This window comes from Nelusetta ayraudi, unplaced genomic scaffold (genome assembly GCF_046127955.1).
Source record: "Nelusetta ayraudi isolate G7.1 ecotype Tasmania unplaced genomic scaffold, CSIRO-AGI_Nayr_v1 ptg000079l, whole genome shotgun sequence".
NCBI lineage: Eukaryota > Metazoa > Chordata > Actinopteri > Tetraodontiformes > Monacanthidae > Nelusetta > Nelusetta ayraudi.
This window is the reverse complement of record NW_027466129.1, coordinates 793,194-847,500: the sequence shown is the minus strand read 5'-3', so window position 1 is coordinate 847,500 and position 54,307 is coordinate 793,194. Positions and strand designations below refer to the sequence as shown.

Below are 54,307 nucleotides of genomic sequence, written 5' to 3'. Positions count from 1 at the left end.
TTCAGGAACCAACCAGCCTTTAAGGTTCGGCAGATAAATACAACAACGGAACAAGATATGATGAAAACATGAAAACTGTGGCATTTTCTAAATATAGTAATAAACGTGAATCCACTGCGTGTTCTCTTAACTTGAGTAACAGGCTTTTTTTTTTTTTCCTTTCAAAATATTCCAAAGGCTGCCAGTCTTTTAATTCCGGGTGCTTGGTTTCCAAGTTTTAAAGTCTTCATCGCCTCATTAGAGAGCATATTATGCAGAGTGGGTTTGGTGCATGATAACCAAGCCCACTCTTGGTTATCACAGGTATTGATGATAAAATCTGTATATTCAGTCGTACTCCTGATATTATCTGTTAAGTTTTTCTTGGAAGTCGTGAACCCATTTCGCTACCTAGCTAGCTCACGGTTTTAACTTCAGTAGCTGATCGTGACTGAGACGCCTTGACATTTGTCAAGAGTTCAGAAAGTAATCCAGGTTATTCATCTTTTCTGCGCAGCCCTGTATCGGTCCACGGCCCGTGGGTTGGGGACCGCAGCTCTAGATTGGACCTTAAGAGCCCGACCAGCCCCCCCCAAGTCTGCATGTGATGAGTCAATAACAGCAGCTGGTCGTTAATGCATGCTGACGCTGCATTATTTCCCCCCCATCACCACCAGAGGGCACCACCGCTCACCGCTGCTGCTACAACAACGAGCCCTGCACGCTTTGCAAACTGTCGGGTGGGGGCAATTCTTTTGGGTGTGTGAGCGCCCCCCTGTGTGTGTGTGTGTGTGTGTGTGTGTGTGTGTGTGTGTGTAGCTGCACTAACCTGCTGCCGCTCCTCTTCTCTCTTCGCTAACCGAAGGGGAGAATTATGTGATGTCGACGTTCCGGAGGCTGGAGGTGGGTGCTGGAGGAACGGCCTGGGGGGAACGCCACGCCACGCCACGCCGCTCCGCTCTCTGACTAACGTTCCCGATCCCCTTGTCTGCAGGTAAATGGTATCCCTGAGGAGAGGAAGGTGGCCGAAGCACTCGACCTCTGACCGTCGCTGGATTGAACATGCATAGATGTAGGATGATGATTTTTGCGATGGGTTTGTGCCAACCAGGGAGTGTCATCACGCACCCACAACGCCTCTGAACGAGAGTGATTCCCATCAATCAAGTAGAAGTTTGAAAATATTTGTATATTAATAAAATGGGCGTCCTGCCGTCTGCTCGCTTTGCACAGAGGAGGTGGAGGGAGTTCATTTCTGTGTACTTCATAAACTTAATAAAAACCTTACACAGTGCATTTCTTCCGTTCCTGTCCACTTCCTGGCTGAAAGAAGCAAAGAAAAAAAAAACCAAGGCCGAGCAGCACATTTTATCAAGGTCGTGTTAACAATGTACAACGGAATAAAGGCATTTTTTTCTCGCCATAAATAAAATGGATACAGTTCACATTTTCTCTTAAGACATCACAAAGTTTTGCTGTTTTTTTTTCTCTCGTCTTTTTTTTTTTTTTTTTTTAAAACATGTAACATTTCTGAAAAGGGGATCCTGCAAACGGGACTATAAATTATATGTATATTTTTTTCAATAGTAATACAACCAATACCATTTCTTAAGGCCTGAAATAATAAACTGGTAGCTGTGGAGTAGGTGGTAGAAAAATAAATAAAATAAAAGCTGCAGCAACTGAGGGAAGGAAAAAGATGTCAGCTGCTCCTCAACACTTGGCTTTTACGGGTAAAAATGTTAAAAGTGCAGAAAAGGTTCTGCCCTGTGACCGCTGTCCAGTGGAAGCAGGTGGGGTTTTCCTGTTTATGCACTTTTCCCCCCCCCTCATCTCTGTGTCTCTTCAGGCCAGTCGGTCATTCAGTGCAGAACCCTGTAGTGGTCTCGAAATGTCAAATGTGTCTGGCAGACCAAACAAATAAATAAAAATGTCAAAGTAAAAAAAAAAAAATGGAGAAGAGAGGGACAGAAGACGCATGATACAGAGCTGTGAAAAAGTCACATTTGTCCCAATTAAAGGCCCAGTGTGGGACGTTTAGTGTTCAGTTGGTGTGAAATGAAATAGAGAACACACCTCTGCGATTCAAGTGATGCCATTGATGAGGGAGTTAATAAAAGAGAAGCAGCAGCAGCAGCAGCTGGAAGGAAGATGTGATATTCAGTTGGACTTCAGTCATAAGTGGCGTCAACCTCAACACCACTCGCAATGTGATGACTGGCCATTAGATGGCACTAAACTGACACACTGGGCCCTCTCCAGTCCCCCGTCACGAACAATATTTTGAAATTTTGGGACACGAGCACCATTTGAGGCGGCAAAATGATTCAAACCTTCCTGCTGCTCAATAAACGAAACTGTGATCCAAAGTTCAAAAACACAGTGAGCAATGCTGCGGTTAGAATGTAAATAAATTTGCAAAAAAGAAAGAAGAATGAAAAGAAAGAATTAGAAGAATGAAAGAGAATCAACCAAAAGCCAAGACTTGGAATAAATGAGGGAGGAGTTATTTTTCTTCTATCTTCTGTTATGATTTGTGGGGTGGGGGGGATTCAGAGGAGGTACTTTGGTTGCTACTTTGTCACAGCGCTGTATGTACACAGTATGTTTCGAGGTATTGCAGAAAAAGCTAATTTGGCTGCCAGAGAGGTAAAAAAAACCAAAAAAAAAACAACCTATTCAGTTGTTCATCAGTGATTAAAAAAACAAAACAAAACCACCAGAAATGTGCGGCAGGTTTGGAACCGTCAAGTTGAAATGAATGCAATGTCATGTGTTTGTTCTTCGAGACTAAAAAGGAAAAAAAAAAAAAAAAAAAAAAGGCTCCACCTGTGAGGCATCATGAGCTGCGAGGCGGCAGCGGGAGTGGCAACAAACTCGACGTTAATACTTCCTTTACAGAACGACAGTCGTACACTCAAGTACAAAAAGAACACAAAACCAAAAAAGCCAAAAGTATAAAATATAAGCTTAATTTAAATCATTAAATACTGTACAAGTCATGTAGAACTTCAGAGCTGCTGCTGGAGCTGCAGCTGCAGCAGCAGCAGCAGGCGGCTGCCTCATTGAAAATTATTATTGTCATTGTTATTATTAATAGTGTTTTTTTTGTATTTTTTTTTGTATTTTTTTGAGTCACTAAAACATTAGCCAGAATAGTTCGGGTAGTGGTGGCCAAAAAAAATAAAAATAAAAAATAAATCCCCCAAAAATTCAACAACAACTGCACCAAAAAATGTTTTTTCTTTTTCCTTTCTTCACTTGGATGTGGTCGTCATCACTTCCTGTTGACCTCCTGCTGAGGCAGACATTGGTCTACGGGCTGCACGCCATCCATCACATGACCGCAAGCCCCGCCTGTTCCTAACGGCGTGGACGGACTGGTTGCCTTGCAGCAGCAGCAGGTGGCGCTGGGGCCACGCTGGGCCACGCTGGAAATGATCAAGGCCCAACATTTTAGAAATCGTCGCCGTGTGAACTTTTTGTGGTTTCTGGTAATTAGCACTTTGCCCTGGGAGAGAGGGAGGAGGGGGAGCGTGAGAGTGGCCGGAGGGGGCGGGGCTATGTGTTTGTTATTGTTGTTTTTTGTCACAGGAGTCTGAACAACAAAAAAGAAAAAAACGTTCCCTCGCACTGTGGCATCATCACCACCAGGGGGCAGTGCAGCGGTTCTCCCAGAGCAGAGACTCTGGCAGTGCTGGTCGCTCCTCCGTGCGGAGCGTCCTGGGCGTGTCAGCCGTCGGTGCCGGGTGTGGGCGCGGCCTGGCCGGCCCGGCTCAGCAGCAGCACCAGCAGCGCCAGCGCGGCGGCGGCCAGCAGGCGCTTGAGCAGCGCGGCGCCGTCCTTGGGGATGACCACCTGCGCCAGGTCGTTGGTGACCAGCGAGATCTCGTGGGCCACGCACACAAAGATGAAGGTGCTGAGCAGCAGGTTGAGCGAGGGGCTCCCGGGGATCAGCACCAGGATGCCCTTGGTGTCGGCCGCCATCCAGATGTGGTACTGGCAGATGAACAGCTGGGGGAGACAGAGAGCAGCGGCTGCTGCTTATTGAATTTGCTCCAAATGCGTCTGTGGCGCTCGAGTCAGTGGGCGTGTTCCCACCAGGGGGCGCCGCATGCACGTTTCAGAAGCGCCCCAGAAGTGTGAAGCCGAAGCTGCAGCTGCTTTAGAACAAATAGCCGGCTGTTTGATTTTTCACGCTTTCACGCTTCAGGTAGAATCGTTGAGGCAGGAAGTCAATGATTGGAAAAGACGATGGATCTGGTTGATTTTCATCATAATATACAATTTACTGCATTCAGTTTTTTTGTACGCGCTGCTGTGACATACGGTGGAACGTTAATGTTGCGTCTGGGTTTCAACACTGTTCGATTTGGCCGTCAAACAAGAAAGCAGATTTCACTTTAAACCTGAAACTACAGTGAACAAAAGGCAAGTTTACTTTAAATACTTGCATTTTGTATGAGACCAGCAGTTTGCTTTATTCTTCTTCTTCTATGTCTATTTTTACGTCCATTTTTCTGGGACAACCTGCAGCGAAATGCCACAATTTCGAATTTTATAAAAAAAAAGTAATTATTCGCCCAAATGTGTGAAGCAGTCTTTAAAAGGTTCTGCAGCGCAACCATGTGGTCACATTGCAACCTTCGGTTTATTCACTCCGGACCAGAATGTTTTAAATTTCTAACAGCGAAATCGCTTCTTTGCATTTTTTTAACAAAACACGTTGTTTAGCGGCCGGGTGGAGTCTCACCTCCAGAGAGATCTTCCCGAACCAGGCGAAGAAGGAGCTGTAGACGGAGCGGGCGTAGCCGGGAATGTTTCTGATGAGGATGAAGGCTAAAATCTGCAAACGCACGCACAGACGAAGACAAAGAAAAGAGAAGCGTCTGAGCTGAGGCCCAAAACACCGATCAAGCTGAAAAGCCTCAGGCGCCGGGCGCGGCGGCTCTGCTACCTGGAACACCGAGATGTACGGATGCATCTCGTTGCACTCGGTCTTGTTCTTGCACCTGCTGGCCCAGATGGAGTAAACCTGGAAGGACAGGAGGGGACCAAGGGTCAGAGGTCAGGGGCATCAGCCGCTGGGTCTGGGGTTGACTGAGGCGTCACCACATGCTCAGCCAATCACCCAATCAGTGCAACACACACACACACACACACACACACACACACACACACACACACACACACACACACACACACACACACACACACACACACACACACACACACACACACACACACACACACACACACACCTCCGTTCACAAACGAGGCCTGTGGTTATAAAGGCAGCTGCAGCGTGTTTGGTCTGCACTCGCTGGAAATAATAACCCTAAATAAGTAATAATTACACAATACCCTCGTCTGCACACAAACACACAACCACACACTCAAAGCAACAGGTGGCACTTAAAAGAGACTAACGACGATACACGCAAAATACGAACAAAATCCATCGTGTGGACGTTGACGTGCGAGGTCTTCCCTGAGAGCTGGGGGAAGGCGGAGAGTCTTTACACGTGAGGGCTGAACGATAAATGGCGCTTGCGATGACATCGCGACAGGCGAAAAAACAAGATTTTCTAACCGCAAAGACCTGCGATTTGGTTGACGCGAGTTCCGGTCACGTGACTTGCGAGCGGCACGAAGCAAAAGCAAAGCGGGCAGTGAGAGGAGTCGATGCTGCGACGAGCTGGAGGGACGGAGCGACGACACGCGAGGAAAAGAAGCTCTTCCTGGTTGCCACCAACTGGTGGCAAAACAGTGACAGGAGAGAGAAAAAATATAATAAATAAAAAAAGAAGAAAAGCAGAATGACTACCGAAGCACCAAGGACCACAACAGTCGGAGTTGTGTTCACTGGCAGCGAACCGCTGCCTCGTAACGTCGCACCTTATAGCGATTTTAACGCTGCTAGCGTGTTAGCGTCGGTAGAACGAAGCTGCCGCCGTTTGGTGCTTTGTGTGGACCCAAACAAAATCATTCTCAGCCCGGTTAAGATGTCTAGCAAAAAACACGAGCAGATAAATAACGGCTCTTTCATTTGCTTCATTTCGCTTTTATCTTAACTTTAGCCTCGCCTACAAAAATAATTTGTGTATAATAAATCTGATACGTTTAATATAATACATATAATTTTTTGTTTGTTTGTTTGTGGAAAAATATATGAGAGAAAGATAAAAAATAATCGCAAATTAAATCGCAATATTGAGGGAAAAAAAAAAAAATCGCAATTAAATTATTTTCCATAATGGTTCAGCCCTACTTTACGTTGTGCTCAAGTTCCCCCCTAGGCTGTGGCTTTACACAACTGCCACCACTGGCTGGAAACAAGGTGGTCCAGTCCATCAGTTTGGTATCAAAATGCGTGAACAAAAAGGTGCATAAAGATGTGGAGGTTCTCACTATGACGAAGACCACGGAGCAGAAGAGCAGCAGGTTGGAGATCCTGGCCGAGAACAGAGGCTCCCCCTTGCCCTCCGACAGGCCCTGCCGCTTCTGCAGGACCAGGTAGATGAAGGCAAAGAGCATGCCGTGGAACACCACCTGCAGGGGGAGGCAGAGAGTTCTTACAGAGCCGGGGGGGGGGGGGGGGAGCGGAGCCGGAGAGTACACTCACAAATCGGTCCAGCTTCCACCTGAACCACCACTCTTGGACACTGCCGTGCAGTTCAAAGAACCTGGAGATGGGCCACGCGGAGAAGATGCTCTCGAAGAACTCCTGGGGAGAGCAAGACGGTGAAGGAGTGATGAGCAGAAGAGGGAACACACCAGAAGGAACCGACGGGAGACAAGAAAACGCAAAGAAACCCAAAAAAAACTCTTATGTAGAAGGGTGAAGTTGAGGCATCTGAGCTAGCTTTTGCAATCTTTAAGACCTCCAAGATCTTTTGCTGTCTTGAAGACCTCCAAGATCTCTTGGCATCTTGAAGACCTTCAGGATAGCAAAAACCAGCGAAGGTGCCTCAACTTCACCCTTCCACACAAAGAAGATGACAGAGAACCTTCACAGACAGATTAAGTGATTTTTAAGTGATTTAAACAAATGATGATGATGTTGATGATGATCAGACACATCTGGACAGAAGCTCATGGGGCTGCAGAAGTGGCTTGAGGTGGGCGGAGTCTCCCACCTGTGACAGGGCCAAGACGCAGATGAAGAGCAGAAGGCTGAGGAGCTTCAGCGGGACGCCCAGATGCCACATGCAGCTGCCTGCTCAGAAAGGACAGAAGAGTCAAACGTTGCAACAAAGGAATTATCTTTTTGCAGAAAAGTGTGAGAGGTTACAAAAAAACAACCTACTGTTGGCCTGCTTCTGCAGGATCTGCGGCCAGGTGGCCAGCGTGGCGTAGATGACCACAAACCAGAAGGTGACCAGCGGCACAAAGTAGTAAAACTGGTAGGGCCGGTCCATGACCACGCACAGCACCAGCACCAGAAAGTTGAGGCGGAAGAGGACCTGAGGAGGAAGAAGAGGAGGAGGAGGAACTCAGTGTTGGTGAGAGTCACAGTGGGCGGAGCCTAGAGAGGGTTGGAGCAGAAACACGCTCACCTGGCAGACACGGTACAGGCCAAAGTCGCCCTTGAGCCAGAAGAAGGAGAAGTGTCCGTAACCAGTCTGGAAGAGGTAGGCGGCCACCAGCACCCGCACGTGCATGTAGATCGGAATAAACTGGCCACCAGGGGGCGACAAACTCAGTCAGATTTGGAAAAACAGAGAAAAACAAAAAAACAACCAAATAAAACAGACAAGGCAGGCAGGCAATGTGTGCTCATGTATTATGGCAGTGTGGCAAATGTTTCCCCAGTGGCCACCTGAGGAACTGCAGGCAGAAATCCCACTGAGGCCCAAAAAAAAGCATTTCACCACTGCCATAGACTGCAACATGTGTGTGGGTGGGGCTCTGGACTCACCGCGCTGGCACCTGAGATGTGATAGATGAGGATGACCAACTGCATCCATCCTTTCCACTCGTCCGTCTGCTCCCGATTCAGGACTTTGGTCTGTTCAAAACACCACGACGAACACGGAGGCACTTTTCAGTCGCGATGGTGAAATCATCAAACATGTGCATCCTTTATTCAACAAAAGGTCCCCTATCATAACGCGACAACAGTGGTCAGCCTCTCTGAGCTGCCCAGCTCTAATTTTTTCAAAGGAAAAAAAAGGCCCTCTGCGACATCACAAAGGGCACCCACAGCTCCTCTCAGGTCAGTGACCAGAAGCCCTGCCCCCCCAGATTTAAAAGAAATATATATATATATATATATTTAAAATATATATATATTTATAGAGAAAATCTCGGACATTTATTTATTTATTTATTTTTTAATTTAAATATTTTTATATTTATACAGGAAATCTTGGGACATTTATTTTGCAGGACACACAATTCAATTCAATAATTTATTTACTGACATGACAGGAAGTGGGCTAGCGTGGAACTTCTGTGGAATACATTTGGGTTGCAACTTCCTGATAAGGAAGAAAAAATATTGTGAGTCCTGAGACTCCACCAGTTGAGGACCACTGGTTTAGACAACTAACCAGTCAGTAGTGGAGGCAGGAATGCGTTGAAATTATTATAATCAATAACCCACTTCATCGTCATTCATTCCTCAAATAAAAAAAAGTTTAATAACAAAAAATAAATCCACGCTGGTACCTCCTTGCTGTTCTCGCTGAAGAAGAGCCCCAGCACCAGGACGTAGACCAGCGGGATGAAGAAGGTGGCGTGTGTGTAGAACTTGTGCTCCTTCATGAAGACGTCGGCGCGGTCGCACAGGTAGAAGTAGGCCATGATGACGCCCATCCTGACCACGGCCTGCAGGGGGACCCTGAGTCCCGGGGGGCCGGCCGCCGTGGCCGGCTTCCTCTCCTCCAGGCTCTCCACGTCCGGGGGCACGGGCCGGCGGTGGCGCCCGTCGCCCAGCACCTGCAGCAGCAGCAGCAGCAGGGCCGAGCCCAGGAAAAAGCAGGCCGAGAGCTTCTGCAGGAGGTTGGGGGGCGGCAGCGTCTGGCAGCAGGAGCCCTCGATGGGCCGCAGCAGCTTGTTGCACACGGCATTGAGGAGGATGGTGGCGGCCTGGTGGGAGGACACGTGGAGGGCTGAAACCCACCGACCGAAGCAACAACAACAAGAAAAGCACAGACGATGGAAGTTCTGGACGAGAGTTGGGCATCGTTTGAATTTGAACGATTCCGGTTTCCCATTCTGGATTCCTCATTTTTGATTTCGGTTCCTAAAGACTCTCCATTACGATTCTTTTAAAAGGTGGGGTCAAAAGAAATTTGTGTTTTGAATGAGATCGTAGCTAACCGGAGGTCTTTCTGGATTAAATGGTCCGAACTCTCCATGAATTTTTGATCTATACATTTTAACGAACCTCAACAACTTTCTCACAGTATAGAAATATCAAATCCACCAATTTGAACATAAATGTTGTGAATTTCCTTTTCACAGGGGCACTCTATTTATTTTTTTTTTGAAAACCTTTCACATGCACCCTGAGTGGTCTGTTGCTGCAGGTGCATGCTAGCTGAGCTCCCACTGTTACCTGGCTGACTTGGTGCAGAACATAAACCAAGCGCTGGATAATCCAGTCCAGATTAGCAGCAGTAATCTCAACACCATGACCCGCCAGGAGGCGTTTTATCGCATGGGTGGTGCACCCTCCTCCTTTGCCAGACAGAATTGGTTAGTCGAGCACTGACGGCACTCCTGTCATTTATTTTAGTAAAGCAAAAGGAAGCCGCCGAACCTTTCTTGGAAGGGAGCGAGCGAAATTGAAAAACTTGAAACGATTCCCGGGGAGAGTTGGAATGTCGGGGCCCTGGGTTCCAATCGATGCTCAACCCCCTACTCTGGACTCCAGACAAGTCCCGCCTACCACGTTGTTGGCGCTGTCGGGCAGGTGCAGGCCGTCCTCCGACAGGCTCATGGTCTCGGCGGCGGCCAGGCGGGGCGAGGCCAGCAGCCGGACACCCGAGGAGGAGGAGGAGCCACCGCCGCTGCCACGCCTCCTACTGCCACTGCCGAAAACATCGGCTGCTGCCTGGTTGTAGAGGTCCAGCTGCTGGTTGGTGATGGACTGCCGCAAGATTCTCAGGGCCTCCTCCCTCACTGGGGCTGTGGAGGACACACACACACACACACACACACACACACACACACACACACACACACACACACACACACACACACACACACACACACACACACACACACACACACACACACACACACACACGCACACACGCACACGCGCGCCTTTGTCACAGACTCTCCGACTTCCGCAGAGACTGAGTGATCGCACGTGGATTAAATATAAACGGTTCTTAAACTTTTTTGCAGCACAAAGGTTGTGCAGCGGCGACAGACTGACTCTGATAAGGGAAGTGGCAACTGTAAACCCCGCTGGAAACGCACAACAGTGTGTGTGTGTGTGTGTTTATATGTAACATATACGCAGTTTTTGCACCTTCTCACTACGTCTCCGGGGGGGCGGGAGGGGGTCAGGCGACGCAGAAAAACATGCTTGTAAACGCCGTCAGTAAAACATTATGCACGCTGATTAGCTTGGCGACTTTCTTTTTCTCCTTCCGGTCAGGCGGCCTCACCTTGCAGCAGCCAGTAGACCTCGCTGTGGTCAGCCAGCCTCTGCAGCGGCGCCGCCATGGACGTCAGGTTGACTCGGTACTGCTGCAGGGCCTCGCTGCTGCCCCCGTGCTGCTTGATGGACCACTGCAGTGGGGGGGGCAGGAGAGCAGGTTCAGGACAGGAGAGTTCACAAGCAACAGTAGCAGCAGCGTGACACGAGCGAGCGCGCAGCTCACCGATGCAGCTCCCAGGATGACAACCTCCGGCCTCAGCGATGATTCCTGGGAAGAAAGAAAGAAAGAAAGAAAGAAAGAAAAACAAAACACACAAAAACAAAAACAAGCTGCATTAAAAACTGGAATCAAGGTGTTTAAACTGAACTGTGCTAAATGCTAAAGCTAACAGCGGTACTTACTTGTGTCCATGACACCAGTCGTTCTTTCATAGAATTATTTGTCACGGGGCACCACACAAAGTCCTTGGAAACACAAGAGGGCACCAATGTTTAAATTTGCATTTTGGAGTGTGTGTGTGTGTGTTTGTTTTGTTTCACCCCCCCCCTCCCTCCCCAGGGTCAGTGTGGGACGCTGGTGTCTCCAGAGGGCTCTTACCACACGAACGGCGCCACTCTCATCTTGAAAGGAAATGTCTTCATGCTGAGGGGGAGAGGGGGGTGGGGGGGTTATTATTGAGGTAAATTAGAGTGGAAAAATAGCAGCAGCAGCTGCATGTTTATGAATGATTTGCGTGTGTGTGTGTGTGCATGTGTGTCATGCACCAAAGATGGCTAGCACACATCAACTAACAGCACGCTACATACGTTTCATTGCATACGTGTAACGTGTGTGTGTGTGTGTGTATAGGAAACCCCAAATGCATAATTCCCCTGAAGCTTGATTTCCTTTGTGGTGGTTTCACTTCAGTAAAAGGAACAAAACAAACGTCAGAACAAACCAGAAAATGTCTTTCTTGGCTTTTCTAAATCTCATGTCTTAGCGAGAAAAACCACTTCATCCAAAACTGGAATCTGATAAAAACCAGAGCTTCCAAATGCAAAAGATGACCACACAGACACACTCTTCAGTTTCACTGACCACTCAGGGCAGGAGGGGCTCCACACACACACACACACACACACACACACACACACACACACACACACACACACACACACACACACACACACACACACACACACACACACACACACACACACACACACACACACACACCTTGATTCCATCATCATTCCGCTCGGGCTCCACCACTCTGACAAAGGCGTAGAACAGCTGCCTCATGCGTGAGTCACCGACGAAGGCCACTCTCTTGGTAGCAAGGCATTGTTTGGCTTCACTGCACAACAGGGGGGGAAAAATGGCAATGAGTGAAGAAGGACGGAAGGTTGCGGCGTGAGACACACTTGGGCTCCGAGCGGCTCTATGTGACAGAGGAGCCGGAGCAGCAGCAGATGGACGGAGTGTTTTGGTGACCCACCTCACAGGAGAATAAAATATATCATGGGATGTACAGAAAATGTGTGCTGTAATGTCTACTAAAAATGAACCAAAGCAAAGTTACAACAAGCCCCACAGTATTTAGTATTTAGCTATTGTATTACTTACTTACTGACTTACTATTAATATAGTTTCACCAAGGCGGGCGGGCCAGATTAAAAAGCTTAAAAGGCTGTATCTGGCCCCCGGGCCGTAGTTTTCCCATGCCTGGGCTCAACGGACACCTTCACACGATTGGCAGGCACGGCAAATTCAGTTTTCCCCAAGCGGTAACTGGGTGAATCCACTGGGCCAGGACAGCGAACCCGTGGACCAATCAGGCTTTTGTCGGGTGGATTTGCATATTCTTGGCTCCAGCTGCTCATTGGTGGTCAGCTGACACTTGTATGTTGACCACCAAAACTCCCCACCCCTCCCGCGGCCACTGTACGTCTGCTTGTGCAACACACACACACACACACACACACACACACACACACACACACACACACACACACACACACACACACACACACACACACACACACACACAGCTACTCACGTGCTTTTGTACTTGTGCATCATGCAGCCATAAGGCTGCCATACGTTCTCCCCCAGGTATCGTCCTCTGGACAGCAGCCATTCACATGAGTCACCACCTGCAGAGAAAGAGATGGGGGGAGGGGGGAGAGAGAGAGAGAGAGAGAGAGAAAAAAAAATGAACAAAAAACAACTGAAAAAATAGAAAGATATTGATTGAATGAAACCAGCACATTTTTTTCCTCTGTGCCGCCCCCTCGCCCCATCCCTTTCACTCAAATGATTCCTGTATGGTACAATACAATACAATGCACGGCTTTGTTGTGCAGCAAAAAAAAAATAAAAAAAAATGCAGCCCCTGGCAATTTAAACTCAGCCATTCATTTCAGAGGGCAAATGAATAGAAGAAGACGAAGAATCGACCCACAGAGGCAGAAGCGATGTTGGAGGGGTCGGCGGCGCAGCAGAAAACACCTTCTCTCTCTCTCTCACACACACACACACACACACACACACACACACACACACACACACACACACACACACACACACACACACACACACAGCTGAATGTCCACCATGTAATTCATGTGGGGGCAAAACACTCATCCTGAATAGTGCATAATAATAACAACAACGTCCACGCCTCCACACCTGGGAAGCAACGCCAAACGAATGGAGTGCAGGCGGCTTCTTTTGATTCCCCGCCAATGAGCAAACCTAAAACGCACAATTTTACAGAGCAGACTGTACAATAGCAAACATGCTCTGAAGAGTTTCAATAGCATCTACATCACCGAAAATGTAGCTGCATCTAACCCCAATGAACCCTCGTGTGACGACTAATATTACTATTATTTTGTACCCGGGGGGCATTTTTTTCTTCTTCTTAAATCGCCGCCTTCTTTAATCCCCAAATGGAATCTTTGGTCGTACATTTATTAGCCACATCCACCCCCGCACGGCTTCACGAGCTGCAGCCAAGCGTGTCCTGACAGGAGCGTGTAAACACACACAGCTCTTCAGTGCAGCACTAGGCTAGGCTAGGCTATCTCGCCGAGCTAAACCCCGTCGCAGTTCAGCTTCAGTCCCGTCATGAGTTAAACAAGACGTGTCAGGTCGGGGGGGAAAGGAAACCCGTGCACGTGAGTCAGCCCGTCCAGGTCAACCTTCAACGGCAGACGGGCAGGCAGGGAGGCACAGCGCGACACGCATCTGCAAACAAGCTAGCTTAGCTGGCCGGGAGGAGGAGGCGGCGGCGGGGGGAGGAGGAGGCTAGCAGCTCGCTAGCCCACGTTAGCATTAGCGGTAGCCGCGTCTCGCTGCATCAGCTCAGTCATGGGCAAACACGAGCCGACGACTTACCGTCGTAGTAGCGCCACACCGTGTGGTAGACGAGGAGCAGGGCGACCGCGGCCAGCGAGATCAGCTTGGCATTTCGGACGGTGAAATGCTGGTTTATTTCGCGTTTGCCCAGGCTATAGGCCAGCACCGCCATCTTGGCTCCTCCATGACAACCGGCACCTGTGTTGTGTGACGGCGGCGGCACCATCTGGCCGTCCTCGGCTCCGCCGGAGACGCCGCCTCCTCCCCTTGCATCACAGCCGGAGTGACGGCATCCTGGCGGGACGCTGACGGGAGAGCGAGGACATGCACCAACACCCTCCCCCCCACCACCATTATCCTATTCTATCTCGCTTCCCCCCCCCTCAGATGGCGGGGGGTTTACAGTGGCTTAATGACACGCAGGTCGGAGGAGGACGTAAGATTACAGCGTCTGGTCTCACACTTGAAAGAAGTGTCAAAGGGGCGCATTTGCAGCAGCATACCGTGGGAGGGAAACTATAGTCACTGCAAGTGTTGACGATAAAGGGATGGAATGGATTTTGGATGATCGATAGTTTGAAGAGAAATAAAGTTCAAAGGCCAACGGGCCTCAATACTTAACTAATGTTGTCGCATGTATATATTTTTTTTTAATTAGATGGAACAATTATTAGTCTAGAAAGCGTCAGACTAACATGTATATGTTATGCATTTAATTCCTTAGTGTGTGTGTGTGTGTGTGTGTGTGTGTGTGTGTGTGTGTGTGTGATTGTGTGATATGAATATATATATATATATATATATATTTTTATATATATATATATATATATATATATATATATATATATATATATATATATATATATATATATATATCACACACACACACACACACACTATATAAAATGATTGCAACAGCAAGAGTCGGCGGCGACAACAACAACAACAACAACAACGAAAAAGGAGAGATGCTTCATATAGCTTAATAAACAGAGAGTCACGTGTGTGACTGTCATTGAGAAGTTGCCTACCTGTATGAGGGGTTGGATTGCTCTTCGGGTTCCCCGCGCGGGATCAGGCGCTCTCTCGAGGTTTGAATCAGGAACTGATGCTTAGCAGTTTTGGATGTTTTGAAGTTCGAATGCTCGCCGACAGATGGAGCCAAACGCCACCGCATACATATCGACAGGGGTCACTTCCGTGGACAGGCCCGCATTTTATTGCCGAAAACTAATTTTGGCCACGAGAGGCTTATCATCAGTAAAACTTAACATTCATTCATTCATTCATTCATTTTCCATACCTGCTTAGTCCCGAGCTCGGGGTCACAGGGGTCTGCTGGAGCCTATCCCAGCTGTCATAGGGCGAAGGCAGGGGACACCCTGGACAAGTCGCCAGTTCATCGCAGGGCCACATAGAAACAATTGACCTCACATGTGTGTTTTTGGAGTGTGGGAGGAAGCCGGAGAACCCCCACGCAGACACAGGGAGAACATGCAAACTCCACACAGAAAGGTCCCTGGTCCAGAATCGAACCCATGACCTTCTTGCTGTGAGGCGGCAGCGCTGCTAACCACTGCGCCACCGTGTCGCCCTTTTTTTATAGTCACTTTTTAGATTGGCTGTAATGGTAATTAATACGTTCCATCATATAATAACTGCTAGAATGGGCCTAAAGTTTGTGACGTGACAAACAAACAATTATTTTGCAACCAGTACTAATACTGATTGTAATAATGTGATATAGTATAGTTTTATGCTGGGTCCTCCATTGCTGTGCAAGATCTCATCCCATCACGTCCGGTTTTAATGTGCTGCTTTCGCCTCTGTTTTGGCTGAGAGGTGTTTGACAGGGAGTTAAGACATGAGGCCAGGTCCCGGTGGCATATTAAGACGTCAAGCTCGCGGAGTCCTGAAAATCCGAAACCAAACTAAAAACAAACTAAATCCCGCACTTGTTTAGATGTAAAAATCCTCGGCATTGCGAAACAGCTTTCAGTCTGCTGTGTCACACACAGCGTGGCGAAGGAGTTTGCAGTATTAGGGAAAGTAGTATACTGCATCAAAATACAGTTGGGGAAGTACTGTATCAGTCGTGAAGCAAAAGCACTTGATACAGTGCATCTTGGATATTTTTTGTTGAGTACAATTTTAGCATATCTTGCTTAGATTATTATTATTATTATTGTTATTGTTATTATTATTATTATGATTATATTATTATTTTTTTATTATTATTATTACTCAAAATATAATAACTTTTTAAAGCCTGATATGTGCATCAAACAAGCTGATGTGAACTTTAACACTTTATGCATTGCAAGTGGCCACAGAATTTCGAGGAGTTCAAATTAAATCCCAGTTTTTCAGTTTTTCCACATATCCCAGTAGTCCCCTCAACACACTGGTGCTCAGCCTGTGACAAAATGATGAAAGGGCGACTATGTCTGGAATATTATATTCTCCTGCTCTCCTCCTGACTTTAGTGCATCACTGCGATTCAAGCCCTCGATCCAAATCACAGAAATTTATTTGGATGCAAAAGCTGTATAATGCAAAAGGGGGGAAGCAACATCAGAGGATGCATATTTACAAAAAAACAACGCATGTTAGTAATCACACATTGGCATTGACAGTGTCAACAGAAATTTACTGTACATTAGAGATGGATGTACAACAAAAGAGGCAAGGAAAAAAAAATGGATGCGGCTGCGCTTCCAGCAGGAAGATGTTGAAGTGGTTGATGTGTTGAAAAACCAAAATGCAGTGACATGAAAGCACTTCAATCACTGAGTGTTGTGTTTTTGGAACATTGGACATGCTTTATTTCAGAACTTTTCACAATTTATTTAAACATCTCACATATACAAAATAGGTACAATAGACTTTGTGGTGTCATTTGTTTGAGAGAGAGAGCGAGAGAGAGATTTTTCTTTTTTTTTTAAATCGATGGGGTTGAGATTTTGGGCCGTCAGTATGAACAAATCTGTGGGGATTTTTTTTTGGTCGAGTTAAGAAAATTTTAAAAGAAAAGAAAGGAAAACAAAACCTAGACGAAAAAAAACAAACTGAGAAGAAACCAAACAGACATCAGGGTTTGGGACCATTTCCACATGCTTAAAGTGGGGGAGCATCAGGGGACCAACGCGAGACTCCTCAAAGGCCAATACAAAGTAATACAGTAAGAAAGTGGTTTTGCTCCACAGCTGCATCTTAGCACCATTAGATCTCCGCTTCAAGTAAGTGAGCACCTTCCGATACGGGACAAAGCTTGAAGCATCGAAAGTCTGAACATCTCTGTTGTGGACCTCGGCTTTTGCTAATAGTATTTTCTCTCGCTACAGGCATGAGGTAGTTTAAACCTTTTTTTTCATGGAAATTGTGGTTTTAAACCTCCTCGTTGGAAGATATACAAAGACCACAAGGTGATGCGTACTTTCAGCGTTTTTATTACACTTCTTTTAATTTTTTACAAAAGGATGACATGATTGTCCCACAACAAGGTGTTTTCCCGCCTTTTCCCTTTGGGCTGCTGTATTAATTTGCATTGCACAAACGCTCCGATCAGTCCGTTCAGTCCGCTCAGATAGTTGCCCATCTTAAGCAAGTGGATGCGCAGAGAGAAATCAGCATTTTGGTATAAAAACACAACACAGAAAGAAGGGCAGAGACTTTTTTGGATTTTTTTTTTTCGTTCTTTCTCTCTTTCAGGATTTCTTTGTTTTGTTTGGAGTGGGTGGGAGGGAAGTTAATTTATCATGAGTCTATTTGAAACAGACTGGGCCAATGTCCAAACCAAACTCCTGTTCAGCTCCACCAATGTCCATAGGTGCAATGTCGAGGATGGGCAGACGGGATGGTTTGTCTGTTCTGTACTCAATCACTGTCTTGCTCCACTCGCCAGTGTGTCTCTGCAGGTGTGAGGGAAAAGGGTTTCAGAATCTTGTTTTGTCAGAGAACAAAAGTGCAACAATAACTTTGACTCAGAGGTCCCATATTATGCAACAATTTGTCTAATCGGCGAACTCCCACTGAAATAAACTAAATCCATCCTTTACTTTTTCCGCACGCTAGCCTCTGAGGTTGTATTTGCTGAAAACACACGGTGCGGAAAAAAACAGCCCTTTGTGATGTCACAGGGGGTACATCTAGCAAGGTAGTGGCAATGCCCACAGCCAGGTGTTGGCTCCACCCACAGAGACGGCTTTTTCACAGAATATATATATATATATATATATTCATGGTTTGTATAGAGTTCTTTGACTCGTGGGTCTATAATATGGGACCTCTTAAGACAAAACAATCAAAGAAGAAGGAGAAGCGACTCACAGTGCAGCCATCCTCCAGCACGGTGAAGGTGAAGCGGCTGTTGCCCTCGGCCCTCAGCTCCACGTCGTTGGAGCCCTGGAGCACCACTGCCTTCTTCAGGTTGCCGCTCTGCTCGTCCATGTAGGCGACGCTGTTCTTGCAGTGGTAGGTGATGTTCTGGCTGGCCTTGTTGGACAGCAGGCGCATGAAGGCCAGCTGGGTGGCCATGCTCTGGGAGCTGATGGTCTCATCATTGTAGGCGAACTGTGTGACACAACAGCAAAAGGGAGGCGGTCAGCGTCGGCGAAGAGCGGCAGTCCAGTATGGACTGGGAGGGGGAGGCGGAGGAGCGCCCTCCAGTGGTCAGGACACTCACCTCGGTGCCACCGTTGATGGTCTCTCCGAACCAGACGTGCTTCATGCTCTCGGTGCTCCTGAACCAGTTCTTCTTGGCGATGCTCTCGGGCTGGGCGTAGACGCAAGTCTCACGGGTGTTGAAGTCGCAGAAGACCTTGATGGCGTCGTTGTTGCAGCCCTGGTTGGGGTCGATCCAGTAGAATCCTGCAAAGGCAAAGAGAAGTGGTTTGTAAGAGCAGAAGGGCGAGGACGCGGTCTGACAATGGACGGGTCAGGTGCTGCGGAGCTCACCGCTGGTCCACTCGGGGTGGGTGAGCTTGATGTCGCGGCAGGTGCGGGCGGGGTTCTTCCTGGATCCCTCGGGGGAGAGCAGGTTCTCGATCTGGGTGTTGAGGGACTTGATGGTCGCGTCCACCTCATAGTCCTTGGCTCTCAGGGCAGGCTGGTCGGCTCTGTACTCATCGTATCCAGAGACGTCGTAGCCGCCACCAGCAGGGCCGGGAGGTCCGGGCAGACCAGGAGATCCGGGGGGACCCTGATAGGTGAGATTACACATTGTCACACCTTATGGCTCTAGTGGAAGGAGTCTCGACAAAATTCTCTTTCATTGGTGGATGTGCTTACACCAGGTCCGACGTATCCAGGGGATCCACGAGCACCAGGGGCACCGATGGTTCCATGACCACCAGCTCTACCGTCCTTGCCAGGGGGTCCGTGAGGTCCGGCGGGTCCCTGAAGAAGAGATATTCACAAATTAAACAGGAACTACAAGCTTCAAGCCAGGCACCAGCTCCACACCGTCACTGCCAAGACATGTGTGTCTCTGCTGGCTGGTGTAAAAGTGCTTTAGCTGCTGACACAGCAACCACGGGTGTGTTTCTGCAGCAACACTCTGACTCACTCTGGGTCCAGAGGGTCCGTTGGGTCCAGCAGGTCCACTGTCACCAGAAGGTCCCTGAGGGGAGAGGAGAAGCGTCAGTAAAGAGCCTGTGACTAGGGGGCGCTCATGCTCCAGCATTGAATGTTGAAGTGATAGAAGTGTGATCTGGTGTGAGTATAATGGTTATACGTTGTACCATCTCAGTGGGATCATCACAGGCTTGTCTTTATTTTTACAGCTTCACTGGTTAAATCCGAGATTGCAGGTGTTACAATTCTGTTGTTTGGAGCCACCTAGCGCTATGGACTTGCATACTGATTAACTGGTGTTTTGGTTTGCAGTAGCAGGGCTGTGGTTTTGTGGGTTTAAAAAAGGCCACGCAGTCACTGGAAAAACTGCGTCAACAATCTTTTACCCATGAGTTCCAGAAACCCAAAGATTTGGAGAGTCAGCCACGCCTACACTACTGCCGCCATCACAAGTCCTGTTGTGTTCAACTGTCCTCGTATCGTGCAAACCACATGTTAATGTGCGACCATGATGGTCCGGGGCCACTTACAGAAGGTCCGGGCATTCCCTGGAGACCAGCATGTCCACGCAGACCCTTCATGCCTCTCTCTCCCTTGTCTCCGGCACCTCCCTTCTCACCACGGACTCCAGCGGGTCCCTAAAAACACACGGATCGGATAATTATATCAGAACTGTGAGAAAGTAGAGCACTGGGGCACTAATACTCTACATCTGTACGGCTGCATTGTCACTTACAGCGGAACCTCTGGCTCCAGCGGCTCCAGTAGGTCCAGAGGGACCTCCAGCACCCTGTGGAGGTGAAAAAAGTAAGCAGGAGCGAAATGAGCTGATGATCTGAACCAACAATGCTGATCGGCCAAGGAGGTGATATTTCCAAAAACTTACAGACTCTCCACGGCTTCCAGGTCTTCCAACAGATCCGGAGGGTCCAGCGGGTCCTGGGGCACCAGCAAGTCCACCGGCTCCAGCAGGTCCGGGGTCACCACGGTCTCCCTGGGGAGGAGTCGCAAACATGGGTCAGAGTGACGGACGTGTGTGTGCATGTGTGTGTTGGTGGGTGGCAGAAACGTATGGAAAGGCCAAGCTACAAAGACGTTACCTTGATTCCAGCAGCACCGGGGCGTCCAGGGGGTCCATCGTTACCAGTGTTGCCCTAAAGACGGAGGAACATTGGCTCTCACAAAGTCCACTGAGAAGAACCAAGAGATCCAACTTCTGCAGGTGGTGGCTGGCTGAGTACTCACCTCACGGCCAGCCTCTCCCTGAGGTCCAGTCATACCAGGCAGACCAATGTTTCCGGGAGGACCACGGGGTCCAGAAGAACCAGCAGGTCCAAGTCTACCAGGCTCGCCCTGTCATTGGACACAGAGTTGGTCTCAGCTTTTTGCCCTAGGACTCTTCTTTATCAAGGGTTCTGACTGGTGCGTCCATACGTACCAAACCTCCAGGGCCACCAGGGGAACCACGATCTCCTCTAGCACCAGGCAGACCAACGAATCCGGTAAGTCCAAGAGGACCAGTGGTTCCAGGAGCACCAGGAGGACCCTACAGACACCAGCCAACATGTCAGTGACAGTGCACAGTCGCTGGAACATCATCTGTCTTCAAAAGTTCTGGAGTATCCGAGAAGGAACAAATAAAGATCTCCAACTTACACCAGGACCAGACTCTCCAGAAGGTCCCTTGTCTCCAGCTGCACCATGGGGTCCGACAATACCCTGCTCTCCAGGTGGGCCAGCGGGGCCAGAGTCTCCACGGGCTCCACGGGGACCATCTTTACCAGCGACTCCAGCGGAGCCAGGGGGTCCAGCGATGCCCTGAGATGTTTCAAGGGACAGTGAGCATGCAGCTCTTCTCACCCTCAACTAAAATGATCAAGAGCCCCATACTCACAGCGGGGCCGGGAGTTCCCATCCTGCCACCAGCACCAGGGAAACCAGTCAGACCCTGTGACACACAGCCAATGGTGGTTATTAGTGAGTCGAACCAGTTGAAGGTAAAGCATCTTTTCCATGAGAGTGACGTGAAGATGTGGTACTCACAGCAGATCCAGTGTCTCCACGGGCACCAGCGGGTCCAGAAGCACCAGCAGGACCCTGGAATCATGAAAACATGATTTGACGTCATCGTTTCAGCGTTTTGAAACTTTTGCATCATGTTTGTCATCAGGTTTGTGTTACGGTGGAAAAACCGGCCTGAGTCTCCTTCAGTGGTTAGACCTCTGTCAGGCTCTGAGGCTTCAAGTCTACCTCCTACTGTGGGTGTTTGAAAGGTATTTGCATTGCAGCAAACCTGTTGCTTTTAACTTTAACTCTTGACCTTGAGGAACACATCAATTTGGAAAAATCCTTGCTTGCAAATCAGGAGATTACCGTCATTTACATTTAGGACGATGTTTCCATATGTTATGTTACTACTTTACCCACACTGCAGCCTGACGGCAGAGCAGAGCTGCCTGTGTGTGTGTGTGTGTGTGTGTGTGTGTGTGTGTGTGTGTGTGTGGTGTGTAAAGTGACTAACAGCAGGTCCAGACTGTCCAGAAGGTCCAGCAGGTCCGGCAGATCCGGTCTCTCCCTTTCCTCCAGCGGGTCCACGTTCGCCTCTAGCTCCAGTCTGACCGGAGGGGCCCTGCATGGTGGGAGAACACGCATCAGCATGCATTCATATACTCTTGTGTTGCTTGGACATATATTTCAGGAGATTGCCACTGGATTGGATGTGGGCTTACAGGTGGTCCAGCGAATCCAGCGGGTCCAGCAGGTCCAACCTCTCCGCGCTCACCCTGTGGACGAGAAAAAATTTGCTTAGCAACCAAGAAGTTCCCCTTCTCAGGTAGGTGAATTGAGTTAAACCAGTGGTCTAACAGAGTTGACTATAGGTACTCACTGAGGCACCACGAGGTCCAGCGGGTCCAGAAGGTCCGAAAGAACCAGCCTCACCCTAGTGTAAAAAAATGGGAATTGTTTTGTTAAGTAAACATTGCCATATCCCCACACCCAGACAAAATATCATCAAAATATTTCACAGTTTATAGTTATTCTATATGCTTTGCTTTCTTTTTGAAACACAGTGATACTGTGAGCATGCAGAGCAACTGCTGCAATATTAATAATGCGCCTCTGGGTGGCAGTATTCTGGTTCTGACCTGCAATAAACTACTGCTTCATTCTTTTTTTCCAACGAGATCACAAATGATTGAATGTTAGCGCGATGGTTTGACCTGACATCAATTCTGGCTAAGTTTCTATCAAAGGCCAGTGAGACCAGTCTGTCAGACAGTTCCAGTGTCCTGTTATTACTGGGACATTTAGAAAATGTTTAGGATGTGACCAACATCCAGCTGTTGACCATTTACCTTGTCACCGTTAGCTCCAATGGGTCCAGGGGGTCCATTGGGTCCAGGCAGACCCTGAAAGGTTGAGGAAGATGAGAGAAAGCTAAGACCGAGGATTCTCACCAATGGGGAGGTGAGATTCATGAGGATGAGAGCGGTGAACTTACACGGGATCCGTCTCTGCCAGAGCTGCCGTCAGGTCCTTTGTGTCCGGCTTCTCCCTGGAGGAAGAACCACCAACGATGAAAAAAATCTTCCCCCCTTGAGACATTGCTTTTTTCGCTTGCAAAACACTGGATACAGGCGTTGACGTACCTTCTCTCCCTTGACTCCACCAGGTCCGGCAGCACCACGCTCACCAGGCATGCCACCAGCTCCCTGGTGTCCAACGGAACCAGCGGCTCCAACAACACCAGGCTCTCCCTGGAGACACACGTACAGTTGGTTGTAGTTCCACCACCTTTTGCCCTGCACTGCACGTGTCAATCCTTCTACGGCATCAACGTTACCTTGCCACCATCAGCACCGGGGGCTCCGGTAGCTCCACGGGTTCCCATGGGTCCCTGAGGTCCGGTGGCTCCAGCAGAACCAGGCACACCACGCTCTCCCTGAGGGGCCACAACAAAAGAGTCAGTTGTGCTTGAACCTTTTCCTACCAACAAGACTGAGTGAGAGTTTCAAACTTTGGTTTATGTACTGATCTTTGAAGTCTTTATGGGCATTTCAATCAAAAAAACAAAAACAAAGAAAAAAAACCCAACAGCAACTGGCTTTTAATTGAACTTGCTGATTCCTATGAAGCCACTTGAGGATGGAGATATAAGATATAAGGACCTTCTACACTATGGACAACTTGGTTTTGTTACTATATTGTAATAAGAAAGTAAAGAGGGTGACCTACCTTGGCACCAGCTGGTCCTCCAGGTCCCTGATCTCCTGGGACACCCTACAGATACACAGAGCCAACAGGTGAGACTTGTACTTCATCATCTTCTACCTTTTTTTCCTCCTGTGTTGTAAAAGCACAAGGCGTCCTGGAACTTGTGGAAGTGGGTGCTACTTACTCTGTCTCCGGGCTTTCCACCCTCACCAGCAGCTCCAGCGGGACCTGGCAGACCCTGCAAACATTAACATACAGCGTTTCAACGAGAGCACACAGGAAGACGGTGCTGTTTGAGAAAAGGAAGAAGAAATGTTTGACGGAGGGAATAGTTAATGGATCCAAACCTGGAAGCCAGGAGCTCCAGCAGATCCCTGATCTCCCTTGCCACCAGGACCACCCTGTTGAGGATGAAGTAGATAGTGAGGCACTCTGAAAAAAATGCCAGATTGGCTATAAAAGGCAAAAAGAGCACAAGAGGAGCACTTACAGCAGGTCCAGTGGGACCAGCAGCTCCGTTGTTACCATCAGGTCCAGGGGCACCCTGAAGGAGAAGGAAAAGAGGGAAGGAGACGGCATGTCAGGAAAATCTTCTCTCATCTGATCTGCTAGCTGCTACAGACGATGAGGCGTCAGGCCACTCACTCTCAGACCACTGGGACCAGTGGCTCCCTTGTCTCCGGGCTTGCCAGCGTCACCCTACGGGGGTCAAAGGTGGATTAGGACCAGGTGAGAGGACGTCGACTGATGACTTGCAGGATGCTCAGTTTCTGCACACTCTGGACTTACAGTAGGTCCCTTGGGTCCAGGGAAGCCAATGTTTCCGGCCTGGCCTCTGGGTCCAGTTGGGCCGGGAGGTCCAGTGCGACCATCTTGTCCAGTTGGACCCTGGGCGAGGAAAGCAGGAAGTGGAAGAGGAAGTCACATTATCAGGCATAGTTGTCAAGGAAGTTCAGGACTATCTGAGCCCAATGCTGAGCTACTTACAGAGGGTCCCTCCTTTCCTGGTGGTCCAGAGTTACCGGGGCTTCCTGGGACACCCTGTGAAGAACCAACAACAGCAATTATTATAGATGTATTACTTTGAATAAGGTTCAACTCCGAGAATCAGAATCTTTGGTCCCACAGCCTGAAAAGAAAGCCCTTCCGTGCAGGTCCAACATAGCCCAGGACCAGAAGTGTGTGAGAACTCAAACATAGATTACATCTTGGTGCTTGGAGAACTGGACCATACACTCACCCTGAGACCAGCGGGTCCGGGCTCGCCAGCGCGACCAGCATCTCCAGGGGGTCCACGAGGTCCAGCAGATCCAGTAGAGCCACGAGCCCCGGGCATACCCTGAAAGGTGAAGAGCAATGAGAAGGGGATCCTCACCTCGACCCATAGTGTTGACATGTCTGGTGCACCAAACACTCACCAGAGGTCCGGCTCTTCCCTCAGATCCAGGCATACCACGGCTACCAGGGGTGCCCTGCAGCAGACACCGAGAGGTTAGAGCCCGGCTAACTTGCCTCTGTGGCACAAAGCGGAGAGGAGGCAGGTGGGGCTGGTACTTACTCTGGCTCCACGGGCACCAGATGGTCCAGTGGCACCGAGCTCACCCGTGGGTCCTCTCTTGCCCTCCTCACCCTGAGGTCCGGGGGCTCCCTGAGGTCCGGAGTTACCCTGAGGCCAGCAACAGAGAGGTGAGTCCCAGTCGGTGAGAGCGCAGGCTCCAACCTATCCAAGTTGTGAAGCGTTCTACAGATGGTATGAACTTACTGGCTCTCCCTTGGGGCCACCATCTCCCTTCACACCCTGAACTCCGGGATCTCCCTGCAGACCAGGACCAAAGGACACGTTCACATTGAAGAAACAGCAATTTGTTAAGTTAATGTGGTTGTGCAGAAGGAATCTTGTGGTGCACTTACAGCGAGACCTCTCTGTCCAGCGGCTCCCTGGGGTCCCTGGGGTCCGGGTCCTCCTCTTGGTCCGGGGAAGCCAGGAGCTCCAGCAACACCAGCAGCACCCTGAACAACAGACACGAGGAAACTGTGTCACCTTTTGTTTTGGTGTTTTAGCATTAGTTGACTTTTTTGAGTATGTCATTTTTGCTTTCCACATAAATATAAATAATAAACATCCTTAAGAATGAAAGAAATTTCTTTTTAAGTGTTGAAGGTTGAGGTGGACACTCACGGTAGCTCCCTTAGCTCCAGACAGGCCGTTAGCACCAGGGTTACCCTGGAGGGGTGACACAGAAACAGAATTTTATTGCTGAAATATGTGCACATAACACAAAATTGAGTGGACTGCGGAAGACGTGCAAATCATCCAATCAGACTTCTGACTGTTCCAGAAGAAACATGGCCAGTCGGGGACAAGACCAAAGACTCTGGCTGAGTGATGCTACACGTTCTGCAGGTGTTTTTCAGGTTCTGGTCCAGGGACAAAGCTACTCACTGCAGGGCCAACGGGGCCGACTGGTCCGTTGACACCGGGCTCTCCTCTAGATCCCTGGGGTCCACTTGGGCCACTGGCTCCAGCGGGTCCAACCTCTCCCTGTGTGCGGCCGAGAGAGAGGAGAGCGAGAGAGGGAGAAAGGATCCGTGATCACCTGTAGCACTGGAGCAGCATTAGGAAGATGCACAGCGGTGACGGCTGATGGCTCTGATTGTTTTTTTTAAATGTTTGGTCAACAAGTGCAGAGCTTCAATAAAATAAGGTTCCACCATGTGCAGGTGAGAACACCTGAGCCCCCTTTGGGGCACAATAATGTTTATTCAATTGAGTTCAATTCTATTCAACATGTTCCTGCTTCCGAGGCGCAACTCCTGTTTTTAAAAAAATTCAACACATCTTTAAATGCTGCGGCAACAGGAAGCGGCGTTGCACTCACCTTGGGGCCGGGGCCACCGGGGAATCCTGGGGGTCCAGCAGAACCGACGGGACCCTGTGGGGGGCAACAGGAGTTTCAGCCTAAAGGGGTTTTGGCTCCAGAGTTTAACAATTGGGAATGAAGGGGGACAGATACTGACAGCGGGGCCGGCGGGTCCAACGTTGCCATCAGCACCACGAGCACCAGCGGGTCCAGCAGGGCCGGGGCGACCTCTCTCTCCAGCGCTACCGCGAGCTCCCTGCAGGTGCACAGGTGAAGAGCGAGAAAGAAGCAGATTGCAGTCAGTCGGTGGGACTGTGAGGGTTCCTGACGAACGGCTCTTAGGCTGTCTGAGGTTTAATGCGGCAGCTGAGTGGGACACTTACAGCCAGGCCAGGACTTCCAGAAGCACCATGGGCACCGGACTCTCCCTGCAGGGACACACAGGGTTTACGCATCCACAAGAGCAGGCAGGCAAAATCTGTTGGGAAGCTGTAGAATGGATTCTCACCTTGAGTCCAGAAGCACCAGGCTCTCCCTTACGTCCATCCAGACCAGTGTAACCCTAAAGAAAAAACCATCGCACAGACAAAAAGTCACAAATAAAGAAGCTTGTTTGCTAAAAGTGACGAAGAAGAGACCAGAAGAAGAAGCAGCTGGACTGGACAAAACGACAGCAGCAGGAGCCATGAAGGAAGAGTCTCTGTCCATAAAATCTCCAAACTGGGACTAAAGATCTTCTGATCTTGGTGAGATCAGAAGATCTACAAACATTTTAGGAGTTTCGCTGTCACTGTCCACTCTTCTCTTATCAACAGGGTCAGGTGAGGAGGAGGAGTAGGAAGAGGAAGATGGTTCCACACTCACTCTGTGTCCCTTCATTCCAGGAAGTCCAGGAGTTCCGGGGAATCCACGAGCACCCTGCAATGCAAAAGCAAAAAGCAAACACACCACAATGAATATGTGGGTCAGGAATTGTTGGTATTTACAGATCAGATGTGTTTTTGTGAGCTGGGGTCCCTCACCTGAGGGCCAGCGGTGCCTCTGTCTCCAGGCTTGCCAGGTCTGCCGTTGTTACCCTGTCAGTGGGTGAGATGAAGGTCAGCGCGGAGCAAGATAAGCAGGTCAAAACTGGATTAATAATAAAAAAGGAGAACTCACGTCCTCTCCGGATTTGCCAAGAGGTCCAGGGGGTCCACGAGGACCAACAGGGCCCTTCAGGAAAGAGAAACAGAGCAACAACATTTTAAACTCCTCAGGCCTCCACGCGACGATAACCAGCTGCTGCTTTCGGGAGGTGGTCTTACAGTCTGTCCAGGCTCTCCGGGCTCACCAGCGTGTCCAGTGTGTCCCTGAGGTCCCTGGAGAACGAGAGGAAACATTGTTCAGGGTTTGGACTGGACGGATCAATGCTCAAAGGTTCAGGTTGTGCATCAGACAGTGTGTGAACTTACAGGAGGTCCGGGGGGTCCAGGGGGACCTCTGGAACCCATCATGCCCTGCGGAGAAGCATAAAGTGGTCAGCAGGAGGAAGTGTGAGACTGGTGGAGGAAGTGGAAGAGACACCAGCAGAACATCCTCACCATGGGTCCGGGGCCGGGATCGGGAGCCTTCACACCATCATACTGAGCAGCAAAGTTCTGTTTGGAAACACACAGGCAGACAGGAAGTAAGCCCAATCTCACGGCATCACATGACATGTGACATCATCACCTTGTTCTTTCTCTTAAGGTGAAAAATTGGTATTTTTTTTTTATTTACTTTTTTAAAAAAAAAAAAGCTTGTGCAGTCTAGTGTGGCTGGAGGTTAAACAGCTCCATGTTTGTGTGTTCTAACAGTTGATGTTATTCCAGTTGGTCGGGCAGAAATACACAACACAACACAACTTGACAACTACAACGGGCACTGACGACATGAAGCAAATGCCCCCCCGAGAAGCACCTGACAAGTTTTACAGGGCCTTCATTCTCACTAACGCCAAACATCTTCAGGTGATGTTTGTGTGTTTCTTCTCAATATGTAAATATACACCGTATACAAGAAGGGTGAACTTACTCCTCCAAGTCCAGGGGGTCCGGGAGGGCCTGCGGGGCCTGGCATGCCGGGTTGGCCATTTATACCATCTGGGCCACGGGGACCCTGAAGAGGACGAGGTGGAGAAACATGAGGGTCAATGTTTCGCCAATGATGTTTCTTCAACATTAGACGATTAAATAGACACATTCATTTGCCGAAGAAGTAGCTCAACTGCTGTTTGTAAAAGCTGGGAGATTACAAAAACAGGGCCATCAGCAGATTATTTAATCATTCTACCAAAATGCAAACTACTTGATGTTCTCCGAAAAAAAAAGAGAATTTCCGAGCTTTAATGAAATATAACCTATGAGCCGAGCCTGTGGCTGATGTAAACAAAAGGGTGTGGCCTTCTGAGGTAAGAAGGTCAGATGACGTCGCTCGCCAAAAAACACAGTACGGAAAAAAAAAAAAAAAAAAAAAAAAATCTGCAATAAATGACAAAATGACAGATTGCTGCGGCGCGGAGGAAGCAGCAGCGGGCCGGAGTTGCGTGGACTTACCCTGTCACCTCGAGGTCCTTTGTCTCCTGTGAGACCCTGCAGCAGCAGCGGCAGCAGCAAGAGCAGGAGGGGTGGTGGTGGTGGTGGTGGTGGTGGAGGTGGAGGAGGAGAAGAAAAGTGGGATCAGACGCTGACGCACATCTCAGCCACAACATGTAAACTTCTCCCAAAGCTGAAGTTTCACACAAAGTTCATACGCAAAGTCCAGTACTGTGCACTGTGTGACGTGTTGCACAGAGTAAAAAACACAGCAACTTGAACTGAACTGAAAGGATGATAAAAAGTCTCTAATGTGACGATGTCATGGCGTCAAAACGTGATTAACTTCTGTCAGTGTTTTTATACATCAGTGTCAGACTCACAGACGCAATGTTTGAGCTTTATGCTACAGACATTAGCATTAGCTTCAGGCCGAGTGCCTGCTTGAACAGCTGAGCGAGGAGCAAAAACTCTGAGGTGAAATAGAAAAACAGGCTGGAGGAAGATGTAGCAGGAAAGCGTGTGTGTGATTTATTAAATTTCAAGATGACAGAAACAATGGAAAAAAGGGGCCACATTTTTCAATGTGTCTTTTTTCCATTGTTTCATGTGTGACGATCTCTCAGCACTAGCAGCAGCAGTGCTTCAGTTCAGCACAACACAAGTGGAGTTTTTAACACAACCACAACACAACTTCAGCTGCACCTCTGAGAAACTGCTGCTGCTGCTGCTGCTGCTGCTGACACTTTGATTTGAAAAGGGAAGGTTCTCGGGGTGCAGGGTTGAAGGAGGGTCTGGGTGTCAATAATCCTGGTCTTAATTTGCCGCAGCAGCAGCAGCAGCAGGTCAGAAGATTCCAGTGAACTGAGCTGAGGGCAGCTGGGAGGCCCAAAACCTCCCTCTGCCCTCCCGGCCGTCCTCAGAAAGGATCCTTTGTGTACCAGGTGGTTTTAGCTTTCACTCACACACACAGACTGCAGCCAATAGGACCCTCACCTACTGGCCGACGGGGAAGGGGGACAGATAAAGTGGCAGGGAAACTGTGAAGAGCCTCTTAGACTCTCTGGCTGCTCAGCCAGACGCGAGGACGGAGCCGGAGGAGCGACAGCAAAGGTTTTGGAAGGAGGAGGACGGAGGAGGACCGAGCAAAGAGCAGGTAAGGAGCAGAGCGAGCGTGAGTACTAACCTCGTCTGTGGGTCGGTGGGTCGGTGGGTTGGTTGGTGTGGAGATAAAGGTGGAGGAGGAGGAGGATGGTGGCGGTAGAAGGAGAGAGGAAGAAGAGTTGTGTTAGAACATGATTAAATAATGTGGAGACACACAGAGGCTTGACGTTGGGGAGAAAAAACTGCTCAGCGGGTCTGATGATCGTTCAAACGAGTGTTAAATGACTTTAACTGGGCTTTAATTGAGTTTAAATGAGATTTAAAGGCGGGGCTGTTTCGTTCCTGTCGCCTGTGAACGCACCAGAGCCTAATTACAACCTAGGCCTGGAAAATTGCCCAGCAAACCAGTGTGACACGTGGACCACGACGACAACGACAACATCAACAACAACCAAAATGGTCTCTCTCTGCCTCATTCATCAGAAGTCAGAACACACACACACACACACACATACACACACACACACTCAGCGGCATTCCAGACCATCAGGGTGCAAACAGGCCTCGACAGGCGCCGCACAGTGTGTGCGCGACTGACACACTGCAGCTGCAGGAGGCGCCGCCGAGCATCTCTGACTGCAGCTGCAGCTTCAAACAGACGATTCGAGTTTGTTCTCAAAAAATTTGAATGATCTTTTTTGCTGTTGTTGTTGTTGTTGTTGTTGTGATCAGCATGCACTGTCCTTACACTTACTAAAATGTTGTGATGCTGTGCGTCTGATGACGTGTGTGTGTGTGCGCGCGTGCGTGTGTCATCCTCAGTCAGCTGCTTCCACGTGGACACAGTTGCCCCCACTGACTCTTTGGACCCGCAGGTCACACTGGGATCCCCAGCCTGGCCACAAGGCGGCGCCCTCGGACGTTCAAGATTTTTTTTTTTTTTTTTAATCTTCCCGTCGACAGATAAATGTGCCGCAAAAATTATATAACCCCCCCCCCAAAAAAAAGCACCAGAATGTGGAGAGTCTGGATTCTAGGAGTGTTTCTCCTAATTGTTCAGTCTTTATGATTAACAATTTGACTCCTGGTTGTGAAAAAAATAAATAAAAGGAAACGTCGGAACTTATTTAAAAAAAAAAAAAAAAAAAAATCTTTAATAATTAACTGGATTGAAATAATCGGATTGAAATTATTTTAGTCCCCCGGGGAGCCTATGAACACATTTGTCTCCGAAGGGGAGAAAACGCCGTCACGGTTGCCAAAGCGGCTGCTCCCAACCACTGCCGCCAGGGGGAGACATTGCAGGCTGCATGCAACAAAAGCCTCTCAACCCCAAACTGAAACATCTGGATGGAACAATGTGTACAACGCCCCGCCGAGTTTTTCCATCTTCTGTGGGGAAGGAAAGTTGCGTTTTCGTCCCGTTTTCAAACAGACATGCATGAAAAGATTATCGCAGAGAGATAATAATAATAAAAAAACATTTTACAGGCTCCGATAAAAAAAGAAAAGAAAAAACTTTTCTCATCTTTCCTGACAACTAAATAATTCCCCCCGGAGAAGGAAGAACAAAAAAGAGGAGGGGAAAGAGTGAAGAATCCTCTGCATGAGCTCAATCCACCGGATTCATATATATACATATATATACATATATATATACTGCTATGCACTGCTTTTCTTCTGCTTGATGGAAGTCCCAAACAAAAGGCAAAAGCGCAAGATCCTCAAAGCAGTTGGAGGGCGTGAAGAAGAAGAAGAAGAAAAAAAAAATCCATGTCACAGAAGACAAAAAAAAAGGAGAAAAAAAGAGAGCAGAGAGCAGACAATGAAACTTACATTGACATGATGCTAGGTATGAAGTTACTGCAAGCAGCAACAGAATCCGGGTATCCACAAAGCTGAGCATGTCTACGCAGACATGCAGACTCCTTGTGCTGCTAAGCCCTTGTGTCGTTCCACCTCCTTCAGGAACGCATACAGTTGTGGTGACGCGGGTAACTCCAAACTTAGCAGAAACCTGCTGCCGTGATGCTAGAATAATAAAGTTCTGCTGGTCTTATTTATATGGCAGGAGGGACCCCGGGCTGCGTGTCGCGGCTCGGCCCACCGGCCAATGGCAGCGCAGGGATCCGGCCAGGGGGGCGGGGCCTCGGCGGCGGGCCGGACCCCGGGTCCGGTGCTGCCGCCGCGCCTGCTGCTGCGCCTCCTCTCCGCTGGCGGCTGTTGGCACGGCTCGGCTCGCCTCGGCCCGGCCCGTGATGACGAGTGCAGCCTTTTAATTAGATCCACTCTTTTTGAGGACGTGGACAGCGCGCGGCTATAAAAGAGGGAACGCAGCCCTGACTTTTTTTTTTTCTTTGTTTCTTTCTTCCTCCTCTCACTGCTGCTCCGGAGCGTCGGTGCGTATTTGGAAGAGATTTCAGAGTTATTAATCTTTCTTTAAGATTATTTTTAATGTGCGGAAAGACGTTTTTGTCCGTACTCTGTTTCTGGATTATGTTGCAGACAGAATCCCTGCAGAGAAAGATTTGAAAGAGGAGTTTTGAGTTGAGTTGAAGATTTTTTTTTCTCCAAATAAAAAAAAAAAAAAATCCACTTCTGCTTTTTCTTCCAGGTTTACTTGAAGACATTCCAGTGTCTGTGGCTTCTTCTTCTTCTTCTTCTTTTTTTTTTTTATATGTATGCTAATCACAATCAGTCTCTAAACATCCATGATGGAAACATCTTTATTTCATCCACTTAAAGTGCAAAGCAAACACACTTTTCCTGCACATCTTGTTGGACACGTCAGGTTCAGGTCTTTCATGGAGCTCAGCTCAGAACCACAGAGGAGAGAGGAGAAGAATCCACAGATCCAGTTTCATTCTCTCTCTCTCTCTCTCTCTCTCTCTCTCTCTCTCTCTCTCTCTGGCCACATGACCAGACATGTCATCCTTGTCTGACACACATGCAGTGAAAGTCCCTGATGGTGTCTGCGTGTGATCGCCGATTATTGAGTTTCCCTGCATCAGGTTGCAGACCAAAGAAAACCAATCTTCTTCTTTTCATTTCTCAAACTGTGGATGATCATTAGCATCAGTCCAACCTCTCCCCTTGCAGGATCTTTATGCACCAAAATCACATTGCGGTGCTAGAAAACCTGCAGCACAGTCGTTCGCTGATCAACCCTGAATGTGATCATTTTTGTGTGCAACATACAAACAGAGCAGGAGCCGCCGCACTTTGTGCGATTTTCATCCACAACCGACAGACCTGGGACAGCGGCGCCCCCTCCCTGCCTCCCTAACCCCACCCTCACCCCCTCCTCCGACTCTGCTGACAAGTTCACCTCATCTCTAGAGGGCCGAGAGTGTTTTAGAGATGGCAGTGCTCCACCCAGTGAGTCTCTCGCTCTCTCTCTCGCTCTCTCTCTCTCTCTCTCTGTGAGGATCTGAGGAGAGCAGACACACACACACACACACACACTGACAGACAGACAGACTCACAGACAGCAGAGCGGCAATCAAAGATGGCTGCGAGGCTCCACATCATCACACTTTTCCTCCTCCCGCCTCCGTAGCGCTGCCACAGTCACCAGCAGCACCACGGTTCCTGCTGGTTCTCGACAGTCAGAGAACCAACAGGAACCTTTCTCACTTACAACAGTCTTTATTCGACCAGCACTGTATATTTCTCAGCTTAAAACCCCCCCCAAAAAACTGCTTTTTCCACGCAGCATGTGAAGGTCACATCACCTTGCGTCAACATGTTCAGGGGCCCGCACTCGGGTCAAGGTCGCAGAAGGTCGGTAGAAGATGAGCCGCCTCGGACTCGACGACTCTTGTGGCTTTTTTTGTTGTGACATTTCTCCAGAAACACCTCAGCCTGCCATGGCTGCAGGCTGCAGGATGGAGGCAGGCAGGTCAGAGCACAGGGTAGCGACGGGTTGACACTGCTGCTGCCCTCTGCCACACATACACACACACACACACACACACACACACTCACACACACACACACACACACACACCAGCAGCAGACATTGCAGGGCGGTTGAGGTTTCGATTCTAATTGCAGCTTTGACTTCAGGCTGTTTTTTTTGTTTCCTGAATCTTTTCCTATTTAAGCAACAAACTTTTTTTTTACCGTCAGTCAAAAAAAAACCAACCTGGAGACCGTGAGACAGAGCTCCACCACCACCTCACATATCAGCCATCCATCCATCTATCCATCTATCTGTCTATCTATCTATCTATCTATCTATCTATCTATCTATCTATCTGTCTGTCTGTCTGTCTGTCTGTCTGTCATCAATCCGTCCATCAATCCATCTATCTCCTACCCTCCTTCACAAAGCTGCTGCTCTTATCAAACATGCGAACATCAAGTGTTTGATAGCCTTGATGCTAACCGGGGGTGGAGGTGGTGGTGGTGGGCGGGGGGTCAGTACTACACTGTGGGCTGCAGAAGCTTCCAGAGCTTCACTTAGACCTGCTTGACAGACAGGGAACAAAATTGTGGAACAAAAAAACACCAAATTCAGATTCAAGGCAGATTTGTTTTTCCTGCAACCAGCTATTGAATTCCCAAATTCTGCTTAAAAAAAACAAGAGATATTTGGGGGCCATGTTTGGATACAGATGCAGTGGGAGGCTGCAGGAAGGTGGGCCGGTCTGGAGGCTCTTCTTCTTCTTCTTCTTCTTCTTCTCCTTCTGCTCTCAGGTCTGTCGGTGACGGATGGGAAGAATTTCTTCCCTCCCGTCGGCTCGACAGGCCCCAGCGCATTTTGAGCATGCAGGGGCCACCAGTGCTATTCGCCCTGTGACCATGCAGCACCCAGGAAGAGGGGCAGGGGGCGTGTGTGGGGTGGGGCTTGTTTAAGGGCAGTGGACCATCAGGAGAACTCAATGACTTTTAGTGCGTTTGGTGCACCGTTTGACAACTTGTGCGGGGAGGGTGGTGGAGGGAGGGGTGTTGTGTTGTGTCAGGTTATGTTGTGTTGTGTCAGGTTGTGTTGTGTTGTGTTGCGATGTGTCGTGTTGTGTTTGCGACCTCCAGGTTCCTCCCGAGATCTTCTCAGAGCCGCCGAGCCGCCACATCTGCAGACTCTTTCCACTGGAATCCACCAAGCCAACGTTTAGACTCGAGCTCTGGAGGGGGCGGAGCCAGCCAGAGACATCCAGTCAGTCATTGGGGAGGGAAGGAGGGAAGAGGGGGGAAGGAGGGAGGTGGAGAAAATATGTGTTCGCAGGCGGAAGACACGGTGGAGAAGTTGAGTCACAATCGAGTGGAAGGAATAGCAAAAAGAATCTCCACTGGGTGAAACTCTTTGAGTTTTCCAATCAGGCCTGATGTAAACCTGCTTGCGTTCCCCCCCCTCTGATTCTGTAGGAAGCAGGGAGCAGAAGGAACGAACGAACGTGAGAGGGAGAGAGAAAAAAAAGCGAGAGAATCAAAGCGGGGAACCTCCCTTGGCCGCTGCTAACACGTACTTAGATTTGCCCCGAGCGTCCACATGACTCACGGTCTGGTCAGTAAAGGCATAATAAGCAGGACCGAAATATCCCCGGCACAATGTCACCAGGGTCCACGGCAGGCGGCTAATTGCTAGCTAGCTCTGCGCCGCGGTTAGCAGCAGCAGCGGCAGCAGGAGGAGGAGGGGAAAAAGGCCCAGAGTCTGGCCCCGCCTACTTTCCCCCCTGTCTTGCACAAGAATGCAAAACGGGTTGATCGCTGCTCGCTGTCGGCCAGTCAGTGTTGATTCCTCACCAAAGTCCATGCTAATGCTAATGCTAACCTTTTCCTTTCTCCGCAACAGAAAATTTCCAGAGTTTCACCGACTTTTCAGCTCTTTATTTTGAGCCTCAGTGACTCCAGTGGAGCAGTTTTGCACCTCCGCACTCCACCAAAAAAACCCCCCCTCCAGATGTCCAGAAAACAGTGTGTTTAGCCCCGTGTTTGCAGCCAGTTATTGGAAGGTCCAACTTCTATCTAACAACTTTGTTTGGAAGGGGGTCAGAAAAGCAAGGTGGCCTCAGAGGGCGAATCACTAACCTGGTCAAATGACCTGGCTGGAGGTATTGTGCCCCTCTGTGACATCACAAAGGGGATTCCAGGAGTGTGTGTGTGTGTTTCAGTGGCCCATCATGAAAATACAGAACAGACAGGCAGACAGAGAGAGACACTGATTATTGTTTTTTTTGTTTTGTTTTTTTTTCGCACTATGGAACCTTTAAATTAACAGTCTGACTCTGCCACTGCTGCCAGTGTCAGCGTGCAGACTTTAAAGGTGCAGTGTGCAGAGTCGAGGGGGGGGGGGGCGCCGCCCCGACTCTGCCTCTGCGTCCGACTCGGCAGCTACGGGGTTAAACCCAGAGCTTGGCGGAGCTCGGAAATCTTTTCCGAATTACGGCAGCGCACATGAGGAACACATTTAAGTGAGTTCAGCTGTCTGGAGTCTCTGGGCCTGCCTGGTCCTGGCGGTGGGGTGGGAGGGGTCAGAGCGCAGCAGTAGATCACCACACATCTGGGAAAACGAAACGCAGTTAGAGTGAGAGAGTAAGAGAGAGAGAGAGGGAGAGAGAGAAAGAGCAGCAACCTGTGGCCGGAACTAACATGTGAGCAGGGAGGAGGGACAGTGATGTGACTTGTTGACACTAAAATACAAGAAAACTTACACATTTTTTTTATATTGAAACAACAGTTTTCAGCATCCAGGAGCTAAAAAATGCTGACGAACATTTCAACTCTTTCAGTTTTCAACCCCTGAGACAAACACAAAGAGTCTGCAGGAGACAAACTAAATGACACAGACAGAAATCTGAGACCTGGAGCTTCAGTCTCAGTCGCCCACCACCTCTCTGGCTCCGCCCACCTCCTCTCTGGCTCCGCCCACCTCACATCGCTGCGCTCCAGTTTTATCTGGCTCTGATGGTCTGGCTGAAAGAGGAGGGGGAGAAGTGGAGAACATACTCGGCGCTTCAGTTTTGAAAGTGCTGTTTTCTTCTTCCCTTCACCAGAAACCTGCCATTAACCCTGATCCTCCTCTTCAGAAGGTGGAGAGAAACCTCTGACACATTTCTGAACGTCTCTGCATGTCGTCGCTGCTCAAATCCCAGCAGCGAGAAGGACAACCAGCCGGCAGTAAACAGAGTTATAGAGGAAAGGTCAAAGGTGAGGAAGGGAAGGGAAGCCTCGTCATGCGTGACTTACAGGCCCACATGTGCCACCTTCTACCTCCACCTCTCCAGTTTGGTGGAGCTGGAGCTGCAGCTGTTGGCCAGGCCAGACCAGACCACCTACTTTCATTTCTCACGCTTTTTTCCATCTTTATTCAGTCTGTCAGGCAGCATTTAGCATCATTAGCATTGTTAGCTAATGCCAGTGTTTGCTGCTATATGATCCTCACACTGTCTCTGAAATCATCCTTTGGAAAAAGCTCCAGTCTAATTAGTTTTTCCTGACATTTGGAATGCGACCAGTCAAAGGCCTTGGAGGAGAAAGAGGTGCTAACAGTATGTGTGCCAGCGTGTACACGCTGCTGTCTGATCACAGCGCAACAATTCTTTAGTAGAAGAAGAGCTAGAGAAGAACTAATAGAAAACAAAACTTGAGTTAGACGCTATCGCTATCACTGAACCAAAACACGGGAATAAAAAAAAGCTGAAAATCCTGCAGTGGCCAAAGTTTTACCTCTGGAGTTGTTGGTGCGGCTATGAGGAAGTAAAATGACTCCTCCAGACCTCCTCCCCCCCCTGTTTCTTCTTCTCACTTTAAGCTGTTTCCCAGATGGGGTGGCGGATCTTGTAAAGCTGAGCTCAAGGCCTCAGATGCAGGACAACAGTCTTCAGCTGAGGTCCAGGAGGAGATTCTCACTCTGAAGCAACAGCGATAACAAGGGAATCATCCAATAGAGTGAGAGAGAGAGAGAGAGAGAGAAAGAGAGAGAGAGAGAGAGAGAGAGAGAGAGAGAGAGAGAGAAAGAGAGTGAGTGAGTGAGTGAGTGAGTGAGAGAGAGAGATGTTTTTTCTAAATGCACCTCAGCGGTTCATAATTTGTGCCCTTCACATTCATTTAATCTGGCAGGCACTGAGTAAAAATAGAAAGTTTCAATGTAAGTGCTAGCTTTGACTGCTAGCTTGTTGGGGAGTGACGAGATCTAGCTGCCGTTGAGCTCGGCTGTGCAGCTGTAAGTCAACCTCAGGTTGCACTCTTGATGGACAGAGTTGAACTTTGATGACAGTTTTGCATGTAAAAAAAAAAAAAAAAAAAATTCTTTAATTCTATTCATCTTCTTTGAACTAGTTTTTAGTTTGTGTTTCAGTTTGTGGAAACGTGTTCAACTGCTCAAAACGTCACGCTTGGGTTATGGATGTGTGAAGTTAGGTAACATTTCAAAATGCATTTGCTTTGTTTTTGTATAGTCATATATTTTGTCTTTGTAGTTTTCATAAACGTTCCATTCAAATGTTCTCCTCTCTTCTCACCTGCTGAGCGTATTTCTTCTGTTGATTTCCGGGCGGTAGCTGTAGTTAAACTGGAGGGGCGGGGGGGGGGAGTTTGGGGCGGATCATCAACATACACACCGTCTGCCACCTGCCTCCAATCAAACCTCCACCTGCCACATAAAACACCTGGCGGACGCTCGCTGAGAGCAATCAGGCCTTTTTAACGGCGCCCCGAGCCGCCTGAGGACAGAGCGGCTGTGACTGCAGCTGCTCCGCCTCCTCGGCCACTCGCCCGCCGTCTCAACATCACATCCATCCACCCCGTGACACTGCCTTCCGAGGCATCCTGTCTGTCGGAATGAACGACGCCTGCAGGAAGTGAAGCTCGCTGCTCCGTCTCCCACTCTGCTGCTGCTGCTGCTGCTGCTGCTGCTGCGTGTCATTTTTTCCAGCAGTAGCTGCCAGCGTGGGTGGGAGGGGGGGGCTGAGGGGCAGGAGGAGGAGGAAGAGGAGGAGCCGCTGCAATGCAACCTTTTAGACTCGGCAGTCTAACATCATCGGCAGGAACCTCCAAAAAAACCACCCGGAGGTTAAAGAGAAGAAGATGAAGGAGCAAAGTGCGATAAAGAGTGAGACGGAGCTGAGGCTGCTGGAGGAGGAACATCACCTCTGATGGAGCATGTGACCCTGGAAGCAGGAGCAGACGGAGTGTTTTGGGGACCCACCTCATAGGAGAAAAAAGTGTATCGTGGGATATTTAGAAAACATGTATTATAATATCAATTGAAAATGAACAAAGTAACAAAACGACAACAAAATAAGTGTCTTTGAAACACAGTTATTTATGACTTACTGACTATTAATATCATTTCTCCAAGTTTGGCGGCCCAGATCAAAAAAGCTTAACGGCAAGTAAAGCAGTTTACTTAGTCCTGTGTTTACAGCCCCCTGCTCAAACTGAGGGAGGTGGTGGAAGGTGTGGGGGAGCGGATACAACACCTGGCTTAGGGGTTTGAGTCACAACCCTGGGAGAGCCACTCTGGGGAGGTATTGGTCCCCTGGGTGACATCACAGAGGGCAGATTTTCTGGTGGTACAAGGAGAGGAAGTGAAGATTGAACTGTGAGTTTCAGCTCACTGGCATTAAGAGGAGGAGGAGGAGAAAGAGGAGGACGAGGAGGAGGATGAGGAGGAGGAGGAGGAGGAGGGGGTGGAGACGCTTATCAGCTGGATAAAACTCAGGTGATGCTGCTGCTGATTTGGTCCCATCCTGCTGGAAACCACCGGAACAGGAAGTGAACAAAAGAGCAAATAAAAAAAAGTCGGAAGAGGAGAGTGAGCTCGGAGAAAGTTCCACACCGTGAGGTTCTCATGCAGGAAACCACGAGCTGCAAATAGTGATTTGACTTCATGAAGTTCATCACCAGAGTCTGAAGGACAGACTGACACTGTTCAGGGCTGTGTGCAAAAGAAAAGGTGCAGAAGATGTTGTTTTCTTCTCCCTTCACCAGGCCCGACGAGTCTAACAATCCTTTCTGCAACGACATTTCTGGTTTCACAAGCTCCACATCATCACTTCTCCTCCTCCTCCTCCTCCTCCTCCTCCTCCTCCCCCACCTCCTCCTCCCTCAGCTCGCCTGGATCCACCAGGCTTTTGGATCACAGTCCTCAAGACGTTGGCTGCTCGCCGTCCAGAGAAAACACGACGTGCGGCCAAACAAAAGGAGGGGAGAGAGAAGGAGGCGGAGCCACAACAGCAGCAGCAGCAGCAGCAGCAGCAGTGATACCAATGCCTGCATGAAGCTCCTTGAAACAGAGACAAGAAACATAATGAAGCAGCTTCAAGTTTGTCTGCAGATCTGGTCAGGGAACAAGTGGACCAATCAGCATGCTTTCAGGGGGAAGGGGGCAGGACTTAGAACTCAGGGTTGAGTTAAAATGCAGGAAGCTTCTGGAGCCTCGGTTTGAAAATGCACAGTGAAGCTTTGACGTCCTGGAGGCAGTTTTCAGATTTGTTTTTTTTCAGGAAAAACTACAAATATTGTGGAATTTTTCTCCGGCCGAGCGAGACTCATTATCGTCACAGCGAGACGTCACAGAGAATGCGTTACGAGGCTGAATCCTGCTGAGCTGCTGCTACTGACTGATGTTCATTAAAGCTCTTACAGTCTTAAGTTTACAGTCTTTAAGTCTCTAAAACTGTGCCGAAAATCATTTCAAAATTAAACGACAACTAAAAAATGACAACAAATGACAGTTTGGCAGTGGAAAAGAAACCTTTGATTATGTATAAATACATATAATGTATATATTCAGACACTCACTGGTTTTCTTGTGGGTCATCATCCCTCCGTGTTCTCAAGAGCCCCCTGGTGAAAAAAACAAAACAAATCTTGTTAACGTCGTGCCACACTGAGAGCAGCTGCTTTACAGTTTCCTCATCAGGTTCAGAGTGAGGGAGAAGAGCCTCAGGCTTCAGGTCCACTCAAAAATATAAATAAATACATATATAATGTATATACAAAATAAACAAATACACAAATTAATAAATGAATAGATAAATAAAATAGGTTCATGAAAATAATCAGATATGTAGCTTGTCTTTTACTTTGAAAGGTCAACAGGAGAACGTGAGGAAACCGAGGAACCTGTTTACAGTTTCCATCTGCAGCTAATTAAAGGCCACATATCGACCACCAGCAGGCTGATGGAGGCAGAAGTTGTTGGCAGTCGCGGCAACGGGGCAAAACGTCACCTTCACGCCGACCCGCGGCGCCAACTCGACTCCGCCCCCCTGTAACCAGGTAGGAGTCGGCTTTAACTGGCTGCTGAGAAGAATCAGGCTGAGTTCAGGCGGGTTGTTGGCCTGGTTGCAGGCGGCGCAGCAGCAGGAAGTGCTTCATGTACTTCCTGTCCGTCAAAGTGGACGATTAAATGGTCGAATGAGGAAACCGAACCTTGACCTGTGGCTAAAAGGTCGAGAAAAAGCAAGTTTAGACACTCGATATGTTGAATTTGACTGTTATTTACTGTGTAACATTGTTTCCGTGCGTATTTTCACTTAAAAAAAAAAAATAAAATCATTGTAGCTTCTTCCTGCTTCTTCCGATCGCAGCCATAACATGGAGCATTTAAGGCTTTGTGTTCTAAAGCAGGGGCAGTGGAGGAGATGGCGATCGACACTCATGTTGCTCGCTAGCTTGCTAGCTTGCGGGTTTAATCTCGAGGTAACGTATCAGGTGACCGCGCCTTGACATGCGTCAAGAGTTGAGTGTTAGATGGACGTAACGGAGAAAATCCGGTAATTCTTCAAAATAAAATTGTTCAGACCCAGATAATGAATGAAACGGGATTAATTTAATAGAAGTTAATTATTCTTTCAGTCCGGCCCGGTACCAAATGACCCACGGACCGGCACCGGTCCGCGGCCCGATGGTTGGGGACCTCTGTTCTAAAGTAACTCGAGGCAGCAGTTCAACTCTGTTGTTTATTGACACGGTCTTTTCACGAGCGATCTTTCTTTCTGTTCTCCGTGGTGCTAATGTTGTTAGCGAGCTACTGCTTCTTTAAACACAGTGAGCTTCAGCTGTTCTTCTTATTTTTCCGCCTTCAGGGAGTAAAGTTGCGGCGCCACACCAGTCCTGGCATAGGTACTATGTCGTTTTCAGTCGTCTCCAGCATCTCTGTGTAAATGGGAAATTTTTTGAAGACGGCTTTGTGTAAACATAGATTTTTTTTCGAGAGCGTTTTCGAAAATGTGTGGATTAAAAAAAACTCCATCCCCTGACTCACAACCCCAGTGTCCAGCTGGACCTGAGAGAACCTCAGAGAACTTGAGAGAACCTGGGTCCACCTGAGACCTGGTGCTTCCTGTTGCACCTCCAGACCTCCATCCAGCTCACCTGGGTTACATTACTTCCCCCGGAGGCCAGGAGTGTGTTAACAAGGCGGGGGGCCACTTTCCCACATTACAGTCATTAGTCGGGTCTGAACCCTCCTCACCCTCCCCCAGCCCCGTCCGCGAGGCTTCCCTTCCTGGAGCAGCCTCATGACATCATCATGGTGTTGAACTGAATATCTCTGAATTTTTTCCTGACTGAATTGTGGCCCTCAGGCAGTGTTGTGAGACCATGTTGGCCTATGGGGGCTCCTGCAGCCTCTGGTTCCATCCAGCAGACCTTCTCCTTCTTCTTCTCCTGCTCCTCCTCTTGGTGTGTTGACCTCCTCCGCCAGCTCCTGGCTGGAAGTCATGGAAGACATTCCATTTGGAAATTACAGATGTTTTTTTTCTTCTTCATCTTCTTCTTTCCCCCCACAGTTCCTTTTGTTAGGCCCCTCCCCTTTTCCCTCTCTCTGTCTCTTGCTCGCTCACCCGCTCTCGCTCTCTCTCTCTTTATTGCTCAGTGGAAAATCACCATCACACTCGTCGGCCTCAAAAACCCTCTGAGCGCAGCAGCAGTTGTTCCTTTTTACCATCTGAACGTGTTTTTAAAGCAACATTTTCCTCTTTTTTTCTCCGCTGAAGTTGGAAGAGCGCTGATCGGGCCTGTAGCAACCCTCACAGTCAGAGGTGGAAGACTCAACCAATGACAGGACAGTGTTTGGAGAGGAAAGAGGTTAAGGGAAATAAAGTTTGTGTGTGTGTGTGTGTGTGGGGGGGGGCGGGGCGGCCCGTGACATAGCTGAAGCATGACTGCATGCCTGCTGGCCAACGTCCACGTCAAGAAGTTCTGCATCTGGTTCAAGTCGACCTGCTGCCTTCTTCTCGTCGCACTCTTTTTTTTCAAGCTCAGTCCGATCGCAACTTTTCCTTTGACAAACTATTTTCCCTTTACTTCTTCTCCTTCTTCTTCTTTCTTTTTTTTTAAATTGAAATCTTGAAACAGTCAGACCAGTGGTGAAAATTGAAGCAGCTGTGAGGAAACTGAAACGTCTCAGCTCTGATGATTCATCTCCAAATCATGTCCTACGGCTAGTTAGCTTAGCCACCGGCTCTGTCTGACTGCGTGTCGTTTAGTTAGTCAGCATTTGACGAGGCCGCTTTCGTTCTCAGTCTTTATCCTCACAAAACCCAGAAAAAAAAACCAAATAAAAAAACATAATCTGTCTTTAAAACTGGACAAATCAATCAGCACCAGCAAGGAGTGATGATAAAATGTATGTTGTGATAACTTGGTTTCCTCAAATATTTGTGCATAAAACAAAGAAAAACAGCAGTGTGGCTACCGAGACCCGAACAGACAGTGTTTTGATGCAGGAAACATTGTATTCATGGTGTTGTATATTTTCTTTAGTCAGAATTTTGAGTCGAGATCATCAGAACTCAGTTCATAAACTAGCTGCCGTCTGGTGTTTGTGGCGATGCAGGTGAAAGACCGTGGTGCGTTCATTGACCAGGTGACTTTGCTCCTTCAGGCCACCTGGGGGGGTAGGTCGGAGGGGTGGGTGAGGGGGTGGCTGGGGGGCGTTGGAGTGGTCTGGGTGTGTATTTAAAGTGTTTTAGGGCAGTAAAGGCTAATGGACGAGCTCACGTGTGGAAACGCTGTGGTGGTCCGACTCTCACTGACTGTCGGCCAGCCCACTGTTTACTGGGGGAGGGGAGGGGGCAAGTATGGGCTTGTGTCTGTGCCTCTCTCTCTCTCAGTGTCACACACACACACACACACACACACACACACACACACACACACTGGTTTTCCTTCCTTAATTTCTGCTGCGTTTTCACTCTTTTTCCACATTTCACTGATTCAGTCTCACCTTCCTTTTCTTTCTTTCTTTTTTGTCTGTCTTTCTTCCTCTTCATCTGCTCCTCCCTCTCCCTCCTCCTCCTCCACCCCCCCTCGCCCCAACCCTTGTAAAATAAACACACACACACACACACACATACGCTCTCCATATTTGGAGGGCGTGTCGGCACTCCCACTGGCAGCCAGTCATAATGTTGGGGGTGGAGTCAGAATCTCAAAACTTTTCTTTTTCTCCTCCTCCTCCTCTTGGTTTTCTCTTCTTCTCAGTCCCTCTATTTTTTTTCCTACCTCCTCCTGAACTCAAAACTTGACGATAACCAAAAAATCCTTCCACGTGTCCACCGCTGGCGTTGGGATGGAGGAGGGGAGGAAGATGTCTGGCTCTTCTTCTCCTTCTAATTCTTCTCCTTTTTCTTCTTTTAATTATCTTCTTTTTCTATTAGTTCTTCTTCTTTCCCACCTAGAAATCCAAACGTCATTGTGCTGAAGCCCATTTTCAAGGTAAAATGTGGTTTTACTGTGAGAGTTGATGCAAGAGGAAAAGGTCGTTCACCAGCAGACAGACCAGTCCAACAAAGAAAACATGCTCATGCGTCAAGTTTTTACAAAAACTCGAAAATAAAATTTTAGGTTGCTAAAGGGGCTATAGTCGGCAGGCAGAAAAACTGCAGGAAGCCACAAGACTGCGGGGAAGGATGAAGGCTGGAGGAGAAGAAAGTCTGGAAATAGTTTGCAGGAAAAGAATCCAACAGGGGCAGAAGAAGTACAAAGAAATAATTGTAACAATAATAATGAAAATCACAGGTTCAACTAAAACATCTGACCTGGTCCAGTTCTGGTCCAGTTCTGGTCCAGTACAGGTCCAGTTCTGTTATTGGTTGGTAAAGAGCATCATCATCATCTTCTTCTGCTGTAGCTATTGTTGTTGTTGTTGTTGTTGTTGTTGTTGTTGTTGATGATGATGATGATGATGATGATGATGATGATGATGATGATGATGATGATGATGATGATGGTGATGAGGACTCTGATCAATGTGCCCACCAGTCAAAGACCTTCTGGGGCCTCTTGTTGTTGACAACTGGTAACCAGTGGAGCTACTGGAAGAGGAGGGAGACTGGAACGATGAAGAGGAGAAGGAGAGATTTAGCAATACAGGATCCAATGGAGAAGGAGCAGAAGAAAAATAAGATTTGAAAACCTTTAATTGCCACTCTCATTGGAAGAAGAAGGTGTTTTAGACTCACACGTTAGGCTCCTGGCTCAGCCACAGGAAGTTGCCACTCTCTCTCTCTTTAAAGAGCAGGAGTTCACTTTGAGGTTTGAGCTACTGGTTATTTATCAGGATCTTTGTCCGTGTCTGTAATCAGAAAAAGGCTCCAGGCTACTTTCCCCCCCGCTCAGTAAGACAGTCAGTCTGGATTAAAAAGAAGAAGAGAGAAACTTTGAAGAGACTCCAGCTTTCATAGTAATAGTAATAATAATGATAGCAATACAAAAACGTCTAACAGATCTGAGTGACTGATGATGGGATGCTGCAGTTTGTCCTCTGGTTCGGACCAGTGAGAGTTTCCACTGGAACCAGTGACCAGCTGGATGAAACAATCCCCACGTTCCCCCAACTGGTCTGTTTGACTCTGACTCATAACAACAAGTTGAACTGATTACAAACATCACAAAAAACAATATTACTATCAATTTCTCTGGAATTTTTGTAGGTATCAAAGAGGGAAGTACAGACTTCTGAAACAGCAAGCAGAACTCTTCAGCCTCAGAAAAAGAAAATGTGCCTGACGCTCTGATTGGCTGATTCTAATTGGCTTATTCTCACTCTTGGGTGTTGATGTCCGGCCCTGCTGCTGCTGCTGTTCTATTTTCTCAGCCTGTGTCTGACAGGACGAGCTCCCCAGACAGGAAGTGCAGGTATTTTCTTAAACTGCTGCCCGGGGACCCTGAACACACTGGCCTTGGTTCACACTGTGGTGGAGGTCTACTGGTCTGTGATGATGGTGATGCCACTCAGATCTTCTAGGGTACGACTGTCAGCTCTTCTTCCTACACGGCTGGAAAGCTCTCCGCTGTTCTGTCCTTCAACTTTTTTGGAGTCCCTCTGCCGCACGGGCAAGAAGTTCAGGACGTCACTGCAGCCACCAGCAGGGTGTCTCAGTTTCAAGGTCCCATCACGTCCAGAATCAACAGGACAGAAAAAAAAAAGCCTGGCCTTTTGATTCATCTGCTGCTCCACTTTTAGAGCAAAGCCTGCTCTAAACTGCACAGTTGTGAGGAATAGGCCCTGTGTGGTGTCACAAAGGGGCACTAATATCTTTCCCCATCGCTGAGTGACCACACCCCCAAAAGTCAGGTGCTGGCTCTGCCCTCAGAGGCCGCTTGTTTTGGTCCCTTTCCAGACATTTGGACGGTCCCACAAATCATCAGGTTTTTCTGTTTTTTTGTTTATTTTATTTTTTTTGTTGCAGGAGGCTGCAAACAGAGGGTTAAATACGCTGTTTTTCCAGAGCTAGTGAGTGAGTGGTTTTTGGGCTTATGGTGATATGATGCCACTCTATTAGGGCCTGGGGGTTGTGAAAATGTGCCGAAGGTGCGACTCTTAAATACTGTTTTCATCTTGAATGATTCTTAAGTTCAGCAAACTCAAAATATTTCAGGTGTCCTTGCAAACAGGCCTCGCACATGCCGGTTGATCCAGTTTCCTAACAGGAGTTCTGTCAGGAGACTGGGTGAAGGTGGCAGTAGACTGTGGAGGTAGAGATGGAGGTGGAGGAGGAGGTGGAGGTGGAGGTGGAGATGCTGCTGATCATCTCTCCAAGCTGAGCTCTGATTTCTGCAGATGACGTGGCTGAGTTGGGCCTGGGAGCAGCTCTGTGGCTGCTGCTGCTGCTGCTGCTGCTGCTGCTGCTGCTGCTGCTGCTGCTTGTGGCTCAAACCCAGTTTCCAAAAGAAGAAGCAGAGAAGGAGGAAAAGAAGGAAGGAAGGAAGAAAAAACAGCGTCTTAATGACAAGGCAGAGAGAGTGGAGGCCGTCCTGCAGCTCAGGGAGGGACGTCTGGGTTCGACCTGAACCGAGCTCGCTCACCCTCTCCCTCTCTCTCTCTCTCTCTCTCTCTCTCTCTCTACGTGTTTTCACATCGCGGCATCGCGACTCTGCGAGCGTCGTCGTCACTTTTTCTGCATGTCGACGTGTTAGCGCCAACCTGTTCTCAGCTCCTCTTCTTCTTCTTCTTCTTCTTCCTCTTCTTCTCTTTTTTCACCCCTCACCAGATGTCTTTCTTCTGCCTCCCCCTCCGCCGGCCCCTGTGATTCATTTTCCACAGCCGTCTTAAAAGAACCCCCCCCCCCCCACCCCACCCCCCATCCTCCCCCCTCCTTCTCCTCCTCCCAGAATGCTTTTCTTCGTTGGGCCCAGTGTTTCCCTGAGCTCAGACTCCCACTGCTGGATCATCTCGGAAAAAACTCAGAGGAGCCTCCTCAGACTCCTCCCACCCTCCCTCCCCCACTGGGGTGAGGTGTGCGTGTGGGGGAGACCCAGGTGCTGCTGTAGGTGGGCGGAGCCGCTCGGTGGGACCCTCAGGTGGAGGTGGGGGTGGTGTCACTCTTTACTTTCACTGAGAGGTGAAGGGAGGAGAGGAGGTTTTCCCATGATGCCCTGCACCTACTCACCCCCACCCACCCAAGACACGCGCCGTGGCCATGGCCGACCTCTGATTGGCTGATCGACGGACGATTTCCTGATAACCTGAGGAGCAAAATTAAGGCCAATCACAAAACATCAGGAACAAACAAGCCAGTTATTTACATGTCTGTGAATATGTTATCGTCATAATGAATCTTCTGAATCTAATTTCATTTAGCCAGTTATAGAGTATATTTATACATGCCCCTAAGAACTAAAAGCACTTATTTAAAATAAAAAATAAATATCAACTAAGATTTTAAGAAAGCCCCTAACCTAGAGAATTTAAGATCAATCATTTTGAAAAACAATTTTGACTTCATGACTGATTTCATTTTCACGTTATTGTATTACTTTACTAGAGTACGAAAGATTTCTAAGAAAAGCTCAGTGTGATGTCAGCAAGAACGTAAAGCTGCTGTCAATCGCGTTTAACGGATGAAAAAAAAACGTTGCAGGTTTCATCACACACACACTGGACACACACCTGTGAGTCACGCCTTTGTGAATGGTGAAGCCTACGTGTGTATGAGTGTGTGTGTGAGTGTGTGTGTGAGTGTGTGTGTGAGTGTGCTGAGCGGCGCGTGGCCTGTGATTGTGGGCTGACGCCTCCCGCCTCCTTCAGGTGCAGTAAAGAGGAAAATTAAAAGGTGAGGAGCTGAGGAGGAGGAGCTGACGGGAGCTTCAATTAGCCGCTGTGTTGCCGCGGTAACGAGGGGCGAATGGCGGCTGGACAGTCGCGGGGGATTAAGCAGAGTCACTTTCCCCTCGTTCAGTCTCCGGAAAGTGCCTGATGTGTGAAACCCTGAGCCTGAATGAGTTGAACAATCCTCCAGAGGAGTAGGTTGAAACAGATGCTGCCGGAGTTTCTCAGTGGGGCAAACAGGAAGTTCCACTTTAATCATCCGGCCTTGATCACTGCGATTAGCTGCTTCTGCCAGGGGGAGGAGCCGAGAGGAATCAGACTGAAGGAGTCGGCAAGTGTTCGCTTTGGAGTCCCGTAAAAACTACCCTAACTCTGAGACAGTGAAGAGAAACTGACCTGAACCAGAACAAATTAAACTAAACTAAACTAAGGTAAATTAAGCTAACCTAAAATGAGTTCAAATAAATTAAACTGAACTGAACTGAACTAAATTAAACTAAACTAAACTGAACTAATATGAACTAAACTGAACTAGATTAAAGTAACCTAAACCAAATGAAATTTAACTAAACTAAACTGACTGAAACTAAGCTAAACTAATCTGAACATAACTAAACTGACTTCAACTAAATTAAGTTAAATCGAACTAAACTTAACTAAACTAAACTGAATAGAACATCACAAAGGGAGGCAATGCTACCTGTCCCAGGTCTAGCTGCTGGGGCTCCGCCCTCTGCGACCCACCTTCCGCAAACATCTTAGTCTCATCAGGCAGGCTGTAAACAGCAGGCTAAGTGGAGGTGAGGGAAGGTTTTAGAAGGAGAGGGAGAGCAGGGAGGTGAACATGAGCACGAGAGTGTGGACGACCAGGGCTCTCTCTCGCTCTCTCTCTCTCTCTCTCTCTCTCTCTCTCTCTCTGATGAAGGCCTTCCTCGCTCATCCTCACATGAACCCGTGGTCGGGGCCAACAGCGGAGCAGCAGCAGACTCCTGCCACGTCTCCCACTTCCACTCTGTCATTTTCTCTCCACTTCACAGCTCTTCTCTCTCTCTCTCTCTCTCTCTCTCTCTCTCTCTCTCCCTCCCCTTCGCTCTGCCCTCTTGATCCTTTGACTTGCCTGCCTCTCATCCCCCCCTCTCTCTTTATTCCTTCACCTCCTCATCTTCCAGTCTTTCCTTTTCTCTTTTTATCCTTTCATCCTTTGTCTTTTTCCATCAATCCATCTATCAGTCTATCTATCTATCTATCTATCTATCTATCGGATGTGTGCTCCTACTTTCTTCTTTCCTTCAATGCCATCACTCCTTCCTCCTTTGTTTCTGTCTTTCATTCCTTTAATTCTTTTCTTCCTCTCTTTTATATTTTCTGAAATACTTCCTGCCTCTCTCTCTTCTTTCTTACCCCCCGGTCCGTCCACCCATCTATTCCCATCTGTTCTATTCTTTCCTTCTTTTCCCCGTGCAGGGAGGGGTCCGAGCGGTCCACTGCCAGCCTGGTGACCACGGAGCGGCATGATGGGAGTTCATGATCATCTTCTGGTGAAATGTGTAGTTATTATTCGGACGTGTTCCACGTTTCTTTTTTTCCTTGAAGGCTCCGCCCACTTTCAGGCCTGCTCAGCCTGGACTCTAAACCAGGACGACACCAGGGTCTGAAGCAGCAGCCATGTGATTACTGAGGGGCCAATCAGCAGCTCTGCAGGGTGCTAATTAACCGCGGGCTCCAGAGGCAGCGTGTCGCAGCTCAGAGAGAGCGGTCCGGTTCTGGTTCTGGTTCTGGTTCTGAGAGTTCTTCTCACTCAGGAAGCTTCTCTGCTTCCAGATCAACAGCCGAGAGGTGAAGCAGGTTCAGAGTTCAGCTCTGCAGGTCTGTTTCTGGCTGAACTTTGACCTGCACGGTTTGAATCATCTCCCTGTTTTATTGACAACCGTTTGGTTGAAGTCCCCTGCTCGGCCTCGTTTCAGCTCACATGAAAACCAGAACACGCACACACACACACACACACACACACACACACACACACACACACACACACACACACACACACACACACACACACACACACACACACACACCCTAATAAAAAGTGTCCAGTGTGGCTCCAGAGACGGTTGCTGCACATAAGAAGCCAATATTAATTCCACTTTGCTGATATTTAGTCCAGATTCGCAGCAGAATTGACTCTGGCTAGGTTCACACAGCAGCTCCAACCAGGCCGAACGTTGTCCACGTGTTTCGTCTTTTTACTCCTTCATTATGTGCGTGGGGGAGAAAAAAAGACAGTAAGTCAGGCGGCTGACTGACTGGCATGATGATGATGATGATGATGACACGCAGCGTCTGCAGCCGACCACCTGATCATCAGCGCAGAAAACAGGGCGAGTCCTTCCTCCCACAATCCTCTCTGTCAGCACGGAGCAGAAGCTTCAGTTCAGAAACTCTCAAACTGTCTTTTGATTCATCCAGGGGTTTTATTTCTCTCTCACTTTTTTCACTTCACAGGGAGCCACTGACCTTTTCCTGATTTTGTTTTATCGTTGTTTTTTGTCTGGAGAGTTGTGTTGCTGAAGAACAGCAGCTCGCTGCTTCTTCTCGCCCTGCCTGTCTTGTTTCTGCCAGACAAACACTTCCAGACCTCCTCCTGCTCCTCCTGTCGCAGCAGTTTCAGCCCACTGAGTGGGGGTGCAGCACCCTCTACTGGCCGACACAAAACAAGTTTCGTGGAGTCGCTTCGACCTCGACTCTCCACAACAGTGGAGAGAAGTTGACCGTCAACATGGAGACAAACTACACTGAAACTACCTGGAGTTTAACATATTTTTTTTTCAATTTTTTCACATTTACAATTACACATATTTATATTCATTTATATTTTTTAAAACACCACTCACTATCTCTCTCAGTGTATATTTTATTTACAAAAAGCAACTGAGCTAAAGCGCTGTTATAATACCGTCCGCTAGGTGACGCACCTTTACCACAAACTGCGGTTAATCTTGCCTCGGAGAGTGATTGTGAATCATCCTGCTGCCACCTGGCGGGCAAAGGGCAGAATCTGATTGGCCTGCTGCTCTGAACGTGGCAGGTGGGTTCGTCCAATCGCCTTCTAAGTTTATTTCTGATGGGCCCCGCTTATTTCCCGGATACTTTTTTTTTTGTCAAATTTATCTTTAGCGGACTCTTTAAATCCTGTAGATTTATGAAGCGTCAATAAAACAATGAAGTGTAAATAAAACAATGCACACATGTACACGCATGCACACACACACACACACACACACACACACACGCACACACACACAATTTGATGAACAAGCGTCACCGTTGACTCCAGCAACTTATAGGAATAAAAAATGTAATAAAAGACGCTACGTCTGGGCTCTCCTCAGCCTGCACGACTAACATCAGCTGGCTGCAGGATCCTCACTTGAGCTTCTGTCACTTCAATATGGTTTTTATTCATTATTTGTACTATTACGGGGACAATATTGCCACCAAATACTACATCTCTGATCCTGCTGGCCTCTGTTGTGCCAATACTGAACTAAATAATAACATAGATGTTGGCGGATGTTTGATTGCTGCCTGGAGCCGTGCTGACCGTGGACCTGGTCCTCCGGACGGCCCCAGAGGCCAGGACCAGGCTGCTTGTGTCGGCTCGGTTCAGAGGTGGAGAGTGGCTCTGGAAGTCTCGGTAAGGAAGTTACGCCTTCATCTACATACATTAGAATTGTAAATGCAGTCGGGTGCTTCCGACGGCAGCCATACATAAAGATAAGGGCTTTTGACATTTACTTTTTTTTTTTTTTCGTATCGCAGCTTCACAGACGCCCATCAGCAGATATGAGACAGATGGGCCACCAGGATGTCCGTAAATCCTGCATAGGATAATTGGCTTTGTTAGCTGAGCTGCGGCCTCCGGGGGGTGGAATACGGAAACTATGAAAAGGGAAATTCTGAAGATTGCATTTGAGTGAGTGGCTAATGGGCAGTTGAGCGGAGTGACAGAGGCAGTGAAACCCAGAGCTAAAGAGGTTTTTAACAAACAGGCCATAATCTACCACAGCAGAGGGAGAATACAGATCAGACTGCAGGATGGTTAACTCCTCTCTGAACGCACAGGCAGGAGGAACTTCTAAACGAGACATTGACGTTTTAGAAGTTAGTTCAATTTTAGAATTTTTTTAAAAAAAATCTGAAACTCTAAAGCACAATTAAAAAAAAAAGACCAAAAAAACCCCACAAAAGTCTTCAGCATAGTGTCCACTGACTGAATGGATTAATAACCCCACTGTACTAATACAGTCATTCATGCACATTTCACAGCCATTTTTTCTTCTTAACAGTTTAAAGCTTTGCCCGACATTCTGGTTTCTTAGCTTTATTATTGTTATTTATTAAACACCTGACTGAGTCCCAGGTACCAGGCACTCAGTCGGGTGCTTTTGTTTTTTCTGTCTGATAAACTCCCGGTCAGCATCCTCGGGTGAAAATACTTGGTTAGCATAGCAGCAGGTGCCTGGTGCCACCGCGGCCGGCCTGATTAGCATCGACCGTCCGCGTGTTCCCGACACAGCGTGAGCTTAGAAAACACACAGGCAGGGCACATTAGTGTGTTTTGGAGAGTTGATGGGGCGGGGGAAAGGAAACACACGTCAACGAAAATTCTAAAAAAAACACGCAAGGGGACCTCACGCTGGTCCAGAAACATCCGGCTTCCCGGGCTGGTCGTCAAAACAGCCGCGGGAGCCCAAAGCGTTACACACAAACATGACACACCAACATTACACACCACAGATTCTCAACACTGAAGACACAGACATTCACAAACACACACTCCCGGTGGTCGGCCCTTTGAGGGTTTTCTGATACCAGGTAAGGAACCACACCCAGCCCCGAGACAGTGCCTTTGCTTCGGGTCACCTCGGCAGGTCCGACATATAGCTAGTTATAGAAAGAGGCTGCAAACAGAGGGCTAAGTCTGCTGTTCTCTTGAGGTTTTATGACAAAGAATCAATCGGTGAAAATTACAACAGTACTGAAAGAAACCAAAGGACGTGAGCGAGGAGACGAGGGGATTCTCCCATCGACGGACCAAAGTGTGGAAAAGTGGATTTTATTATCATTTCATTTTTTACAAGCTCGCCGACAAAACCGGGACAATCCTGTCAGCGCGCGTATTGATTTTTGTTTTTGGCTGGTCAGAGGGACGCGGATGATCGGGTCGATGATCACAGTCGAGTTCACATCTCATCACGTTCCGCTTTCGGAACAACATCTACTTCAGGAGCAGCACCAGCTCCAACCCTGAGGCCTTATGGGTAAATCCCTGCCCTGGGCTTGAACCCTGAAGCCATACACCTCCTCTGACCAGAAGCTCACCTCCACTCGCTTGCACGCTGTCTGTATTTATACACAGAGCTCCTTTCGCCATCGCTGAGTCCCCGCTCCTTCTTACCCACAGCGGGGGAGGAAGCGGGGGGCTGCTGATCTGAGAGGGGGGTCCGTGTTTGAGCACAGTGTGACGGGAAGGAGAAGCTCAGAGCC

At 48.5% G+C, this 54,307-nt stretch overlaps 3 protein-coding genes across 7 annotated transcripts in view; 1 reads left to right on the top strand and 2 right to left on the bottom strand.

Moving 5' to 3' along the window:
• sgce (sarcoglycan, epsilon) overlaps window positions 1-1,273 on the top strand; it is a 12,855-nt gene extending 11,582 nt beyond the window's left edge. For 3 of the 4 annotated variants that reach the window (XM_076044404.1, XM_076044403.1, XM_076044406.1), the window contains 2 exons: window positions 845-882; window positions 974-1,273. In XM_076044404.1, the coding sequence (XP_075900519.1) occupies window positions 845-882; window positions 974-1,024 (89 nt within the window). In that variant the 3' untranslated portion in view covers window positions 1,025-1,273. The remainder of the gene's footprint in view (window positions 1-844; window positions 883-973) is intronic. The other variant, XM_076044405.1, reaches the window with a different exon arrangement.
• A 533-nt stretch (window positions 1,274-1,806) lies between these two features.
• On the bottom strand, window positions 1,807-14,222 carry casd1 (CAS1 domain sialic acid O acetyltransferase 1). Of its 2 annotated transcripts, XR_012928868.1 has the most exons (19): window positions 13,986-14,222; window positions 12,643-12,739; window positions 11,820-11,940; window positions 11,199-11,243; window positions 11,003-11,065; window positions 10,824-10,868; window positions 10,608-10,731; window positions 9,878-10,116; window positions 8,653-9,072; window positions 7,901-7,990; window positions 7,539-7,658; window positions 7,289-7,445; window positions 7,119-7,198; window positions 6,605-6,706; window positions 6,391-6,531; window positions 5,422-5,477; window positions 4,937-5,014; window positions 4,733-4,825; window positions 3,938-3,993 (listed from the first exon to the last, which is right to left on the bottom strand). XR_012928868.1 is itself a non-coding variant. In XM_076044402.1 (18 exons), exons 1-18 carry the CDS (start codon window positions 14,170-14,172, stop codon window positions 3,712-3,714), a joined length of 2,484 nt encoding a protein of 827 aa, XP_075900517.1. In that variant the 5' UTR covers window positions 14,173-14,221; the 3' UTR covers window positions 1,807-3,711. The 2 variants fall into 2 exon arrangements, 1 of the variants encoding a protein (XP_075900517.1); XM_076044402.1 differs by lacking the exon at window positions 5,422-5,477 and having other exon boundaries at window positions 1,807-3,993; window positions 13,986-14,221.
• Window positions 14,223-16,744: 2,522 nt separating this feature from the next.
• Window positions 16,745-32,292, bottom strand: col1a2 (collagen, type I, alpha 2). The gene is made up of 50 exons (XM_076043897.1): window positions 32,089-32,292; window positions 31,923-31,924; window positions 29,170-29,205; window positions 28,649-28,732; window positions 28,177-28,233; window positions 28,048-28,092; window positions 27,901-27,954; window positions 27,755-27,808; window positions 27,619-27,672; window positions 27,461-27,514; window positions 27,105-27,158; window positions 26,980-27,024; window positions 26,754-26,852; window positions 26,615-26,668; window positions 26,179-26,277; window positions 25,915-25,959; window positions 25,647-25,745; window positions 25,498-25,551; window positions 25,294-25,401; window positions 25,154-25,207; window positions 24,976-25,074; window positions 24,723-24,776; window positions 24,525-24,623; window positions 24,381-24,434; window positions 24,226-24,279; window positions 24,083-24,136; window positions 23,920-23,973; window positions 23,757-23,801; window positions 23,365-23,463; window positions 23,171-23,278; window positions 23,023-23,076; window positions 22,877-22,930; window positions 22,408-22,461; window positions 22,250-22,303; window positions 22,042-22,149; window positions 21,564-21,617; window positions 21,415-21,468; window positions 21,177-21,338; window positions 20,959-21,066; window positions 20,766-20,873; window positions 20,621-20,674; window positions 20,407-20,514; window positions 20,257-20,310; window positions 20,051-20,158; window positions 19,513-19,566; window positions 19,236-19,343; window positions 18,903-19,146; window positions 18,631-18,815; window positions 18,276-18,518; window positions 16,745-17,857 (listed from the first exon to the last, which is right to left on the bottom strand). Exons 1-50 carry the CDS (start codon window positions 32,156-32,158, stop codon window positions 17,711-17,713), a joined length of 4,056 nt encoding a protein of 1,351 aa, XP_075900012.1. The 5' UTR covers window positions 32,159-32,292; the 3' UTR covers window positions 16,745-17,710.
• Between the last annotated feature and the right edge of the window lie 22,015 nt (window positions 32,293-54,307).

What these genes read in the sequence shown, in the direction of transcription:
- col1a2 (XM_076043897.1), bottom strand. Translation starts at nt 32,158, where the DNA reads ATGCTCAGCTTTGTGGATACCCGGATTCTGTTGCTGCTTGCAGTAACT. An exon ending in ACGGACCCTCTGGACCCAGA is followed by an intron (nt 19,344 to 19,512) that starts GTGAGTCAGAGT and finishes TCTCTTCTTCAG; the next exon opens with GGACCCGCCGGACCTCACGG. An exon ending in TGCTGGAGGATGGCTGCACT is followed by an intron (nt 17,858 to 18,275) that starts GTGAGTCGCTTC and finishes TCACACCTGCAG; the next exon opens with AGACACACTGGCGAGTGGAG.
- casd1 (XM_076044402.1), bottom strand. Translation starts at nt 14,172, where the DNA reads ATGGTGCCGCCGCCGTCACACAACACAGGTGCCGGTTGTCATGGAGGA. An exon ending in GGAATGATGATGGAATCAAG is followed by an intron (nt 11,244 to 11,819) that starts GTGTGTGTGTGT and finishes TCTCCCCCTCAG; the next exon opens with CATGAAGACATTTCCTTTCA. An exon ending in CCTGCAGAAGCAGGCCAACA is followed by an intron (nt 7,199 to 7,288) that starts GTAGGTTGTTTT and finishes CTTTCTGAGCAG; the next exon opens with GCAGCTGCATGTGGCATCTG.